This window comes from Theropithecus gelada, chromosome 2 (assembly GCF_003255815.1).
Source record: "Theropithecus gelada isolate Dixy chromosome 2, Tgel_1.0, whole genome shotgun sequence".
NCBI lineage: Eukaryota > Metazoa > Chordata > Mammalia > Primates > Cercopithecidae > Theropithecus > Theropithecus gelada.
The window spans coordinates 154,245,193-154,317,281 of NC_037669.1; the positions used below are offsets into that span (position 1 = coordinate 154,245,193).

Genomic DNA, 72,089 nt, shown 5'->3' on the forward strand with positions numbered 1-72,089 from the left:
GGCTTCAAGTAGTTACTTTTTATATTTTGTACAGAGTTTATGTTTGTTATCTGCAGGAAGGTTAGCCTGGTAGGAGCTTACTAAGCCATACTGGAAGCTGAGTTCCTCCTGCCTAGGTTTTGTGTTAATTTCTGGGAAGTTTTGGTGTGTTACCAAAGAGGCCATGAAGCTCATTTGATGCCAGCCCTCCAGTGAATTCCTTTTTGGGTTCTCTCTACTCCATTAGCTGTACCCTTCTGCAGATGGATGGGGTGTGGCCTGTTTGCACAAAAGGTACTGGTGGGCGGGTTCTGCCAGCTGTCATAAGAAGGCATAGTCACGTTCACTCACTGCTGACTTTTAAAATATCTCTGTCTACATTCTGACTCCCCCACCCCTCAACATTTTTTTTGTTTGTTTTGTTTTTTTTTGCAGCTGGACATTTGTTTTTCTTACTCTCTCTTAATTATGACTTAATTCTTAAGACTTGGGCAAACACTTCCAGTATCATAAGGGGCTTGCTGCCTGGCGGGGCAGCCTGTGCCCCACTGTGATACTTTATTCACCCTTCAGCCAGACTTCATTCTCCTTACCAGAGGCATTGCCATGGCAACCTCCCTCCTCTGGGCAATAAGTATGGGCGGCAAAGTCCTACATGCTTAATATGTTTGATATTTTACTTTTCAAAACATTCTTTGGGGAAATTCAAGTTGTCCTGTCGAACAAAATAAATAAGCTTTTTATTGTCAACAAGGGCTAAGGGCGGCAGCTTTGATAACAGGGAAAGCTTGGACGGGTCAAAAACTCGAAACCAGAGTGAGCAGGTCACATCCAGTTCCACTTGAGATGAGAAAGGAATGGGAAACCTCTCAGTGCTGATGGAAACTGACTCAGATCCCAGATGCTGCTGGGGAAGCTCTAGCCTAAGGTGGCTGCTGGGATGAAGTGAGCCCTGGTCCAAACCCAACCTTGTCATGTTTGTGTAGCTGCCACCACTGGAGGGAACAGGTATTTCTCCTACGGACAGTCCACCTTGGGGGTGCTGGGGCTTTCCTTTCTTTTCTGGGTGGCATCACACCAGAGTCCTCTTTAGCCTGGAAGCCCTTAAGAGTGCACACACATCACAGAGCCCACTGAGAGCTTTGCAGAGGCTGAGGGACCGGGTAGCCCAATGTCCTCCCCTATCTCTGCCATCTATCTATGCACTAGTTACAGAGACAGGCTCTTATTGGGCATTTTAAAATATTTGAGTGTTAAAAAATAAAAATTTACTGTAAATTAAGTATTATGCTTCTTGGCTTCATTGGCAAATATTTTTTCTTTAAAGTAGATTTATATGAGTTTCTCCCTATCTTTCTTTATTTTGCTCATTTGTTTTTTCTTCTTCCTTTGCTCTGTCTCTCTCTCTCCCGTTTTTCTTCCTTCCATTTAAAAAAATGTAGTTATGAATTTATTTTGCCCTTTTAATGAGATTTTCTCTGGCATATTAGAAAGAGTGAGATGTAGAGTCAGACAAACCCTGGTTGGAATCCACACGTTTCTATTTATTAGCTATATAGACTTGGCATAGCTGTCCCGGTTTGTTCAGAGCTGAGAGGCTTTCTGGAACACGGGACTTTCAGTGCTGAACCTGGGACAGTCCTGGGCAAACTGGGATGGTTGGTCACCTTACTTGGACAAGATACTTAGCCTCCCTGAGCCTTGGTTTCTTCACCTGTGAGCTGGGGATAATAATACCTGTCTCACTGGGGCTATTTTGAGGGTTGGAAATAGTGTAAGAAAAGGGCCTGAAACCACGTCTGGGACATTGTAGATTCTCAATAATGATAATGATAATGACAGCAATATTAACATTAATAATCATCTGTATTTTTTAAAGGCTCAGAGTGATTTTTTCTGCCATCAGTGCTTTTCTCTTTTTTTCTAATGTTTTTTCAAGGAGAAAAAGTTTATTTCGTTTTCTTCATTTTTACATAAGCCTGGGTATTACGGTTTGAATGTTTGTCCCCTCCAAAACTCATGTTGAAACTTAATTCCCAAAGTGGAAATAATGAGGAGTGGGGCCTTTAAGAGAACTTCACTCTCATGAATGGATTAATCCATTCATAGATTAATATATTAGTGAGTTAATGGATTAGTGGGTTATCACAGGAGTGGTACTGGTGGCTTTATAAGAAGAGGAAGAGAGACTTGAGCTAGCACACTTAGCTCCCTCACCACATGATGCCCTGAACTCCTTTGGGACTCTGCAGAGATCCCCATCTGCAAGAAGGGCCTCACCAGATGCAGCCCCTTGACCCTGGACTTTCCAGCCTCCAGAATTGTAAAAAATATATTTTGTTTCTTTATAAATTACCCACTTTCAGGTATTCTGTGATAAGTAACAGAAAATGACTAAAACTGGGTTTCTGAAGCTTTGCTATGTCCAACTAAAAAACAATAGCTGCTGAATTTTCCCTGATGCCTAACGTTCCTGAGTAGAATCCAGTGATAACACATGGTTGAAATTATCTCTTAGAAACCTTGAAAAACTCATCAAGGACCCAAAAGTCTTCTTCTTTAAAGATAGGCTGCTCTGTGCATAGCTCATCCAGAGCCCCTTCCTTATCAGATGCAGGTCTGATGAGTTCCAGGTGATAAACATTTGGGGACTCAGGGTCTGTTCTGGATATTTCCCCACACAGGTGGATCTGGTTGACTCAGAACACCTGCCAACATTAGGCCACCCATCCTGAAGCAAGCCCATCCTGCTCTTTCTGGATGGCTCTTCTAGTCAGGAAAAGAAGTTGGAAACTGAGAAGGCCAGCGGATGGGAGGAGATGAGGTCTGTGTGTCCTTGTGGAGCAAGCAAGAGGCTAACCTGGTATGGACTCTAGTCTTTGTTCTGGCTCCCCTGATATGCCTGTGTAAAGGCCTTGAGCATGTCATTTCTCCTTTCTGGTCCTTGTTCACAACAGAGGTATGGGCCTCTGCTTTCCCATCTTCAGAGGTGAGTAGAAGTGAGTAAATGGGGAAATGATTGCCAATTGCCAAAGGGTCTCCGAAGGAGAAGAAAAGCTAAAGCAACATAGTGTGAGGTCAGTTTCTGGGCTCATGACCATTTTAATTTATTGGTTCAGAGTAAACAGAGAACTCTACTCAGCCATGACTTAATAACTTCCTCCTTCCAAGCTGCCTGAGATGGTTATGTCTCCAGGTAATGAGCTATATCTGCTCCTGTGGACTTCATGTCTGGGTGTTGTTTTCTATTTTTTAATTCTTTAGTTTTTAGTTTTATTTTTTTCTCTAGATATAAAATGAAGCTATTCTCATTGAAGAAAATTTGCAAAGTACTATAAAGTACAAATAAAAAACTATCATCATTGTATCTCCAATCAGAAACAACTACTTAAAATATTTTGGAATATATTTCTTTCCAGGGTGTTTTTCAATACACCGTTAAATAGACTTAATGTTAGAAAAATATTACAGTAATTTTAATGACTGTATAATAGCTTATATATAAAGACTATTAGGAATCTTCCCCTCATTAGATTTTTAGGTTGATCCAGTTATATTATTTTAAACAATTGATATATATCTTTGAGCATAAGTATTTATGATTATTTCCTTAGGAGAAATTTAAAGAAGGAGGGTTGCTGGATTAAGGAAGAAATATTTCCAGTTTTCTTCCATATTACATTTAATTCTACCTTTATGTTACCCGAAAATCTAAGTTAAAAGATAGGACAAAGTACAGTATTTTCTATGTATGGAATTTGTATGATCCTTGGTCTGCAAGTAGGACCCCCCCACCCCTTGAAGTTTCTCTGAAGAAGAAGAAGTCTATGCTTTCTTTTAGCTACCCACTGTGGCAGGGGTGACTAAGATTTCATCTTATTGGTTATTAGGGAGTAGCTGCATTTAGTATTGAATATTGTGGTGGTGTGGATACTAAAAGCCATCACTGATAGACACTTTTTGGGGTATCTAAATTAAATACCCTTACTCCAGAATAGAATTTGGACATATTTAAAACATTTTAATGACATTTTGTCTCTACAGTATATTACAGTATCTTACATATTGAATATTAAACCACAAGGAAACTTTTTGCTTATCATCATCTCTTAAGGGCCTTATATGCTCATTTCACATTTATTTGGGCTATTATGAAGAGTCTACCCCTTCCCTTTCTAGCTGTGTGTTGGGAAGTATGAAAAATCAGCCTAACTTTAGCTGAAGGAATGGAATTGTTCAAAAGCAGTTCTGAGGCATATGTAAATACTCAAGAGTAGAAAAATCAAAGAAGTGATGGTCCCTGATGAGGCTCTGAAAATCGAACTGACTGTGTGGTAAATGTGTGTATGTGTGAGTGTGAGTGTGTGTGTGATCCTGGAGTGTTTACGAGTGCTGGGCCACTAGTGGGGTGAGATCAGCATTGTTGGAGGGTTAAAGTATATAAAGCACTAGGCACAGTACTGCTTATCATGAGGACTCAGTACAGAAGTCAGATAATGCAAATATGTTAGTGAATCATTGTAATCGATCCTGAAGGTCACATAATTAGTTGGCAATGCCGTCAGAACCATAAATCCAGGTTTTTGATTCCAAGCCCAGTGCTCTCTCCTGTGGAACACGTCAACTCAGAGATATCAGGCATTTTGGCAAAAATTGTGGCCATTGCAGTAGTCAACCCTGGATGGAGTTGACTGTGGAGGCAAGAAGGGGCTGGATACTACCTAAGTAAAAGGTGAAAGAACTGGGGACTCCCAGGGATTTGTATGAGTAACAGTGCTGAGTGATATTTTGAGCCTGTACTCCATGGCTTGGTTTGTCCATTTCTGTCTTTGTACAAGGAGACTTCAAAATGCCCCTAAGTTTTAGAAAATTTAAATGTCAATAGCTCAAAATTACATCACTAAGGACAACTTTCTACTGATGGTTTTTGTAATCTCACTTGTTTAAAACTGAATGTAAAGTGTTTTCTTTTTGTCTCTCTCTCTTTTTTTTTTTTTTTAAGTTTTTAGGTTTTAATTATCAGCTTGCTTTGAGAACCAGAGTAATCTCTCAGATCCTTCCTTTCTGTACTATATACTGTTTGGTCAGTCAGAGAAGCTCAGAAGTTATATCTCTGAAACTTGCTCTGCAGTTTCAACCAAAAGAAGGAAATAATGAGGCAAAGCAATGAGTTTGCCTGATTTTTTAAGGACCCTGGGTCCTTAGAATACAAGTCTTCATGGCATATGACAAATCTCCGTGTTTTGACTGGGGGACCCAGGCTTCACCAAACTAGATTCCACTGCTCTGGCTATTGGAAGAGGTTTAGGGATGGGTACATTACTCAAATAATCTAATGTATTTTGTTAGAATTTTTCTCCTATGGATAGAAGGAAAGAGATGCTTCCATTTGGCTAGGTTTCCCATAGCTGAAACATGGCTTTATGGCTAGAAATATAAGCAGCCAACACAACAACTCACAATCTTCTCGAGAAGCAAACCAACAGAGAAGAAAGCAGAACTGAGATATGGGCAGAGAAAACTAGAGTCTTAATCATAACCCTTGATTCAGCTGTGTCTGAAGCCAACCCTGGCCTCAGATATCCCAGTTACATAAACATTGCCCTCTTTGTCTTAAAGTTGTGCTGCTTGGTTTTCTGTCACTTAAGTGGGTCCTTTACTTGTATTATTCCATTATCCTTATCATCCCTATTTTACAGATAAGGAAACGGAGACTCAGAAAGCTTAAGGGCTTTGCTCAAGCTAACATAGCTGGGAAGTAGTATGACCTGGATTTGAGGTTGGGCTGTTCTGACTATAAAGCTTATGCTGTTTTTGTAGCTTGATACTGCCTCAGTTTATCGAGCTGGTCAACCCAACCCTTGGCAGCATCAAGAGGGCAGGCACTGGCTCTCTTGTTTTATTGGCCCACAAACAGGCCAATGACGTTAGACACTTCGGGCTGGTGCACTTAGGGTCAGACAGGCTAAACTGGATCCTTGGACCCCATGCTGCATGCCTGGTTGCTCTGGGAACTCCTTTTCATTAAGGCTTCCAAACTTGCAGAAACCATAAACTGGTCTGGACCAACACCTAGCTGTCCTCTAGGCAGCTAGGCTGCTACTGAGCAGAAGCGGATTCTGAAAGCAGAAAATCTCCCATGAAGACGCATCCGGCATTGAGGTGCTGGGACTTCCCACCTCCACTTCCCAAAACTTACGAAAACAGAGCAGAAGCTATTCAACTGTAGGACAACAGTGTTTTTAATATTTAAGTAACAAAACATTCAGGTTAACACTCAATGCATATACAGTAAGATAGAGCAACAACAACAAAATTACAAAGCACGATCTAACTATATGGAGGCTTTCAAACAATTAAGTGTTGGATGGAGAATGGGCTTATTAAAAACCCAGCTGAGCCACATCGCACTGCCTGAGACCTGACCAGGGACTTTCTGGTGATAGGAAGGAGAGCTCATTGTGCCCCGTGGCCTTCAACTCAAATGGATGTTCTTCAGCTCAAATCCAGAGAGCACTTAACAATCCCTATGCTCTAGATTGCCCAACCCTCCTCCTTGCTCTTCTTTTTTCTTTAGTTGACTTGTCTGCTCATCCTTTACCCAAACTGAGGCAGTGAGTTCCACAAATACTTCCTCTGATTTGGTCTAAATGTTGCTGTCTCAGTGAGAAGGGCCTCTGAGCTCACTGCTCTGACTCTTGATGAACACAACTTGTTATTATTTAATGGGGCATAATCCGTTCTTTCTCCAGACATAGTCTATTCAGCCTGAAGACCCTTATGAGTATTCACCAATCCCCTTGGAGGTCACTTTCGTATGTGCTATTGTTGTGAGGACTTCACTCTCAAATAGTAACCTAATGGCCAAGTTCCCCTGCACCAGTGCTGCTCTGGGTAGTTTTTAGAGATTGCTCTTATCTCAGTGTCCTAGGGGGTCTGTCTGGCTTTGGAACTGGGATGGAATTCTAGTGTCCTGGGAGGAATTTAGACTTTCTGCTCGAAAGGGCAGTGATGTAAGCTCAGGTAAGGTGTGTGGTTGCAAAGAACTTCTAGTTTTGCCCGAACATCTGACAGTCCAACCAGTCTAGGTGAATTCAGAGAAAGGAACAGCTTTCAGAGTGACAAAACTGACCAGTTTTGATGGCACACACCTGTAGTCCCAGCTACTTGGGAGGCCAGGGTAGGAGAATTGCTTAAGTGCAGGAGTTTGAGGCCAGCCTGGAAAGTGAGACCTCATGTCTAAACAAAGCAAAACAAAGCAAAACCGACCACAGTGCCAGGAAAGTGCTACTGCCAACTGGCAGTGGCTTGTAACCATGCCAATGTGGATATGTGTCACTTGGAAACATAACATTTAATTCAGGCTCAACATTTTTTTTTTTTTAAAGAATTGGTTTTAACCTACTTCCTAGGACTTGCTGTGTTCCATTATTTATTTTTTATTTTTTAGACAGGATCTCGCTATGTCACCTGGCTGGAGTGCAGTGGTCTGATCATGGTTCACTGCAGCCCCAGCCTCCCCAGGCTCAAGTGATCCTCCCATCTCAGCCTCCCGGGATATGGGACTACAGATGTATGCCACCATGACTGGCTGATTTTTTCTCTGTATTTTGTAGAGACAGGGTTTCTCCACATTGTCCAGGCTGGTCTTGAACTTCTGGGCTCAAGTGATCCTTCCTCCTCAGCCTCCCAAAGTGCTGGGATTACAGGCATGAACCACTGCGCCCAGACATTATTTAGTTTTTACATAGCTTACACTTATTATCATGTATAATCAGAGCCATAGAAACCTCAAAGGGAGAGAATTAGGATCAGTGAACTTTTCATGGAATTTGTACTTAAGCGTGACTTTACAAAGTACCATAGAGACAATGTCAAAGCAATTATTTTTTCATTTCCTTCTATCCACATGTAGGGGTGAGGCTAATTCATAGAGATAGTGTATCATTTTACTAAAACATTATTTATTTTAACTATATTTAGGACTCAGATTAAAAAAAAATTTTTTCTCATTCATCTAGGGACAATTTCTGACCCGTGACAGAAAGAGGACTCCAGTGGAGAGCTCAGGAAACTCCTAGAATGGTCTTGCTGGAATAAGAAGATGCTAACAGCAGTAGAAAGGCTTGGTTGCCTCAAGCTGAAGATCACTTTGGTTTGGTAATGTTTAAGATCACAGCGTAAGAAAACCCAGATCATGGGCTGGAGAGATTGCAAATATCTTGCTCTTATTGCTTCTTCTTCAGTAAGTGTTTATTAGTAGCCAAGCTAGGGGTGGGGAGGCAAAAGTCAAACAGCAGAAAATAATGTCTGTTGATCTACTCTTTTTCCTTTCAGAAGTTTTCTTGGGGATAAGCTGGGAACTAGATCATCAATGGGTTTATTGACTAGGAGGACGAGGGGGGAGTTATCTAAATCATTAAAATGTGAGACAGAGATTAAAACCACATTCTCTCATCAGAGTAGAAAGTTATATTTAAAAAAAGAAATAGAGGATTGAAAATGTGAGCTATAGCCTCTAATTCATAAATGATAACTCAGCTGTTTTATGATGGAATATTTAGAGACAGAGACATGAGGCTAAGACCACTTGGCCTCTCCAAAGATGAAATCAAGGCTTTTCTAACTTCCAGCTGTGAGTCAAAAGCAATAAGAAGTCAAGATGAAATCTCCTTGTTTTTTGGGTGAGCTCTCTGGGAGTTTCCTCTGCCCGTGCTGAGAGGTCTTGGAGCATTACACATAGTCGTGCTTGGAAGGATAAGATTGTAACTCGTCCTCTGTGTGGGCACCCCCATCATATGTCTTCTTGTTTTTGGTGTTGGACCCAAAGCCAGTGCTGGCCTTGAAGCCTCCAGGCTTGTAGGCAACACTGTGGCCCGAGGCATGATAAGAAACGGCTTTGTAGCTGAAAGAAAAATAAAAAATAAACATTCCAAGATTGTAGATGTCTTTGTCAGGAGGCCCAACCTCCTATTTACCCTAAACTGTCTCAGTCTTGGCACTGAAAGTACAGTGTGCCTGGAAACCCATCAGTCCGGGGCAAACCAGGATAGTTAGTAACCCTGGTTTTTGGTACACTGGTTTTTCTGCCTCTGCAGTGGAACAGAAGTTCTTGCACTTTAGAGCTTTGCTGAGCCAAGAACAAAATCTCCTGAGAATAAAATAATTGTGATTCCAAATGGACATTTCTGGATGGTGGAGAGAGGTATCCCCAAATCCTCAGTAACTAATGAGTTCCCTCTGTTAATCAATAAAAATAAAGTTGAACCAGAAACAATGTCCAGGGGAACATTTTACATCAAAGGATCATAGAATTTGTGAGCTGGAAGGTACCTACGTTCAGCTCATTGCCTCAAGCTGCTCATCTCATGGATGAGGTGATAGAGGCACACAGAGAGCAAATAACCTGCTGGAGGTCACAGGGCTGGTCAGCAGCAGAACCACACTGGAATCCAGCTCTCCCCACACCAGTTCAATGTGGGGAGTTACAGCGGAGTTTCTCAGCAGCAGCACTGTTGACGGTTTGGAACAGATGCTTCTTTGCTGTGGGACAGTTCTGTGCACTGTAGGGTGTTTAGTAGCATCCCTGGCCTCTACCTGCCAGAGGCCAGTATCACTTTCCCCCACCCTCCCAAAATTGTAACAGTTAAAAATGTCTTCACGTGTTGCCAAATATCCCCTGGGGGGCAAATTGCTCCTAGTTGAGAACCATGGAGTTACAAAACAATCTCAGAAGGAACCAAGAGGGATGGATTTGTCTTACAAATAGGATCACATTTAAATCAATCTAGGCTGAAATATTCCCATTCTATCCTTTAGGTTTCCCCTAAAAGAGAAAGTTCGATAATCCTTAAGTCAAATAAAGTTCTTCCATATACCTAGATTAATTTTTTTTTGGCTGCAAGTTATACATTAAAATAGACCCTGAACAAATAAAACGTCCGGTTGCAGCGGAACAGGGAGACTCACTTGGTTTCTTCTGGTGCCAGGCCCCGGCAGGCGATGCACATCATCACACCCCCAATTAGTGTGAGGCCTCCAGCGACCCAGCCCACGAACAGAGCCGCACCAAATGTGTACCTGGGTGGGGAGATGGTGGCTGTCAATATGGTTGACTCAACTCTCCAGGCTCTGCCCACTGCACCTGGCTGTGCCTGTTCTTTCTGTCCCCACTTTTGGATTCCACATCCATCCCTGCCCATGCCTCTGAACACACACTCCTGTGGGTCACAGCCAACTGATCGATCAGGTACCCTGGAGAGTAGAATTGGGACTAAACCGAGGGGGCAAAACAGCAGGGGATTCCAGCATCACTCAACCATAATATTATAAATCTTTGTGAAACATCTCAAGGAATCTCCTTCCCCTCTCTACTGGCAAAAGAAAGTGTCTTGAAGGTTTGGCAAGAGAAATTTGAGAGATATAAAATCAATCCCGACTGGACGCGGTGGTTCACGCCTGTAATCCTAGCACTTTGGGAGGCCAAGGTTCAACTGAGGTCGGGAGTTCCAGAGCAATCTGGCCGACATGGTGAAACCCTGTCTCTACCAAAAATACAAAAATTAGCTGGGTGTGGTGGTGCACATCTCTCATCCCAGCTACTCAGGAGGCTAAGGTATGAGAATTGCTTGAACCTGGGAGGTGGAGGTTGCAGTGAGCTGAGATTGTGCCATTGCACTCCAGCCTGGGCAACAGAGCGAGACTCTGACCAAAAAAAAAAAAAAAAAAAAAAATCTCAAATTATTATTTCTGAAGGAATTTTAGTTCCTTGAGTTCTCAGTATGGGCCAATAAGCAGTCATCTTAACTTATCTCAAATAACCCTTACAACCATCCATGCAGGCAGAGCTATTACCTTCAGAAGGAACTAAGTTGAAGTGACTATTCCTTCTTTTATTGATGTCTTTACTTATTTGTTCAACAAGTCTTTATTGAGCTCCTACAATGTGCAGAGCCCTGCCCTGGTCCTGGGACACTGGGCGAACAAGGTAGACAGAGATGCTGTGCTCGTGGTGCTTCTGTTCCAGCTCACAAGAGAATTCTAACTTGGGGTGGTCTGACCCCAAAGCTGGTGCCCTTCGCCTAGGGGGCCTGCCTCCAATGGGACTCAGTTACATCGGATCAGGATTGAGAACAAAATCTCCTGAGAATAAAATAATTGTGATCCCAAATGGACATCTTTGGATGGTGAAGAGCAGTATCCTTCTTCAAGTGACCAAAAACTGTTAGGATGTCAGTGCATATTTTAATGCCAGCTGATAACTTGATTTCCAGCTCCACGAGCTCTGCAGAAAAGGAGAGCTCAGCACGGAAAAGGAGTGCCTCTCCTTGGAAGTTTCCCTTTGCGTTCCCCAAAGAGCACAGGGACTGTTTGTAGAACTCGATGAATTACTAATATGTTTAAAGTCTACGACACAAGCTAAGAATGTTATACCAACAATAGGAAGACAAGTAATATGTGTGCAAACCTCTGCAACCTAAGAAAATACAATACTTTAGATGTGCTTTAAAAGCACACACATTGGCTGGGTGTGGTGGCTCACGCCTGTAATTCCAACACTTTGGGAAGCCGAGGCAGGCAGATCGCCTGAGGTTGGGAGTTCGAGACCTGCCTGGCTAGCATGGTGAAACCCCGTCTCTACTAAAAATACAAAAATTAGCTGGGCGTGGTGGCAGGTGCCTGTAATCCCAGCTACTTGGGAAGTTGAGGCAGGAGAATTGCTTGAACCCGGGAGGCGGAGGTTGCAGTGAGCCGAGATCGCACTATTGCACTCCAGCCTGGGCAACAGTCTCAAAAAAAAAAAAAAAAAAAAAAAAAGCACACACATTTAGCAGGATTAAAGTAAACAATGTAAGCTTCATGACCAAGTGTAGTATTAATATGTAGAGCAAAACTGGTTGACTGAGTTCAGTCCTTGAAAAAGTTCTGGGAGAAAATTTACCTATAGGCTATTTTTATTTCCTTGGACTGGGAAAAAGACAGAAATTTGGTTTAAGGGCTTCTGCCTTGGCACGAAGAGCCCTGCCCCGTCATCCTACCCCGTGTGGCTGGGGGCTGAACAGCAGATCTTTTCCTGGGGCTCTTCCTAGGGTGGTCCCTAGGTGATTTCCTGGTGACAGCCCTGGTCCGTGGGCCCTGACACAGACAGAGCCCCTGTCCTTGATACCCCTATGGATGGTTGAGTGATTGCTTAATGCTAATGATAATAACAACAATTGCTACCATGTATTAAGCTCTTACTGATACAGTGATAAGCGCTTTTTACCACTGTCTTGTTTAATTTTCCCAATAACCACTGTGATAGTATCTGTCACTCGCATTTTACAGATGAAGAGATTGAAGCTCAGCGAGGCTGAGGAACTTCTCCAATGACCCAGGAAGGATACGACATTGTCAGGATTCAAATTCAGGTCGCTTTGCCTTCAAAGCTCTCATTGTTAATGAATCTTCTGGGCATGAGGGACGAAGTCCTTTTCCTCAACTTAGATACTCTGGGTCAAGATTAGCAAACCTAAATACTTACCTGGGACAGGCAAGAAACTTAAATGAATGAAGTGAGCTAGATAGAAGAACATAATTTTGTTTTCTCAACTGTAATATATGGAAAAATCCCTATAAGCATGAGTTGGGCTATTCGGGCAGAGTGGGGACTGTGGTAAACTGGACAGAATGAGTCCTAGCCAGAAGGGCAGCTGCCTCTCAGCTGCAGAGATGGAGGTCATATGAGAATGAGGGCCCAGGGCAATGCTGCCAGATCTTCTGAGTTTTTACACAAAGCTGGAAAACAGAGTATGCGTATGTGTGTGGGCGGTGAAGTCTCCTTGTCCTAGGCCCTAGTGGTGCTCTACCATTTAACTGTTTCTGTGGGTCTCTTCCACTGCTTGTGTATTCCTTTGCCTTTACCTGCTGGCCCCTGTGGCTGCCTCTGGAATTCTAGCTTTGGTTTAGCCACTGAAGCCACTCTGCCCACAGGGACTGACTGGCACCAAGGTATGAAAGCTCAGCTCTTTAGTTTGGGGTTGAGACAACTCTGGCGTCTAATTTGCACTGCACAGCTCTCCTCAGGATCAGGCTGAGTCCCAGGGCTTCACCTGAAATCACGCCCATGCTTGGCTTCCCTTCCTTCCCGGCCCTGCTTCCCTCTCCTACTAACCCATCTCCCTTTTCTTAATGAACTCTGGCACTGGGATCCTCTTCTCAGGATCTGTTTCTGAGGGACCCAGTCCTTAACCCTTCTAATCTTTTTTTTTTTTTTTTTTTTTGAGACGAAGTCTCGCTCTGTTGTCCAGGCCGGAGTGCAGTGGCGCGATCTCGGCTCACTGCAACCTCTGCCTCCCAGGTTCAAGTGATTCTCCTGCCTCAGTCTCCCAAGTAACTGGGACTACAGGTGCCCACCACCACACCCAGCTAATTTTGTATTTTCAGTAGAGACGGGGTTTCACCATATTGACCAGGCTGGTCTCGAACTCCTGACCTTGTGATCTGCCCACCTCAGCCTCCCAAAGTGCCGGGATTACAGGCGTGAGCCACCGCTCCTGGCCTAACCCTTCTAATTTTTAAAAGTTGGTGATTGGTTCAGATTATAAAATGAAATGTTTTATACAAAATACCTTGCAGTCTATGTACAGTGTGAGGGCAGGCAGTTTGCAGCTCTAGTCTGGGGCTTAGGCTCTGCCACTGTTACATACAACGTGGCAATAATAGAGTCGGGGAACAGGAGAAGGAGGGGGGTTCCAGGACCAAGTGGGGCACTGGAACCAAAGCTCCATCAAGGTGACTGCCAAGGTCTTTCTTGGCAGCTGGGCTGTCTTGTAAGACTTCTGGGTGGAGAAAATGAGAAGACAAAAGAAAGGGAAAGACAGCTGCCCATCCACGGAGGGAGAAGTTCAGGAGGCCTTTCAGAATTCTATAGTCTTAATTCCAGGACTGAAGCTCCCTGCCCACAGGACAGGGGCCGGTGCTAGGGAGATGGTGTGAGAGAGTGATGGCAGGTATTAGTGCTAAGTGCAAAGTGGCTGGTAGATGGCTCCTCTGGGCAAGCGCAATGACCCCAGGTACCCAAATGCTCTGGGAAAGGTGGGCTCTTCTAAGTAGCCTGAGCAATCATTCTGGTTTGGCCATGATGGAGGAGTTTCCCAGAATGTGGAACTTGCAGTGCTAAACCTGGGAAAGTCTCAGGCAGACTGGCATGAGTTGGTCAACCTACTTCTAAGTTGCACCTGTAACTAAGAGACCATGAGAGGAACATAGAGTAGGATTGGGGAAGTTTTTGGGGATCACTTCCTTTACATTCTTGAAATAAAGCAGAAAAATGAATGGGGATTGGAGTTCCAGGGAGCCGGAGGGTAATGGATTTATTACACCCTCATTCTCCGTCTGTACCTCATGTTGATGTGGCTGGAAAAAATGCCAAGTGCATGCATCCAGAGATGCAGGTCACTGAGGTCTAATATTTATATTTCTTCCCAAGAACAAGATCTTTCTTTTTCAGGAATTTGCTCCAGCTTCTTGCTATGAGATATATCCGTTTAAAGTGACTACATGAATATGGGCATTGGTATTGTTTTTCCGTCTTTTAAAAGTTCTACTCTCCTTCAGACACCAAATTGTAGTGGGGTTTCAGCTCCCTCTGCCATACTGTACCCGCTGTGAGAGCGGGGACTTTGTATCTCCAGCACTCTGAACATGTCTTGGCTTACAGCAGGTGATCAATACATTTGTAGAATAAATGAATTAATGAATGAGAGAAAGAGGCAGCTATACCAGAAAGGAACATCACTTTTCTCACCCCTACCGCACCTTGCTAATTTCTATTCAAACATTTACCTGTTCCTAGCCAGGTTCCAGTTATGGACTGTAGATGTAAGTTGATGTTCATTTACTTGCCTGGGTTAATAGTGCCTGTTTCATCGCCACCACAATGGGGCTTGTGTAAGAGTGTTAGATAAATACTATGAACTGTCACTGTATTTCAATGCAAATGTCAGATCAGCCTCAAGTCATATCACCAAGGATATTTCACTGAAATGAAGTTTATGAATTTACAGGTGATTGTTGATTTATGATATGGCATGGCTGTCTCTGATAAATTTTTGGTATTTCAGGCACTGACAGTCACATTAGGCGCATGTGTTTAATCAGATTCTTATAACAATATTCATCATGGTGAATGACGAGACCTAGATTAGGAGGTTACCTGGTCTGAACAGTCTGCACCATCCCACCCATGCCGGTGTACATGTTAGCTGTGGACATCCAGAAGTTAGTCACCAGCATGTTGGCAAACACAGACACTCCAGCAATTGCACAAAGACCTATGGGCAAAGAAAAAGAAATCTCCAGAGTTAGTTTCAAGGGATTACAATGTTTCTGAGGCAGGTTATGCCTAGATGAGTTTAGATGAGTAGGCTGCAGAATATTGTATCCTTATAACCAAGCATTGATTACTGAATTCTCGCTATGTGCTAAACATTGTGATAGGTGCTTAGAATGTTTTATCTTGCTAATTGTGGAAGGATATGTGTGTGTACAGAAAGAAATTTTTCATACATCTTGGGACCAAGGCTCAATAGTCCAAATATTTTTGGTCTGTTTCTTTGGTAATGTCAAGATATCTTCCCTTAAAATCACTTTCTAAAGCCTCGCCAAAAAAATGCCTTTTAGGGATCAAGTCACATGACTCTTTTAGGGTTGAGAACCTTTTTTTTCCAGCTGAATTAAAGATTCAAAAGCTTACTAAGTTTTTTTTTTTTTTTTTTAAATAAAAAACCATTTCTTTTAATCAACATGGGGTGTCACAATGCTGCCTAGGCTGGTCTTGAACTCCTGGACTCAAGTGATCCTCCTGTCTTGGCCTCTCAAAGTGCTGACATTATAGACGTGAAGCACTGCATCCAGCTAAGAACCTCTTCTATTGGGGTTGGAGTGGCAGCTAAGACGGACCTTAGCACTCATGATACGCAATTGGGCCTCCACACTCAGATCGTGAATCTCAGTATGAAAAGTTCTGAACCACATTCAGGAGTAGGGAGGAGTCACGTTTTCTCTACCAGAATGATTTGGCTTTGACATTCCAGAAGTGGGAACTCCAGGCTCTGTGTTTACCTGAGACAATGAACATGATCCCGGAGGTCAGTGTCATGTTGGCTTTGGCAGAGTCCTCCATGCTGCCAATGCGGATGCATTTCAGGGCAAAGATGGATACCAGGAGGCCAATGGCACCCAGGACGATGCCTACGATCATCAGGGCTCGCACTGCCTGCAGCATGGCTGTGGGACAAGGGGCAAGACACAGCAGACGAATCAGACCAGCTCAGCACACTTGATTCGGCTCTGGTTTAATAAACCACAACTAACCTGCACCAAACACCTGAGAGCCAGCAAAGTCCATAAACTGTGAACCTTGCCATTGTCAAAGGATGTGGAATTGTGGGAAATACAAAATACATCACTTACAATTCTCTGACTGATGAAGGACATGCACTCAGATGTCTACAGAATCAGAGAATTATGGATGGTTGGAACCGGGGAGGCCCTTGGATTGTACCTATTTCAGCTTCCTCATTTTTACAGCTTGATAATCTGGGATCAGGAAAGGGAAAATAGTTTGTCTAAGGTGAGAGTTCGAATTACTGATAGAGCTTATAGCTGTGACTTCTAACCCAAATATTTTTCTTCTCTTGTGCTTCCGTATGTGATAAAAGTTTTACATAGTTGTGTCCACTTTAGGAAACCGAGAATTCATTTATAGCATATGATGAAGCCAAGGTTGCTAAGTGATATACCAAGGATACTCAATTTTGTCCCTTTCCACAAGGAACTACTAAGATTATGGTGAGCTGTAGGTTTCAGATGTATATAAAAAGATCAATATAACAATATTAGGCCTTTCAACTGGACCACAGTTTATCAGCAGTTCCCTTTCTAGGAATCAGTCATACGTATAGGCCCTACAGGGACTCTTCTGCAGTGCCCTTACCTCCAGATATATCCAAAGTTGTTTCTAGTGCATCCTTAAATTGCTGTGACTCGTTGCAACCATTGTTTACTGAGCCCTCCTGACTGGCCATGGGATGACAGTAGCTAACAACAGATCAGACATGGTCTCTGTTGTCATGGAGCTTATGCCAAAGTGGGGAATGACAGTCACTAAGCGTGTCTATTACAAGTATAAATAATTTAACAAGGAAAACAAATTAGTCCTTCATGTGTTCCAGTAGGCAAGGCCCCTAGTGTGGGTTGGTATGGTGGAGCTGAACTGCAAAACTGTGTGGAGATACTTATGTGCTAGACACCAATTATTTTATTCCTCCAGTATATCCCCTTTTTTCCTAAGTCCATGATTTTTGAAGGAGTTGCCATGTCTTCAATCAGTGTTTTTCAAACTACTTAAAAATTTAAATTTCCAATCTGTCACAAATTGACATCCTGGTAAAATACAAAATCACCTGCTTGAGTGTCACAGACATGTCAAATTGTTATAAATGTTTAGAAATATTTATTCTTGATTTCGGTACCAGAACTGTTCAGGTGGGTAACACATAGTTTGTGCGCCAGCTTGGTACACAGGCCCTACTTTGAGTAGTGATACTGACCTTGATCTTTCAGGCCCTGACTTTATACCCAGTGCCTTGACCATGGCAAATTAATCCAGCATGGGCATCTGAGTCAAACCGGGCAGATGAGACACTTATACAGAATGTCTGTGCTGGACACAGAGAGCATCTGGCCAGTCTCTCTCCAGGGACTGAAAGTATAAGATGCTGTCCTGGGCGTCCAACGTTTCCTTCAGGCAGTGAGCTGCTGTATAATTGCAAGCAGACCAAACCCAACAGGGAGGTAGAGAGCCCTGACAGTCAGTGTTTGAGCTCCTGACTCCAGCTTTTCCTATGGTCCACATACATTCTTTCCTTAGGTTTCAGGTGCTATCCCAGCACCATTATTATTATTATTATTATTATTATTATTATTATTATTATTATTTTTAAATCCCTACCTGTTTGAACTAATTCAGGTTGGGGTTCTGTTACTTGAAATCAAGTGGTTCTAACTTATGAAAGATGGTTTCATCAGTGTCTAGACATGCTAACCTTTAAAGTCTTATTGTTTTTGGAGAGTTTCCACCCCTCCAAGTTCAAAGTCATGACCAGAGTGCTGCTGAAGCCCCTTGCAGATGTGAGGGGACCTCTCACACCAAGTCTTACAGCTGCAAAGACATCGCATTCCGCAGTGTGGTATCAGAGAAGAAGTAAAGGGCATCATTTTTCTTTTTTGGGAAATTGCTGATTTTTTCCCTAGTTATATAAACAATAACTGCTCAATATAAAAATTTCAAGATGTATAGAAAACTATAAATAGGAAATAAAAAACAATAACCTGCTATTCCAACTCTTGGAGATCGCCACCTTTAGCATCCTGGTGGGTAGTTTTCCAGGAAGGAATTTCTTAAAAAGGAGAAGCAAAACCCTCATGAGGCTCCCTCTGTCACCTGGACCCAAGGGAGCAAGTCAGGAGCCAGCTAGAAATGCAGATGGAGACCTTGCCAAGTTTTAACTAGAAGGGGATTGTGGGGTACACTCAAAGGAGGTGTCATTCCTACCCTCAGTGAGACCAGTTAATAATACCCAGGCAAAATTGAAATTTGGAAATGGAAAAGAAACAGGAGAAATGCTTATCACTTTTTTTCTCTTTGAAGGAGATACTGAGGGAATCTGCCTATAGGGCTATAGGCAAAAGGCTCAGAGGAAACTGTGAACAAAACAGAAAGTTCTGTCCTGCCTTAGTTTTCACAGGCAGTTGCTACTTTTGAGTGAAAGCTAGTAAGGAATTTTCAGACATTAAAAAATATAATCCATGGGAAAAAAAAAACCCTACGATGCAGATAATATAATTATCACCCATTTTATGGTTGAAGAAATGGACACTCAGGTGAGGTAACTTGTCCAAGGACACACATCAAGGGAAAGGAGGCGGAACTGGGAGTCAAATCCAAAACTGCCTCAAAATCATTACTTTTCCATCACAGCACATTGTTTTGAGGCACCTTATTCTGGAAAAACAGGTAGAGTCCTGCCTTCCATCAAGGTACAAGGATCTGTAAACTCTTACAGAATGTATCCTCCAAATTTGGAGACGCAACCATAAACAATCATGTTCCGAAATGGATGCTAAGAATGTGGAAGAAAGCACTCTCCAAATCGTCTTAGGGAATAACCTGGCCTGGTAGATTATAAATGTGACTCTCAAGATGACAGCATTCCCATCTCCTCCAGCAGTCCTGGGAGAGAACTCTCTCCAGTCACCTTGGGACGATTTCCCTCTCCTACAACAGCCAACATCATGGGCATCTGAGTCAAACATCAGTGGAGCTGCCAGCATATTCACTCTAAGGTGTGTTTGTATCATAAAGCAATTTGTCATGCCAGAAAAATCGGCAATCAATGAGAAATTTTGAAAAAGGAGAGTTAGATAATGTAGAACTTGTTCAAGTGCCTCCTGCAATGTCTGAGGAACAGAGGCCCTAGCAGCCTTCTCACCAGATATCTGTCTGAAGTATGAATGACAGTGTCCACCTATTCTAGTTCTATCCCATTGATCTCTATATACTTGATTCTGATTCTCTTCTCCCTAAAGAAACTTCTGATTTTAACTTTGCTTCTCTGCTGGGAAGAGAATTCTACAAACAACGATCGTCAGTCTTGGTCCCACTGGCACCTGTCATGGGGGCAGGTACCAGTAAGTGGGAGGAAATTGGCTCCCCTGCTTATGGCTAGAAACCTCCTATGTCTAGTAATGACATGGAGATTCATGGTGGTAAACTCACCTTCCCCTCCACCTGCACGGTCCTACCCTCTGGGATCCTAATCTTCTCTATAGATAAGTAAACAGAGAAAACTGCCACAAAGCAGGTAGCAGGTAGGTTTCTCTCTTAGCCATTTTTTCTCTTACTTGATATTCTGATCAAGAGGCTTATCAGCTGATAACAGGTGAGTCAACAGGCTCTAAAGCCTGATTCCCTGCACCAAAAGTGTGACTACAGCATTCTTCCCAATGAACAATGAAGTGTTATCAGACCTGAAGGGTGGGCAGGATTCAGGGCTGAAAGAAGCAAACAGAAAAATGGGAACTCAGTGTTCCCTCCCTGTTGCAAAACACCTTAATTCCCCAAGTAGCTCTGAGCTGACAGGTGAGGTGCTCTCGGGTGTGGTTTTTTTCAACACAGGCTGCACCTGAGCATCTTCTGGGGGTGCTTTTAAAGAAATATTAATGTTTGTTCTCACCCCCAGAGATTTTCATTTAATTATTCAATAACAAAATTTCAAGGAATAATGCGAGACAACAGCTTTCAAGAAGGGCTCAGCAGAGGTACTCAGAGTGGAGAGTTGGGCTGAAAGAGTGTTCTCAGGGGCTGGCATCACTAAGTGGAAGTGGGAGTGAGGGTGATCGGACAGCAGTTCACTAGCAGCCAAAGGCCTGGACCGGGGCCCTGGTGGAGTAGGGGGATGGGAGGAGCCATACCTTCAGGCATAGCTTGGTCCTAGACTGGAGACAAGAGGGCTAATGGAGGAGCCCAAAGAGGGGAGCTCAGAAGATGGTAGTCTGAGGCCAGACCCTAGAAGAAAGGTTCTTGAGAATAAGATGGGAGAGGCTAGATTCTCTAGAGATTCCAGGGAATCAACACAGAAGTCCTTAGTACCTTGTAAAATTCTACAGAACAATGTGACACCAGGTGAGTGTTATTAGGTAAGTCATTTAAGCTCAATGAAAACGAGTCCTCAGTTCTGGAGGGAGTCAAAGATATCTCTTGCATAGATATGTGAGGATCAGATGCTACTTGGCATAAACCTAAGCCAGGCTCAATAAATATCAGTTTCCTCTCCTTCCCTAAAAACAACGTATCCCTTGGCAAATCCACATAGCTTTGACTTGTACTAACTGTATACAAACGTGAATCCTCTCACATGATGATAAAATATGGTTGAGGATTTGAAACAGCCATGTGTGTGAATTGCTATGGGCAAGAGGGGAAGACAATTTGAAAAGAGGAAGAAAAGAAAGGCCTGGACCTAGCAGCCTTTAGTAGTGGGGAAGATCAGGAAAAATGAACACAAAACCCTCAATGAGCAGGGGAGCTAGCTGACAGGAGAGGCGGCATAGGTGGTTTCTATCTTCACTGACCTTCCTCTTCACCTCTGCTATGATTTGAATGTATCTTTCCCTCCAAAATTTATATGTTGAAACGTAATCCCCAGTGCAATACTACTGCGAGGTGAGGTCTGTAGGAGGTACCCTCAGGAATGACATTAGTGCCCTTATAAAAGGCCTTGAGGGAGCCTGTTTGTCTCTTTTGCCCTTCTGTCCCTTCTGCCACATGAGGACACAGCAAAAGGCACTATCTTTGAAGAGCATGAACCCTTACCAGATGGAATCTGCTGACACCTTGATCTTGGACTTCCCAGCCTCCAGAACTGTGAGAATAAATTTCTGTGGTTTATACATTACCCAGTCTAAGATAATCTTGTTATAGCAGCAGGAACTGTCTAAGACATCCTTTAAGGTGAGATCCACCTACAACTCTGATGATGTGTCTCCCCACCAAGAAATGATGCTGCACCACTGACTAGGCCATCCTAGGGCATGATGCTTTGTGGTAGCTGCCCCTGCCATCTAAATGGGGACCACCACAGCTGCAAGCTGAGCAGGCATTCTGGTTCCTAGCTTTTCTCATTGAGAAATCAGGGTAAGCAGCCTCATTTACCTAGGTTGAAGGTTCTCTTGAGCTGTGTAGACCTGTTCTCAGCTCCCTGTGGTGTCTTCATCATACACAATAACGTGTAACTTTTCGATGTTTGTCCACATATTTGAAGAGGCATGCTGATGCTGAAATATCTTTCTCTTTTGAAGAGAGAGAAAGCAGCTTTACTGAACACCAATAGACTCCCCAACTTTATAACTAACTTATAATCACTTCACCTTCTAGGGCTGGTTTCTTCTACCGGAAAATGGGGAAAGACAAACTGGTTTCATAACCAGTGAAACCGTTCAGCCAATAGCAAGAAATAAACAGACAAGCTCCTTTCAAAAGGATACTTATGAGAAGTCTCACTTTTTTCCCTTATGGATTTTTGATTTAGATTTTGTGAAGGTTTTGTGAAACTGTTCTCTGGATTAAATGTGGTCTGGTTTAAAACTTCACTCCTGTGTGTGTAAATATGATTTATAGGTTGATAGGAAACTCTGTAACTCTCCCGTGGCTGTTGTTTTTACACACTGAAGCAGAAGGGGGAAAATGTAGATAGTCATATAAAAAAAAAATCAAAACCCTCAGTGCCTGCAAAGGGGCTGAGATATAGTGAAGTACGCAGAACACGGGTAGGATGGGGATGGGAAGGGAGAACACAGGGCCTTAAGTGATCTTTCCTTTGGATATTTGAATTCATAAAATGTTTTTGAGTTTGGAGGCAAAAAAGGCTAGAAGATCAAATGTCCTAAGTGTTTGAGAGCCCTGAGTGATGTAGACACAGCAGTGATGATTTAGTGATGCCAAGAGCTAGATCTTGTAAATGGGTCACAGGGCACTTTGTTTGTTTGTTTGTTTGTTTTTTGAGACAGAGTCTTGCTGTCAGCCAGGCTGGAGTGCAGTGGGTTGATCTCAGCCCACTGCAACCTCTGCCTCCTGGGTTCAAGCAATTCTCCTGTCTCAGCTTCTCGAGTAGCTGGGACTACAGGCGCACACCACCATGCCCGGCTAATTTGTTCGTATTTTTAGTAGAGACAGGGTTTCACCATATTGGTCAGGCTGGTCTTGAACTCCTGACCTTAGGTGATCCACCCACCTTGGCCTCCCAAAGTGCTGGGATTACAGGAGTGAGCCACCGTGCCTGGCCCAGCACTTTCATATAAATGTCTTACTGTGAGGCGTTTCACAAATGGGGAAAGTGAGGTCCAGAGATGTAGGTGGCCAAGCTGTGCCCTTGATTCTAGCTCACTTCCCTCTAACTGTAAGGCTTACCACTTTACCAAATTTAGTCAAAATGTTTGCAAGCACTTTAGAAAAAGCATTACTTGACTGTGATGTCAAGCCAGGGACATTATGGAGCCAGGGACATGAGTTTGCCATATCTTTGCCCCCTCTCCATTCTGCTCATTGTTGGCCCTTTACTCGTCCTTTCCACTGTTTCCAGGGAAGGCAAGTGTGAATGGGATGCAAGTCATCCATGCTTTAAACTTAATTCATACTCCTAATTTCACATCATTGATGATATTGTTACAAATGGGTCAACGCCCATATACCCTCTGCGCTTATTGTGCTCAAGCCGAGACCAAGCTCTTCAATTCTAAAGGCAGCCCATTCCTGCATTTAGAAACAGGGTCTGGGCAGGGGAAAAGGATGCAGACTTGGAAGTCTTTGCCTTATGTTCACATCCTGTTTCTGCCATCTTCTATCCATGAGGCCTTGGGCATGTCCTTCCCTCACCCCCAGCCTCAGTTTTCAACTTTTTAAACCTAAAGCTAATACACATTTTCCTGATTTTTGTAAAGATTAAGCTGAAGAGCCAATATGCAGCTCAATAAATAGTAGTTATTTTACTTCTGGCACTGTCCTCAGAGCACTGCATGCTGTATCAACTGTGTGGAATACAATGAGATTGAATCTTGAGCTATCAGTTATACAGAGCTGGTAACATACAAGTATGCAGTCCTGCTACCACCACCATTTACTTCATTAATCTATCTTTAGTTTACACACATAGCCTGTTGCATTGAATTACATTCTTCTACAACTGTAAGTTCCAAAGAGACATGATACATTTTTGTCAGATGAATGAAAAGTTAAGTGAGATATTGCAAGAACAGGGATTGTGCTTAGGAAGAATTTAATAACTGGTAATGATTATTATAATTATTTATTTATATTTATTTTTTGAGGTGGGATCGTGCTCTGTTGCCCATGCTGGAGTGCAGTGGCATGATCACTGTGGCCTTGAATTCCTGGGTTCAAGTGATGATCCTTCTGTCTCAGCCTCCTGCGTTGCTAGGATTACAGGTGCAAGCCACTGTGCCCAGTGATAATTATGATTATTAACTAAAGTATTATAGGTATCTGCCTTTTGCCTTTCTGTAAACACTTTAAGGCTTACTTCTGTGCTAAAAAGTGATACTTTTCTGGGTTCTAGGTCAAAATTAAACTCTCTGGGAGAATCATTGCAAACTTACATTTCTCCCTCCAGGCATTTCATCCAGCTCCTCTGCTTCAGGTCTGTCTTCCCCAGTTCCTCGTCAAGCGCAAGAAAATACTTTACACAGCTGTTTCTGATGGAAAGTTAGGCATTAGGTCCTGGCTGGTTGTTATTCCTTCCAGCTCCTTTAGGAGCCCCACAAGTGTCCTCTTGGGCTGTTTTATCTCCTTGCATTGTTGCCTTTAGCTTTTGAGTTTCTTTCGAGCCTTTTCCTCCTGGTAATCTTCCTGCCCATTCTTACGCTCTTCAAATATTTTATTTTTATAGATGGATGAAGTTTCACTTTGTTGCCCAAGATGGAGTACAGTGGCATGATCACAATTAACTGCAACTTCTAACTCCAGCTCCAGTGATCTTCCTGCCACAGTCTCCTGAATAGCTGGGATTACAGGCATATACCACTGTTCCCAGCTAGTTTTAAAAAAATTTAAACTTACTGTAGAGATGGGATCTCATTTTGTTGCCCAGGCTGGTCTTGAACTGCTGGCCTCAAGCAATCCTCCCACCTTGGCCTCCCAAAGTGCTGGGATTATAGGTGTAAGCCACCACTCCCAGCTCCTGCCCATTCCTTATCTAAGTCATCAAATAGATATTTGTATTTTGGGGTGCCAATTTGTAGCGCAGCCATTCCTGCTGCATGGGGACTGTCTGCTTTTAAGTCCACACTCTTCTTGAAGGCCACAGATTTTCAGTGATTTAAAGTACCTCCTTTTCTGCAAACTCAATCCCAAGAAGTGTTTTTTTCTGGCTTTTGGTGAAATCCTCTTCCCTCAACTCAGATAGGCAGAACTGGGGTACACTTCTCTGGTGGCTGCTGGGAACTGTCCCCCAGTTCCCATGGTGGTTCAGCCCAGCTTGACTTTTCACAGCACAACTAGGAGACAGGACACAAAGCAGCACCCACTTCCTACTTCCCCAACCCCCTATGCTTGTTGTGGGCCATGCTGGGTTTTGTGGGCGATGAAAGACAGGCATATCAGAGTCCTCTGGCCACAATCTTACCACCGACAGAGCTTACCAACAGATGGTCTTGTGACCAACAGTTTCCAAGAGCCCTCAATGCATTGCTACTGGCCCTGACATTCACATTTGCTGTCCTCCAGATGGGATTTGAGGAAGTCATTTCTTCCAGCTTCCCTAAAATCCTTCTCAGAGAGCCAAGGACCTCTCCTTTTGTGGGTCTGAAACATCTCAGATTTCCATGAGTGGCAACTGGGTTCCCTTTCTAAGAGGTCTGGCCTGACATGGAATAAAAGTACCTAGCATCACAAATTCTCCCACCTCTCTTCCTCTCTCCCTCTCTACTTTCTTCTTTCTCGCCTTCCCTTCCTCTCTCCCTCATCCACTGTTCCTTTCTTCCTCCTTGCTTTTTGAAAAAAATGTGCTTTTACCCGTCCCCCGCCCATGGCCATATTTACATTCCTCTGTTATTAAATGCTAGGGAATTTTTACATTGTAGAAATTTACCTCAAACCCCTCCTCTTTCCTGATTCCAGGCCATCCCCACCAAAATGTCTAGCTCTGAATTACACACTATATATTATCTTGTATCAGATGATAGTTTACACATATAATTCAATCATATTTGTTTGAATATAAATTAATGGTATATCTTCTTCTGCAATCTCATTGGTTTTGACTATTTGATGTTCAGGGAATTATCTGTCTGGCAGAACTGAAATAAGTGTGGTTGATGTGTTGCAGCCCAGGCAGTTACGATTCAAATGCTCCCTGTGGTAGAGACAGTAGGTGCTCACCAAATAGCTATGTGCTCCTACATCTCCCAGCTCCTGGGGCCATATGGCTAGTTCTGGCCAACGCACTGTGAGTGACATGTGTTACTTTCAGATTGAAGCAGTTAAGAACTGTTGTGCCTCCTTCAAGCCTTTACTCTCTTGCCCCAGCAACTTTGAATAATGTAGCTACAAGGAGGCTGCTCTTCCTACAGTGGACTTTATGTGGGCAGGAAGTAAACTTTTGTTGTGTTAAGCCATTGAGATGTTTAGGTTTGTTTGTTGCAGCAGCAGACATTAACTACTCTGACTAATAGAGTCTCTGAACTCTAGCCTCTGCAACACAGTAGGCATGCAAGAGATATTTGTTAAATACATGATTGGATGAACAAACGGATCTGTTCCAGGCAGGAGGAGGACCAGGTCCTTTTCTATATATGGAGCCATAATAACAAAAAGTTTGCAGTACAGAAATGATTTACTGTCCTTTTTGGGGGAAGACCTTAACCTGTTTTTAGTTCAATGGCTTGCATAAACACTTAAAATGAACTATTCGTACTATTTAATTCAACTTAATTTATCAATCCTTTGCTGAATACTCACTCTACCAGGCCCTTTTCTGGGAACTGGGGAAATAATTCTTATCTAGTGAAGGGAACCACCACATAGAAGCTGAATGAGACAAATGTAAAAATAACCAAGTTAATAAGCTAAAGTTCTGACTCAAACAGAACTCCCTCACTGAAACTGTCCTGATTTTCCCCCCTCCTGACTCTTCCTACTGAATAACCACTTCCTTTCTGGTGCTCCAAACATCTGCGTCAAAGCCCCATTCCATGTGTTGCCTTTGCTTTGATATTCACGCACACGCCTGTCCCCTCCGCTGGAATTTACGGTGCCGACAAGACCAGTTTTGTGTTGTGTACTCTTTGTAGGTATGCAATAAATGCTTCTTAGATTTGAGAGCAGTGTCACGAGGAGCGAATATGCTCAATGCTATGAGAATGCTCTGGGTTTGGTACAGAGACTTGTGGAATCTTTATTCAATTTGGGGGCTTGAGGAGGTGTGGGGGAAGATTTGTGAGAGGACAGTTGGGGTGGTGGAGGGGGGAATTCAGGGGAGCAGGAGCAATGGGTGTCCAGGACCAAGTCCAGGGTACTGAAAGGACAGAAGAAACAGGATGGGGGGTAAGAGACCGCCACGGAAGTTAGGTGAGGGGTTAGGAAGGTTTGGTGTCAGGCTGTTATGTGTGTACCTAATTAAGCTGGGAATGGGGAACCACAGAAGTTGGTTGGGTTTTGAAATGTCTAAGGAGATGAGAACTGAGAACTAGGAGTTAGTGACTAAAAGACTCTTTATCCTCTGCTATGGTCAAAAAAGCAAATATTCTAAAGAGATGAAGGATAGAAACCAGACTGAGAAAGGCTAAGGGTGAGAGGTAGTGGAAAAATTTAGTCTTTTAATTTGGTTTGTCAGTGACCCAGGAGAGAGACAGAACTTGACAATGATCAGGATCAACAGATTTCCCCGGAAAGGAGGCCGTATGCATAAGTGAGGAGAAGAGATGAAAGAGGCAAGGAAGAGAGGGGATGACCAACAGGGCATGATCCCAGACAGGTGGCATGAGGCCTTCAGAGCCCTGCTGGGGAGGCTGACCTTAGCAGGAGAGTTTGACCTTAGCAGGAAAGCAGGGAGGAGAATCTTGTTCTGTCAAGGGGGAGAGGTGGAGCTATTCTAACAGGGTGTCATGGAGATAGGATCTGTTGATAGAATAGGAGTGACAAGTCACAGTGGAGGCAATGGAGTTTGCCCATTTAGGAGAGTGGGAATATTCAGGAGCCCCGTGTATGGAGACTGTGATACAGAGTGAGTAAGAGATTGATAATATGTAGTAGGGCCCTGGGGAGAGGTTATTGAACATGAAGTCATAAGATATCATGCCTTAATTTTGAATATGAGGACAATCTTTTCCTTTATATGATAGTTAAAATTAGACATAATTAGCAACTCAACACTCCGTGTCGCATTTCCTGAGTCTCACCTCTCCCCTCCCACTACAGCATAATCCCTCCTCAGTTTGGTTCTCTTTTTTCTGGCCAGGTTCTACCTCCCTTGCTTCCCTAAGCAGGTCTTTCCACAGAGTCAGTGATCCTATTGGTCCTGCAATGAGTGGCTTCCAAAAAACAGAATAAATAATCCAGTTCTTCTACTCTGACACCCATCTTCTATTTCTTTCTGAAAATGAACTTGGATTAGTTGAATTGCTCTTCACAATTCAATTCAGTTTCAAGGGCTCTGCAGCCTCTTCACAATTTCTTGCAAATTTATTTCCATCCGCTTGTTTATAAAAGGTATTTGTTTCAGAGAGGCAAAACCTAACATTGTTCTCCTTTCTCCATCACACTCACATCTTGGCCACCCCTTAGAGCCACTAATTAGCTTGATCTATTATTTTCTTGTTTGCATTTAAAAAATATAAATAGAGCTCCCATATTATTCAGAATGCAAAGTTGCGATGATGCATATTTGAAGTAATTATCTGTATTAAAAGCAGGGGTTTATTTCATCTTTAGGGGTGAAAAGATGTCACATTTGTAATTATATTTATATTTTGACACAATATAATTATAATTCTGTAATTATATTTTGATATACATTGATTTTTAGGACAGTATACCAGATATTCTTAATACAAATGCAGAGAAAGAATATTTATAATTTAATGGCAACATTCTTTTTGGTACCCACAGAGACTCCAACTTTGAAAAATTTAATTGAAATGGAAAGAAAATGAAATTAGCTCTCAATAAACTTTTCCAGATATAACAAAATACTCAGCATCCTGCTTCCCTGCTGCCATGTATGTGCAGGCAGGAGCAAGCCACGTGCATGTAATGCACACAATTTATTTTCTCCTTGAGAAACACGAGTTTATTCCAGGTATCATGAACATACCCTTACAGTAGACCCATTCCTCTTGAGGCCTGCCTCCTTACTAGCGATTCCGTCACCTTCAGTATTAACCCTCCGATTTTCTCCTGCATGACTGTTGCCCTATTTGACACAAGCCAGCTTCTCCTTTTATTCACACCTTTTATTCTGAGCCAGAGCTGCCAGGGTCCTCACCCAGAGGCGGAAGTGGGGCTCAGCGCAAACGCCCCCTTCCCTGCGCTCACCTGGCTCACCTGGCCCTGCCCCGGGGTGTGCGGTGCCTACCTGGAAGGCCCAGGATGGTGAAATAGGGCCTGCACTCGGTGAACCCCGAGCTCTGCCTCACGCAGCTCCTCCAGAGCCCTTCGTACTGGAACACGGAGGTGACGGGGTTGTCGTACAGGTCCTGGGTGCTCCACATGTCCATCCCGGTGGCCGCGATGCAGCCCGCCAGCCCCAGGATGGACAGGAGGAACGCCACCACTTGGCATGTGGTGGTGGACATGATCCCGGCCGCCCGCCCTGCCGCTGCGAGAAGCTGCCGCCCTCCTGCTGCCGAAGGTGTGCAGCTAACGCGCTCCTGAGGGGAGCTCTTCTAATCAGATGGTTTCCCTAGGCTCTCAGTATTTGCTCACAGTGTTTTCCTTAGATAGCTCGGTTTCACTCCTGGTTCAAGGGCATTATTTTTACATTTGTTAGAGAAGCGGGCCCAAGAGGCACTTGTCTGCGCTCCACATGCCGGGTGGGTTCAGCGCAGAGCCGTGCCAGGGCGCAGAATTCCCTGCTCCAGGCCGGACCGGCCTCCCTCCAGCTCTGGCTCCTCGGAGAGCGCCGTCTTCTGGAGAAAAGGCTGACGTATCCCCACCACTGGGAACGTGACTGCAGACCACTTTGGCTGACCTTGCTTAACATGGCCCTGGGAAGCACCCACCGTGCTCTGTCTTAAACCAGACTTTTCACATTTTCTCCTCACAACTCATAAACGACTTTTCACTTACATCTTTCCATTTTGATCTTACAGAAATGGGTAGGGTAGGTACTATTATCCCCATTTTTGGGTTGTGAGTCAAGAAAAGTACAGATAAGTTAAGGGACTTGTCCCAGTGCCTGGAACCACAGATACTCTAAAAACGGGCAGGGGTGGGGCTCCCACCTCAGCTTCCAGTCCAGCGCTCTTTCTCTATTTCCATATGGAGCAGCAGGGGCAGGCAAAGTTATCCCCACTTTTGAGAACACGAAGCCAAATCCTAGAGCTATGCTCTTGGTCCACAAGCATTGGAACTGGGATGAGAGGAAGCCAGGGATCCCGTTGGTTTCCATCTCATGCTTTCACTCGTGCCACAACAACCACATGAGGACTCTGTGGCTGACACAGAAGGTCCCACAAAGGCCAGAGGAGGGACCAGGGCTAGCTGGACTGAAGTCCTCCGCCTGGTCACCGAGAGGCTTAGGATCTGCTCCTGACGCTGCCCCTAACTTGCCATGTGCTGGGCATGTTGGGGGCAAACTCCTAAGCCCTTGTAGGTCACAGGTTCTTCATCCATAACATGTGAGATCTAAACTAGAACACTCCAGAGCCTTTTCAGATCTCATACACTATCTTCTACATTTTGCAGAAAAGTTTTCACTAGAATTGGTCAAAATTTTAGGAATTGTATAATCACAGTAGAGAGACTTGGCTGAAGACATCAGGTGTTGTGTTTTGTCTATACAACTAAATTTTGCTACAGAATTGGTTGATGGATGTGGGGGTCAGGTATGTCTGGCCTCTGAATCCAGGGCCTTTTTTTTTTTTTTTTTTTTTTTTTTTGAGATGGAGTCTTGCTCTGTTGCCCAGACTGGAGTGCAGTGGTGTCATCAGGGTCACTGCAACTTCTGCCTCCCGGGTTCAAGCAATTCTCATGCCTCAGCCTCCAGAGTATCTGGAACTACACGTGCATACCACCACACCCAGCTAATTATTGTATTTTTAGTAGAGACAGGGTTTCACCGTGTTGCCCATGCTGGGCTCAAATTCCTGAGCTCAAGTGATCTGCTTATCTTGGCTTCCCAAAGTGCTGGGATTACAGGCGTGACCCACTGTGCCCAGCCTCCAGAGATATTTTTAAATTTTATTTATTTATTTATTTTTTTGAGAGGGAGTCTCACTCTGCCACCCACGCTGGAGTGCAGTGGCGTGATCTTGGCTCACTGCAACCTCCACCTCCCGGATTCAAGCGATTCTCCTGTCTCAGCTTCTTGACTAGCTGAGATTACAGGCACCTGCCACCACACCCAGCTAATTTTTGTATTTTAGTAGAGACAGGGTTTCACCATGTAGGTCAGGCTGGTCTCGAACTCCTGACTTCAAATGATCTGCCTGTCTCGGCCTCCCGAAGTGCTGGGATTGCAGGTGTGAGCCACTGCGCCTGGCCCTCCAGGGACATTTTAATGAGACTCTCCAAAATCTGGACCTCAAGGCCCTGAAATACACACACACACACACACACACACACACCCCCACACCCACCCACCCACCCACATACATACTCCAATCTTTAACCTATATAGATCTTTACAGGTTCTCCAGGAAACGAGCCTCTCCGTCTGGACATTTTGTTATCTTGGGTGCACCCAGCCACCGCTCCCACAGCATTATTCCCAGCAAACACAGAAAGCAAACAGGGAAGAACTACCCATAATTTGAATGGAGGCAACACTTCCCTTCACTGCACACCTTACTTTAGGTTCCGTGATCAGTGTTTCTAGAGAGTGAAGCATGAGCCAGAAAGCCTAAAAGAAGACGGTAAGCAACAGTTACATGATTTACAGTGAAGGAGTGTTGATGGCTGTGTATCCCTTGAGTTGAGTTACAAGGCCAGTTCTAAAAGGAGGGAAGGGGACAGCCAGAAGTGACACTGGTTTCTGCTGGTGGGCATAGATTGACCAATTAGGTTGAAAACTGTTGTTGGAATAATTCAGGAATGATTCTACCACTGTTTCCATGGATAGAGTCTATCTTACTTTTATTTCAACCAACAGGCAGGCTTTTTATCCTCATTTAAAAAATTTATTTCATTTTAGGCCGGGCGCGGTGGCTCAAGCCTGTAATCCCAGCACTTTGGGAGGCCGAGACGGGCGGATCACGAGGTCAGGAGATCGAGACCATCCTGGCTGACACGGTGAAACCCCGTCTCTACTAAAAAATACGAAAAACTTAGCCGGGCGAGGTGGCGGGCGCCTGTAGTCCCAGCTACTCGGGAGGCTGAGGCAGGAGAATGGCGTAAACCCGGGAGGTGGAGCTTGCAGTGAGCTGAGATCCGGCCACTGCACTCCAGCCTGGGTGACAGAGCGAGACTCCGTCTCAAAAAAAAAAAAAAAAAAATTTATTTCATTTTAAAAAAAATTTATTTTACTTTAAGTTCCAGGACACATGTGCAGGTTTGTTACATAGGTATACATGTGCCATGGTGGTTTGCTGCACCTATTGACCCATCATCTAGGTTCCCTCCCCTCATCCCCTCAACCCCTAACAGGCCCCAGTGTGTGTTTTTCCCCTTCCTGTGTCCATGTGTTCTCATTGTTCAGCTCCCACTTATGAGTGAGAACATGTGGTGTTTGGTTTTTGGTTCCTGTGTTAGTTTGCCGAGGATGATGGCTTCCAGCTTCATCCATGTTCCTGCAAAGGATATGATCTCATTCCTTTTTATGGCTGCATAGTATTCCATGGTGTATATGTGCCACATTTTCTTTATCCAGTCTATCATTGATGGGTATTTGGGTTGGTTCCACATCTTTGCTATTATAAATAGTGTTGCAATAAACATACATGTGCATGTGTTTTTATAGTAGAATGGTTTATTCCTTTGAGTATATACCCAGTAATGGGATTGCTAGGTCAAATGGTATCTTTTTAATTCTTTTTTTTTTTTTTTCTGTCACCCAGGCTGGAGGGCAGTGGCGCGATCTCAGCTCACTGCAAGCTCCGCCTCCCGGGTTCACGCCATTCTCCTGCCTCAGCCTCCTGCCTCAGCTGGGACTACAGGCGCCCACTACTGCGCCCGGCCAATTTTTTGTATTTTTAGTAGAGATGGGGTTTCACTGTGGTCTCGATCTCCTGACTTCGTGATCTGCCCGCCTCGGCCTCCCAAAGTGCTGGGATTACAGGCATGAGCCACTGTGCCCGGCCTCTTTTTATTCTTAAAAAGCTCTATCGGTTTGATTTTCAGATGTTCAATTTATGACATTTGTCTAACCCGACCCCAACAATACATATACACGTGTTAGAATACGACCAAAAACATAGATTGAAGATGGAAAAATAAAAAACAATAGTTGATTAAAGTTATCTATTTTTCATCTGTGGCAGTTCCTCCCCCAGTTTCCCTATGCAAATGTTTTCCTGCAGAGTTTCAAAATAGGGAAAAATGTTACTCAGATAACAATGAATTAAATTTTCTTTCTTGACTGAAATGGAGACAGTGTCACTTTTTTGAAAATAGAAAAAGTTAATTTTAAAGGATAAACTAAGACTATCTCTTCCTAGGCAGAAGACTGAACGAGAGGAGGGAAATTGTAAATCTACAGACTTCTTCTTCTGTGTAAAATAAATATTGATGTGTTTTAAAACACCGGGAAGATAGGATTTTTTACTTCCTGGTAAGTTTTCTGGGCTCTGAGCAGACTACTATTTTAGCCAAATCAGCCAAAAAATGAATGGGGGTCTGCAGAGGAAAATATGACTTTCTCATTTATGGCAATAGGCTTTATTGAAACATATCGATGTATCTCTACCAGATAAGTCCAGGTCTGATTCTGTTTAACAATAATGGGGTTGGTACAACTTTGTTTAATCACCTTTAAAATGGAGCTAAATTTTTTGCTGACTTCCTAGGGGAAATCATCCCTACATTCAGGTTTAAATACAGCCCTGGCAGTGTCATTTCAGGTTGTAAGCTTCCAGGAGCTTATATTATTTTACTGACATTGGAGAAAACATTTCCACCACTTTTTATAACACTGTCTATGGTAATTAGGCAAAAATGGTGGCATAGATAACAATAGAAAAGATTATAGCTAGGAATTAGGAAGAAGTAAAATGAATATACTAATGAGAAAAACAATTGACACATCTATTAATTTTTTCTTCAAAAATATTACTACATTATATATCCATAAGTTTTAATTTCACCTTTTGGTGTGCATAATAGAAAATTTGGAGAGAATTTGAACAAATTGCTCACAATTTTAAACCCTAGACAAAATATTTGGCATACTTCCTTCTTATCAATTATCTGTATGTATTTTTTACATAAAGGATAATATAGTTTGATGTTTTGCTCTTTTCACTTAATTGTATTAGTTTCACCAAAGCTCTTGTAAACATCATTTAATATGAGTGTGTTAGTATTTCATTATATAGAAGTGCTATTATTCACCTATTTTTGTATAGTTAGATTGTACTTTCCCCCATTTTTTTGAATAAAAGGCAGTGTTATGATGAACATCTTACAGATAACTCTTTGTCAGCATTTCTGATGACTCTTTTAGGATAGATTCCTACGAGTGAAATTAAGTTGTCAAAAACTGTGAAGTTTTAAAAAATCTTTTTTTGTACATAACCATATTGCTTTCTATGAATTTTATCCTAACAGCAGTGTTTGAAAGTTCTTATCTCTTTACATCCTAGTCTACATTGTGAATTTGGCAAGTTATATATGTATACGATTACTTGTTTTAACTTGCATCTCTTTAATTACTGAGTTTGAGTCTTTAAAAAAAAAAAACGAATATAAGTTCATGTCCTTTGCAGGGACATGGATGAAGCTAGAAACAACCATTCTCAGCAAACAAACACAGGAATAGAAAACCAAACTCTGCATGTTCTCACTCATAAGTGGGAGTTGAAAAATGAGAACACATGGACACAGCAAGGGGAACATCACACACCGGGGCCTGTCGGGGCGTGGGGGGCAAGGGGGCGGATAGCATTAGGAGAAATACCTAATGTAGATGGTGGGTTAATGGGTGCAGCAAACCACCGTGGCACATGTATACCTATGTAACAAACCTGCACATCTGCACATGTATCCCAGAACTGAAAGTATAAAAATAAAAAAAAAAAGTTTATCATCAAAAATAGAAAAGAAGAAAAACAAAAACCCAACAAGTTTGTATGAAGCATTTGATCTTTGTTCTTTTCTTGAATTGTCAGTTTGTATTCCTTCCTCACTGATTTACTAGAATTTTAGCACTTTTTCTGTCAGTTTATCTGAGCTACGTATTTGTTAAGGATTTTAATACATTGCTGTAATTACTAAAAACATCTTTTCCCATTGATTATTTGCTTTTAAATTCCGTTCATGATTTAGGAAAAAACATATAATGTATTTTATTCTATGTGCTTCCTGGTGCCTGGTACATAAAGTATGCTCAATAAATATTTGATGTAGTCAAATCAGTTTACTTTTTCTTTGTGTTTTCCTTCACTATTTCTATGCTGAGAGAATAGTTTCCATTTAGGAGATAGTTATTCTGGAATTATTTTGTAATTTTAAAATGTTTAAAATTATCTTATATTTTAAAATATTTAATTAATCTAGGATTTATTTTGGTATATTTGTTAGTCATACTGTAATTACTTTTTCCTTCCAAAAAAGCTAGTCAATAACTTCTACAGCATTAACTAAATAACTTCCTTTTTCTTCATTGCTTTGTAAAATCTTCTCTATCTTATATTCAACTCACATATATGTCTTTCTGATTTTAGATTTTGGTCCATTAATCTCTTTGTCCATCCTTGTGCCAAAGCATACTTTTAACTTTCAAAGCTTTAATATTTGGTTGAATATCTGGCAGCGTTAGCCCATCACTTTATTATTCGTTAAAAAAAAAAAAACTTTTGTTTTTTTGTCTGCTTCTTCTTATACCTAGACACTTCGTCAAGTTCCCATGGGGAAACTCTTACCGGTATTTTGACAAGAATTCTTGTAAAGGAGAAGAGCTCAGGCTCTGAAGAACGCCTGTATGGTCTGAATCTTCTTCCTGCCATTTACTACCACAGTGCCATTAAGCAAATATTTTAACCTCTTTGTGCTTGTTTCCTCACCTACAAAATGGAGATAATACTACTACTTACTTCATAGGGTAGTTGCAAAGATTAAAGTATGTATAGGTAGTTTATCTAAATTTTTTTTTTTTTTTTTTTTTTTTGAGACAGAGTCTCACTCTGTTGCCCAGGCTTGAGTGCAGTGGTGCAGTCTCGGCCCACTGCAACCTCCACCTCCTGGGTTCAAGTGATTCTCTTGCCTCAGCCTCCTGAATAGCTGGGACTTCAGGCGTGCACCACCACACCTGGCTAATTTTTTTGTATTTTTAGTAGAGACAAGGTTTCACCATGTTGGTGAGGCTGGTCTCGAACTCCTGACCTCAAATGATCCCCCCCGCCTTGGCCTCCCAAAGTGCTGGGATTATAGGTGTGAGCCACCATGCCTGGCCTAAATTTTTATAATTATTTAACTTATGTATATTAATACAGGCATATATTAATTTCTTTAAATAAATTTTTATTATTCTGACTCTCCAGCTAAATCACAACAGGCATATGTTAATTTCGTAAAACAATGCTTGGCACATAGCAAGGTCTTAATAAATTCTATTATTATTATTACATGTTAATTAGAGACAAATTTACATTTTAATAACATTCCCATCTAGAAACTTGTATATTTCTACTAAGTCTTTAAAAAATTTCTTAGTAAAACTTTTTTCATTTTGATTTTGCCAACTATTTAAACACATTAGTCTTAAGTGTTTAACAGATATCATTGTACTGTGCACTCCACCTTCCCCAGCCCATATCACACATAAGCAGAACTAAGTTCTTTTAATTTTCTTAACATAGTACACTCTCTCATGCCACTGTGATTTTCCAAGATGATGGTCTCTCTTTCTGGAAACCCCTTTGTCTCTTTATCTTCTTGGGTAGTTCATATCTGTTGTTATTGACTCAGTGCAGCTGTCATTCCTTTTGGAAGCCTTCCCTTTCTTCATGGTCTGCACGCTGTACCAGACATGGCACTTACTACAATTTATTGCTGTGGTTCTTAACCAGGGATGATTTGCCCATAAGAGGACATTTAGCAATGTAAGGAGCCATTTTTGGTTGCCATAACTGGTGTGGATGGGTATTGATGCTACTCATATCTGGTGGGTGGAGGCCAGAGATGCCTTTAAATGTTCTACAGTGTGCAGGAGAGGCTCCTACAGAAAAGAATTATATGGCCCACAATGTCAATAGTGCTGAGGTTGAGAAACTCTATGTTGCAATGATCTGTTTACTGTATGTCTGTCTTCCTAGATTCATGAGTCCTTTGACACCTATATTCCCCATGTGCAGACTGCCTGGGACAGTGTAGGTATTCAATAAATGTTTGTTGAATGAATAAATATTTCTTCTAATGCCACAATTTCTATATTGTTGTTTATTTCCTTATTATTTCCATGTGTGTGAAAGGACCAAAGGCCTTTGCTTTTTGTTCCTTGATCCCTCCAAGAAGGGACCTTGTCTAAACCCAGTCAGTCCAGAAAAGGTTGACTACTGGTTACGGGCATAGTGAAATGACTTTGCCCAGTAAGGTGACCACCAGTTCTATGCCTAGGGTTTCTCTGGAGGATTTAGTAGTATCTGTCTTCTTCCCTCTGAGCCTGAGGGTCTGTGTTTCCATCCTCAGGGTATGTTAGCTTCTCAATGAAAATTTTAAAATTCCATACTTTCATTTCAATGTAAATGAGAAACAAATTAAAACAAGAATGTTCCAGATCCTTTGGCTGACTACTTACGGATTATGTTTGTGTTGGTGTTTATGATCATATTTGCGCCAGAGGACAGCCAAATGACATCCTCAATTGCTAATGAACGGAGTCATGTAGCTTAAACAGAAAATAGAATTGGGGGAACTCCAAACTCAAATGCCTGCACGCTGGCGGTCAGTACGTTAGCATCACCTGCAAGCATTTCACAGGCCTGTCTTTGGTCAGACCTGATTGCTACAATTACTGGTAGTAAATACAGAGCAAACAACTTTTTTTTGTCTAATTCTAGAAATAAGTGGGTTAAGATAGCCATTAGAGCTGGATTTCAGGAGCACCACAATACAACCTTTCCTTAAACAAGCAACACTATTGCAGAGAACTATCAAGTCATAGACACCTCATTACCCCAGACAAGAGAGAATGCTTTGCTGAGAGGGTGGTGGCTAAGTGTGAGGCATGATTACCTTAAAGTTAGTATTATTTTGTAAAACACTTCTATGTGAATAGAGAATCTATGTTGTTAATATCAAGGTTGAACACTAAAACAGGTGAAATTAAAAAAAAAATCCACTTGTTTGAGGCTGTATCTTTGTCCTGTTTCACCCCAAATGAAAATGAGCACTATCTCTCACACTCAGTTGCATTTTACATATGGGCTTATTAGTTTTTTAGTATTATGTATCTTACATTTGCAAATGTGGTTTTTGTACTTGTATAAGACATACGCATAAGAAATTTAAGTCTATTGTTATACTTGTATATATTAAAATAACATTAAAATAAGTATACTTTAGATCAACCTTGATGGTATGTAAGAATTTTTTCTTTTAAAAGGGACTCTATAATCTATAATATTCTCTTTGAAAAATACTTCTATAAACTATCTATTAAATAGTCAAATAGTTTTATTTTACACACACACACACACACACACGTTTTAAGAGAAGGCATAACAGGTAGATTCAGTCTGGTTCGGTTTTAGATCTTTGAGCCTGGGCAAGTCACCTTGCTCCTCTGAGCCTCCATCTCTCTATCTCTCCAGCATAGGAATGGGGGGATGTGGCCGGGCGTGGTGACTCACGCCTGTAATCCCAGCACTTTGGGAGGCCGAGGTGGGTGGATCATGAGGTCAGGAGATGGAGACCATCATGGCTAACATGGTGAAACCCCGTCTCTACTAAAAAAAAAAAAAAATATATATATATATATACACACACACACACACATACTCTATATATATATAGAATATATTAATATATAAAATATATTAATATATTCTATATATATATATAGAATGGGGGGATGTTGACAGCTGTTGTTAGTCCAGGACCCCATTCAAGGAGAATTCTGTATGGGCCTGCAGCATCAGACTTAGGCAAGCGATGAGAACAGGAAGGTGCTTCTGCACTGGGAATTTCTACCTTGGGTCAGGAGAGATTTCTGTTTTGTGTCTTAGGGCTCGCTATTAGGGCTGCAAGCCAGGGCTTAGGTGCAGACAGGACAGGGTTTTAGCTCTGGCTACATCTGTAAGTGTCCTTGGGCAAGTTACTCAGAATCAGTTTTCTTGTCTTAAAAAGTTATAATTGTAGTACCAAACTAACAAGGTGGCTGTAGAGATAATACAAAATATTGTAAGGCAGTTGCCTACTCAAGTGCTAGTGCATGATTTGTCATTGTTATTTCTCCTTTGTGAAGCAGAATGAAGCCCTCAGATGTCACTGTGGGTGCTGTGTGTGGCATGAGGTCAGCCATAGGCTGATTCTCCCCACTATGGCCTGTAACTGCATGGACCCAAGTCCTAGCCACTGGGCAGGTTTTGGGCACTTTGTATCTGCAGTGAGGGAGAATCTCAGTGGCAAGTGGTTAGACCAAGAGCTAAGGAGGGGTCAGCAGGACATAGGAATGTGGAAGTGGTTCACCTTCCTTCTGGTCCCTAGTGGAGGAAGACCCCACTGACCAGCTGCCAGTTACCCACCCATCTGGCTCACGTTCTGCTGCTTATACCCAGTCCCTCCTTCCCACTTTGGTTCTACTGCCTTTGCCTTCGACTGTCCTACTGATTCAATCTCTTTTGCATCTTCTTGCCAGATTAATATCCTTGAAATACCACAATCCCAAACCAAACAACCAACCAACCAACCAACCAACCTCTCAATTCCAAACGCCTTAGCCTGGCATCCATTGCTCTCCATAATCGTCCCCACAAAAACTTTCTTCCCCAGCCAAGGTCATTCTTTCATTGCCCTGGAGTAAGACTTGGGTGGTGGCACCCTCATGACTTTGCCTATGCTGTTTTTCCTTTCTGTATTGCTGCTATCTCCAAATCTTAACTCCTTTTCACAAGACACTTGTGGTTTTTCCACCTTGACGAAGTCTTGCAGTTTCACCCTCCTCTCCTGCTGCACTGGCCCTCTGTTCCCCTCACTTGGCATATTGTCATACCCAGCCTGGTGCACTCTTTTATATTTTGGGAATGGCAGGCCCACAGATTCCTGAGGCTATAGGAAGCTCTCCATAAATAAGTGTTGAATGTATAAAAGAATAAATCACCGTATGATTCAAGTCTTCTCTTGTTACCTTTTTTGTGTGTCTAAGTCTTGACCCTGGAGTCAAATGGCAAATTCCTGGAGGAGAAAGCCCCATCTTTTCCATTTCTGATCCTGTTTACATTGCCAACCTTAGGTGAATGCCCCTCTCAAGACTTCAATATGTATTTGTGAAAGAAACAAATAAGCTAAATTGAAAACAAGTTTATTCATTGTCTTACTCTCTGAGTGAAAGACATTTTTAACATTCTCTACTCTTGTGACTTGAATTTTTCTCTTAGTTAAAATGACCAATCTACTAAGCGAGTAAACACAATCCTTGTGTAGTGAATATGCCAGTCCCTGGAAGGCGGCACTACAGCCTGCAACACCTTTCCCTGCATGGCAGAACCCATTTGCCACAGCAGAAGCCCCTGTGCAAAGAGCGCCCTGAGTCTGGTTCCTTGTCGCCAGTATTTTCTGGAGGTCAGGAACCTGGAGCCCCAGAGCAGGGGCCCATCTGACGTCCCAGGGAAACACAGCCACCTAGTTCTTTTTCTCTGCCTTCTTCCTCTGCCCCATTTGTATCGCTGCTGCTTACTTAGGTGTCCCTGGAAGCTGAGGTCAGGCACAAGGAGGCCTGAAGTTGGAACTCGGTTCAGGAGATAGGCAGTACCCAACTCAGTGAGGGGGAATTCTGGGGCTGAAGGAACAAAGCGCCCGAAGTCTGGGCCTCCTGAGTCCTGTTCCTATGGGTATTGAGACTATGCCATTGCTCACATAGGAGTCATTGAAAAAATAAGTTCCTTTGGGAGAATTGGGCACCATCCAACTAGGGGAACAGGAGCTCAGACAGCTCCAGAAACTTCCTCTCCCTAAGGTTCCTGTCCTCCAATTCCACCCTGGTGCTGGTGGCTTTTGCCCCTGTCAAACGTGAGTCACAGTTCCTCCCCCACCAGCAGTCTCTGTCATGGTGCCCAGGCAGAGACTGCAGTTTCCTCTCCACCTCCAATCTCTCCCTCCAGCCAGCCAGGCACCTGGCCCTTACCTGGCAGCCCCAGCAGGGTGAAGTAGCCCCTGCACTCGGTGAAGCCAGAGCTCTCTCGGACACAGGAGCGCCACAGCCCCTGGTAGTTGAATACAGCTGTCACGGGGTTGTTGTACAAGTCTTGGGTGCTCCACTGGTCCATGCAGGTGGCAGCAATGATGCCCGCAATCCCAATCAGTGAAACCACGAACCCCAAGCCCTGACAGGCAGTCACGGCCATGGCGGCGCACAGTGTCGACACAGAGCCACACGACAAGTGGACAGCGCAGTTCTGAGACTACCGAGTGTACGGATGGGGTTTTCTCCGAGAGGCTGGTGCACACGTAAGGAATGGACAATGTAATGGAGGCGGTTACTCACCAGTGCCACCTGGGCTTGCCCTACTCCTTTATCTATGGAAGCGAGATAATTCCCACAACATGGTACCAAGAGTCATTTGTTTTCCGCCATATGTACACTCTACTCACTGTTTACCTTTTGAGGGAGTTTCTTTCCTGATTAACCAGGTTCCCCTCTGTAGAGGGTAAAGCAAGTGCAGAGGTGATTGCCTGGAAGGCACGGTAGATTGATCAGGCAGGGCTTCCAGTAGTTAAGCCACAAGATACTTGGAGACACAAGGGCTTCATCCATGTGGCCCTGGGGACTGAGATACATGCTGCCACCTTAGTTACAAATCTTAGGTAAGGCCGGTTATGAGGCATAATAAAGTATAGTTGATTCTCATTAATCATGGTAATTACATTCTATAAAGTCACAAAGAACACCGAATTAGTGAATACTGAATCATTGCCCATAGGGGAAGTACAGGGTCAGGCTCCCTCAAGCCTGTGCTCACAACATTTTCATCATCAATAGATAACCTTACTTTATGTGTATTTCTGTTTAAAAACAGCTTATTTAATATAAATTGTTGGTTCATTAGCATTGAACTCACAGCCAACAGCAGTGAAATTCATGCCTGAATGAAGCTTATCTAACACACATATTTTCTCCATGAGGCACAGCACAGCCTGCTTGTGCTTCTAAACAGTAATCAGTGCTTCTGAACTATGCTTGGGGGCCATTTTAAACAGTGAAATCAACAAAAAGCACAAACATGTGAAAAATGTGGCGGTAAACACACTTCAAAAAGGACACTTGTTTACAGTATGAGAGCTGAAAAAAGAAGGCAGAGTTTCACCTTATTGGGCCTCAGCTGGGAACATGCAATTTGGGCAATGCAAATTTTTCACCCTCCACACATGTTGTTATGACTGCAGCAGTGCCACGAGTATTGATTTTGGAGTTAAAATAAGTTTTAGCAAGTAGGCAAATTTGAAAATATGGTACACATGGTTAATGAGAATCGGCTGCAGTAGTTATTTGACGGAATTCACTAGTTAATGTGGTTAACTGTTTGCAGCTTCTGTGGCACTGACTGCCTTAATCAGTGGAGAAACCGTGCAGGAAGGAAGACAGCAGAGGTAAGAAGCAAGAAGGCCTTTGGGCTCTGAAACTACACAGCTCGGGTTCAAGCCCCACTCTTCCTCTCCCTAAGGTTCCTGTCCTCCAATTCCACCCTGGTGCTGGTGGCTGTTTCCCCTGTCAAACATGAATCACAGTTCCTCCCCTGCCAGCAGTCTCTGTCATGGTGTCCAGGCAGAGGCTGCAGTTTCCTCTCTTAGTAGCTGTGGAGGGGGAACAGCTAAATACTTATCCTCTTTGAGCCACATTATCTTCCTATGTAAAATGAGGTAATAATAGTGCTTATCTCACTGGATTGTTTTGTACACTAAATGTGAAAATACGTGTGAAATGTTGAGCATTACATGTGGAGCACTGTACTCAGAAAATACTGGCAAATATTACTAGGGCAGACAGATAATATAATTGAAAGCTGTAGCTATTGATGATCACTCTCATATTGTGTTTCTTCACATTTATCAGATATTAAACTGCAGCTTACTCACACAAAGTGTCTCTAGTTAAAAAAAAAGGCTTAAAGGTTTTTTTTTTGGTCCAAATATTATTCCTACTTATTTTGAACGTGGACTCAAGTCTCAAATTTTTTCACCAACTCACAGAGCTATATTACACGTTGTTGGCTAACATCTCTGTGTTCTAGTCTCTCCATTTCTAAAGTTAAGATTTTGGAATATCTTAGAAAGTTCATAATTGTTAAAAAGAGGTATCCCTTTCTTTGACTATGATATTGTCAGGAAGACAAATATATCGTTTAGATTAAAAGTGTGTGTGTGTGCCTTCGTGTGTGTGTGCATGTATATGCTTGTGTGGCAGTGGGAGGGCAGGAGGAAGGGCATGCTACTCTGATTTATAGGATGAAGAAACTTTTCTCTTGCTCCATGAAGTAGCCTCTAAGATCATTTATTAGAATCCCACAGGGATCCAGGGAACATAATTTGAAAACCATTGACTTAGATTCCCTCAATAATCTATTTCAAAAATTCATACAGTGAAGAAACAAACTAGAAAAATCAGCTCACTGGCCCAGAGAGAAAACAAGGAAGCTTGTTAGGCTTTGCCTGAGCTGGTCCATGTGTGAAAAAAATGGAAAAAAATCTTCTGAGACTATATTACCAAAAGCCTCTTTCTGTAATGTGACTGGGGTTTGAATTTGTACCCTGAACATCATGGCCCTGGAGTTCCTGCACTAAGAAAGTAGCTTTAAAAGGTGATTCCAGGCTGATAACACATCTAGAATGATTTGCAGAGGCAACTGCAAAACCCTCAATACAGGTTGCATAAGATTTCGACATTTAAAGTCCTGTCAAACTTGAGCTCGAAACCCAAAATTCAAAATCTGCTATAAACAGTGGTATACTAGTAAACCAACTCTAAAAAGAAAAAAAGAATTACTCTGATTTGTAGCCTTTGCCAATTCTCATAGTATAAATACTCCTACCATGACTGATTTCAAGCTACTAATGTGAATGTAAAGTCACTAAATGCAAAGTTGGGAAGAGATGCATGGTATCAATTCTTGCAAGCTGACTCCGGCACATTACTTATGAATACTATCATGAGACTTAACCAATGCTGACAAGAAACCCCTTCTTGAATCAGATAATACAGTTAAAGACATAAAAGAAGGAACTAAAACCATAAGTAAATAAAAGTCACCATAAAAAAAGAACAGGAAGATCTGACAACTTCCCCACTAGAATTTCTAGAAATTAAGGATATAGATAAGGAAAAAAACTTCAATGGATAGTGTGGTAGGCACAATTTTACCCTCTTCCCCAATGATCTCTGGCCTTCGTGTTACTCCCATGGCTATAAAATATTACATAGCAAAAAGAATTTTACAGATGTAATTAAAGTTACTAATCAGCTGACCTTAATATAAAGAGGTTATTTTAGATTATCCAGGAAAGCCCAATGTAATCATATAAACCCTAAAAAGCAACAGAAAAAGGTAGAACATGGAGTGAGAGAGATGTAGCAGAAAGTTAAGTTAGAGAGATCTCAAGAATGAGAAGGATTTGATGCACAATTGTTAGCTTGAAGATGAAAGGAGATCACATGACAGGGAAGCAGTAACTTCAGCCCTGCAACTGCAAAGAACTGAATTCTTCCAATCAACAGTGAGTTTGGAAGAAGCCTCCAAGTCCTGTATGAGAACCACAGGCATGGCAAATACCTTAATTGAAGCTCAGCAATTCCTTAAACAGAATATCCCAAAACTAATTGGGCCTGTATCTTACACCATACACAAAAATCAATATCATGCTAGACATCTGATATATAATAAATGGGTGTTGTTTGAAGCTGCTAAGTTTCTGGAAATTTGTCATGACAGCAGTAGAAAACTAAAAACAGATAACAGATTAAACACAGCTGAAGGTAGCACTCATAAAGTAAAAAATAGAACTGAAAAAATTATGCAAAATGTAGACAGAGAAATAAAGAGGTGGAAAACATGAAACAGTAGTAAGAATGGAAAAATGAGAAATTCCAACACACGTCTAATAGGAGTATATGAAGAAGACAATAAATTGAATGAAAAACAATATTTGATGAGTTATTGGCTAAGGATTTTCAAGAATGAGTGAAAAGCATAAATTCCATGTTAATGTTGTTAAATGAGTTCCAAGAATGGTAAATAAAAACAAATTCACACCTGGATGTGTTGTAGTATTGAAAAACACCAAAGTCAAAGAGAAAAACCTTTACAACCTTTAAGGTCAACTGATTAGTAACTTTAATTACATCTGTAAAACTCTGAAAGAAAGGCATTGCAGCTATTACATCAACTGCAACAACTGAAGTTAGAAGGATAGAATTATATATTTAAAGACTGACAATAAAAATTATTACTAACTCAAAACATTGAGAAGACAAGCCACAGACTGAGAGAAAATATTTGCAAAAGACATCTGGTACAAGACTCTTATCTAAAATATACTAAGAACTCTTAAAACTCAACAATAAAAAAAAAAAAACAAGCTGATTTTAAAATGGAAGAATTGGCATGAGCAATCAGACAAGGAAAAGAAGCAAAATACATCCAATTTGGAAAGAAACAGGTAAAATGATCTGTTCTCATATGATATGATCCCATATATAAAAACTCCTTCAGACTCCACAAAAAACCTGTTAAAACTGACAAATGAATTCAGTAATGTTGCAGGATACAAAAGAAACACAAAAATTAGTTGTGTGTTTTTACACCAATCATGATCTACCCAAAAAGGAAATCAAGAAAAAAATACCATTTATAATAGCATCAAAAAAAATAAAATAAAATTTTTAGGAGTAAATTTAACCAAGGAGGTGAGAGATCTGTAGCCTGAAAACTGTAAAACATCAATGAAAGAAATTGAAGACACAAATAAATGGAAGGATGTCTCTTGTTCATGGATTGGAAGAATTAACATTGTTAAAATGTCCATACTACTCAAAGTGATATACAGATTCAGCATAACCCCTATCAAACTCCAGTGCCATTTTTCACAGAAATGAAAAAATATTCTAAAATTTGTATGAAACCACAAAAGACCCTGAAGAACCAAAGCAATCTTGAGGAAAAAGAATACAGTTGGAGACATTACACTTCCTGATTTCAAATTATATTACAAAACTATAGCAATCAAAACAGTATGGCACAGACATAAAAACAGACACATAGACCAGTGGAACGAAATATGGAGGACAGAAATAATTCCAAGCAATATACAGTCAACTAATTTTTGACAAGGGCATAAAAAATTTACAAAAAGAAAGGATAGTAAATGGTGTTGGGATAACTGGATATTCACATACAAAAGAATAGAGTCGGGCCGTTACCATACATAAAAATAAATTCAAATTGTTTTAAAGTCTTAAACATAAGGGCTGAAGCCATAAAACTACTTAAAGAAAACATCAGGAAAAAGCTTGTTGACTTTCGTCTTGATAATTTTTTTTTAATAGGACACCAAAAGCTCAGGCAACAGTAGGAAAAATAGCCAAGTGGGACTACATCAAGCTAAAAAATTCTGCACAGCAATACAAACAATTAACAAAATGAAAATACAACCTAGAGATTGGGGAAAATATTTGCAGACAGTATAGCTGATAAGGGGTTAATATAAAAGATATATAGGGAACTCACACAACTTAATAGCAAATAAACAAACAACTGGATGAAAAAAATGGGCAAAGGACCTGAATAGACATTTTCCCAAAGAAGACATACAAATTGACAACAAATATATGAAGAAATGCTCAACATCATTATCATCAGGGACATTCAAATCAAAGCAATAATAAAATATCACCTCACATTTATTAGGAAGACTATTGTCAAAAACATAAAAGATAGCAAGTGTTGGCGAGGATGTGGAGAAAAGGAAATTACTGTACACTGTTGGTGGGAATGTAAATTGTTACAGCCATTCTGGGAAACCATTCTGGAGTTGCCTCAAAAAAATTAAAAATAGAGCTACCATAAGATTCAGAAGTCCCTCTTCTGGGTATATATGCAAAGGAAATGATATTAGAACCTCAAAGAGATATCTGTGCACTCATGTTCATTGCAGCACTGTTTATAATAGCCAACATGCAGAAACAATCTAAGCATCTGCTGATGGAAGAATGGAAAAAGAAATTATGGAAATTTGATAAGAGAGTAGATTTCAGGTGCTCTCAACATACAAAAGTGTAACTATGTGAAGAGATGGATATGTTAATTTGCTTGACTGTAGTAATCGTTTTACCAAGTATATGTGTATGAAAACATCATGTTGCATACCTTAAAAATAATCATAGAAAATAGGTAAAATATCTCAACCGACACATTACCAAAGAAAATATACAGATCGCAAATGAGCATATGAAAGGATGCCCAACATCTTACATCATTAGGGCAGACTTTAGTAGGGGCAGGGAGTTGAAATCAGAGGTGTCCATAAAAATATAAAATTCCTGGGTATTCTGAGAAATCTTGGGGAGGGCAGTAGGCTTTCTCAGGATGTGGGCTCAATCCAATCTTATTTAGATTTTTTCAGGCATGGGGAAAGCCCTAGAGGAAATCTGTTACATGACAAACCAAAGGAATAGGGGTCCTATCTTGGTGAAGCTCTCAGTCATGGAAAGGACTGAAGTCAGTGCATACATTCAAACTCCCAGTAATGGGCCACTTGTGAGGCCTAAATGGGAAGAGAGAATTCAGATTCACAATACCTTCCAGTGACTGGGAGGTTGGCTCCTTGTAGCTCTGCCTCTTTGGCTGTCAAGGTCCCAGATGATCCTCCAGATGTACACCTTAGCCTGGGGGCCAAGAGAACACCTTTTATATTTAACCTTTGTCTTGTTTGTCAGTGGTCGAGGATGCTTTAGACACTTGCAGAAATTTTTTTGCCAGATCTGGGAATCAGGAGCAAAGCAATCTCAGTAAGTATAATCACATGTGGAGAAGTTCATGTGCTAACTCTAATGGTGTTGAGGGATTTTATTTGTACTATTTTACCAGTCTGATTCCCAGGCACATAGGGAATATTTATCACCTACAGTATAGGAACAGTTTGAAAAATAACAGTCTAAATACCACTATGTTCAGAAGTCTCCAGCACTAAGTGTGGGCTCTGAAAAAAAAAATATTCAATTTTCCAGAAGAGAGAGCCCACCTGCTCTTTCCAGGAAAAATGCCCATCCCAGATTCTGGAGGGGAAACTCAGAATGTTCTTATCATAAGCTCATGCTGCTGGGTCAGACATAACTCAGAAAAATGACCACTGAACCCCAAGTTTCAGCCTAATGTGGGCATTCCAAGGACAGCATTCAGCTAAGTAGTGACTCATTTCCACTTGGTTTGGCTTGTGGGAGTAACAAGGCATCGCTCCCTTGACTGTAGACAGGAGGTATAAATGGCTCAAGCACCCTCCCCGATTTGCAGACTCAAGGTTCCATTCTAAAGCCAGAAAGCAAGGCAAACTGAAATATGCCCAGTATTATTCATTGGCTTCCTAGTTCTCGCTATATTTTTGAGACCCAGTTTGAGTGACTAATAGCATATAGATTTTCAATAAAAAATACACCTAAAATCAGTTCATAAATTCAAGCATATTTGGAAAGAATTTGAACAATGTGTATTCTCTCAGGCTAGACATGAAATAGATCTGTTTGTTTGCCAAGCAGGGTTTTGGTTGGTAAACTCAAACCTTGCTTCCATTGACATAAAGCAAGATGCAGCAGAACTATGAACATTATCCATGATACCATGTTTTCCCGGTTGCCAGCACATGTCCATGTTAAGATGTACCCTGAGACATAGGAGGTCTTTCTAGGACAAGAATTCTAAGACAGAATCATCCGTTGGCAAGGGCGTGATGACCCACACATGATCTTCAGGCTCCCCGACCCTCACCTGTCTGTCTTTTTCTGAGACCTTTCCTCCTCATGGATGCTCATTGCCCCAGGTCCTCATGTGCTCTCACATCTCTAAAATATGCCAATAGGAAAGAGATGTGCTAAGGCATGATCAGGAAGGCTTTGTCTGCAACCTCCTCTGAATTATTTATATTTTACTCTGGGAATCAACTTCTCTTTCCACCTTAAAAACAAATCAAACAAAACATTTTCTGTTTGCTGGCGGTTTGGCAATCCCTAGACTTTTGGATTTTATAAATGAGTAAATTTTATATAAAAGATTCCAGGACTCAAAGAGGACTGGCAAACCATTATTTTGTTAAGTAAGGACAATAACTAATGGCCATATCACATCATTTATAAGACAAATAATATTTTAATGTGAAATGATAGAAAACCACAATTTCAGAATAAAAGACAGTCTTCAACAGGTAAGAGATATATATATACATCATATATATATGTTGAACACAGGTACAAATGATATATATGATATATATCATATATAAATGACATATCATTTATATGTATCATTATATCATTTATATATATATATATCATTTGTACCTATGTTTAACATTGTCCTCATTTTTTATCTAATTTCTTTTCATATGAGGAAACCATCATCATGGACCATTATAGTCCATGAACCAGCATGGGTGCAGATGCTTGGAGTTGCAGGGTTAGTAGCTGACCTTCAGCTGGTGAGATGCTCGCTAATATGTTTGTTGAGGAGGAGCCTCAACAGGATAGGGGGGCCAGAAATGTGACTCTTGAGATCAGGTGATCTTGAGGAAAGATGCTGAATTTGGGAGAATATGTAGACAGGAAAAGAGAGAAGATTTTGAGGACTCCAGATGATCTGACTGAGGGCACATGGATTGAGGTGGGTAGAAGTGGGGACAGGGTGTCTGGTGAAAAGTAATTCACATCAGGGACCGAAGAGAAGAGAAGCAATGAAAAGTCCCTAAGAACCATGACTATGAACTCACAAGGGCTCATTTAGAATGTTCTGTGGACAAGGACTAAGGAACATTGATTGATTGATTGATTGATTGATTGCATGAGATTCATTTGATTAATTCATGAAAGTATTTGTCTAAAAAGCAATTGTTGAGTCAGGTAATGCACTAAGGACTGGGGCTATGGAAGTTAATAAGGTACAGTATTTGTCCTCAGATATGCATAATTATTTACAAATGGTATACAGTCATACATTGAATAACAATGTTTTGGTTAATGATGAACGGCACTTATGATGGTAGGTCCTAGAGATTATAATAGAGCTGAAAAACTTTTATTGCTTAGTGACATCATAGCCATCAAAACATAATAGCATAATGCATTGCTCGCATGTTTATGGTGATACTGGTGTAAACAAACCTACTGCACTGCCAGTTGTATAAGAGTATATAGCATATAACAATTATGAAAAAACAATACATACTATTTGATAGTAATAATAAATGACTATATTACTGCTCTTATGTATTTACTATACTATACTTTTTATTGTTGGGGCACACTCCTTCTACTTACTAAAAGTAGTTAACTGTAAAACAGCCCCAGGCAGGTGCTTCAGGAGGAATTCCAGAAGGCTATATTGTTATCACAGGAGATGACAGCTCCCTGAGCGTTATTGCTCCTGAAGACCTTCCAGTGGGACAAGACGTGGAGGTGAAAGACAATGATATTGATTATTCTGACCCTATGTAGGTCTATGCAAATGCGTGTGTGTCTTAGTTCTTTTTTTAAAAATGTTTAAAAAGTAAAAAAAAGGAAAAATTAAGATATAAAAAAGTATTTATGAAGCTGGACAAAATGTGTTTGTGTCTTAACCTAAGTAGTATTACAAAAGAGTCCAAAAGTTACAAATAATTAAAAAGCTTATAAAGTAAAAATGTTACAGTAAGCTCAGATTAATTTATTATTGAAGAAAAAAATTTAAAAAATAAATCTAGTGTAGCCTAAGTGTACAGTGTTTGTAAAGTCTATTGTGGTGTATGGTAATGACCTAGGCCTTCACATTCACTTCCCACTCACCCAGAGCAACTTACAGTCCTGTAAGCTCTATCCATGGTAAATGCCCTATCCAGGTGTAGCATTAAAAAAAATCTTTTATACCATATTTTTACTGTACCTTTTTATGTTTAGATATGTTTAGAGACATAAATACTTACCATTATATTACATTGATTACAGTATTCATTACAGAAACATACTGTAGAGGTTTGTAGCCTGGGAGCCATAGGCTATACCATATACCCTACGTGTGTAGTAAGTTATACCATACAGGTTTGTTCACTCTATGATGTTCGCACAACAACAAAGTCACCTAATGATGCATTTCTTAGAATGTATCCCTATCGTTAAGTGATACATGACTGTATATGTGCTAATATATTTTATGTATTAGATACGTTATAAAACATACCCTGACATGAAAATTAAATGAGGATAATACAAAAATGATTATAAATAGAAGTTCTGAGATTATCTTCCTGTGGACTATTTTCCTGGGCTGTGTACACTCCCTGTTTGGAGACTGTTGGCCAAATGAGGTGCGAGCAACTTGAGAGAGGGAGACTGGCAAGCAGGAGGGCTGATGACTTTGGGGAAAGGAATAGCGCCATGAGGCTAAGGCATAGACATGGGGCTCAAAGAGAGAGTGGCACGAGTTTCTTAGGACCAGAGAGAAAAGAGGGAAAAGCAATGCAGTGAGTGGAAATGAAGCAAAACAAAGAGAAGAAAGGATGTGTAGCTTGGGGCTGGGGGAATAAATAGGTGATTAAAAAAACTGGTGAGTGCTCACTGAGGTGGAGCTTATGGAGAGAAAGGGAGCTAGAAACTCTGGTTGCAGTGGATCTGGCTTATGTGGACTCGGCTAAGTGAGCAGCATGAGGCTAGCTTGTGACTTACCTACTGTTGATACGAGGTACACCCCATAGTCATACAGTGATGACTGATGGCTTGTGCTCAGTTGCAGAGTACAGGGTGGGAAGGGCTTATGCGAGACTGGAAAGAGAGAAACCCATAAATCTCGATGGAGAAATCTGGCGCTGATTCTGATAGGCTTGTAGGTCACAGGGTACTGTGACTCAGTGTTAGCTTTTTGAGTCATTTGATAAAAGCACTGGGGTGACCAGTCATCCTGGTTTGCTCAGGACTGTCCTGGTTATGTGACTGAAAGTCCCAGGTCCCAGAAAACCCCTGAGTTTCAGGCAGTGGTGCTTCAAAACACTCGTAGTAAAGGTCCTGTAGAGGGACTGCGTTTTCCAAACCAAAGTGTTTAAGTGCATGAATGGAGGAGGAGCTTCCCCTCTGACTTCTTAGATTACATAGAATTTTTTTTTAAGGCTGGGCGTGGTAGCTCACACCTGTAATCCCAGCACTTTGGGAGGCCAAAGTGAGCTAATTGCTTGAGCTCAGGAGTTTGAGACCAGCCTGGACAACACGACGAAATCCAGCCTCTACAAAAGAATACAAAAATAGCTGGGCATGGTGGCATGCACCTGTAATTCTAGCTACTTGGGAGGCTGAGGTGGGAGGATCACTTGAGCCCAGGAGGTCGAGGCTGCAATGAATCATGATATGGCACTACTGCCCTCCAGCCAGGGCAACAGAGCAAGACCCTGTCTCAAAAAAATTTTTAAATATAAAATTAAATAACCTTTAGTTAACGTATATAATAAGTTAACTTTGTAATGACACTAAGATGGGAGGAAATCCCCCGTGTGGGAAGTGTTAGGGCTGATGGCCATAAACATTTTAATTTAACCACCACATATGCTTTATCTAAGCTGACTTTCAGTATCAGGAGTGGACTCTGTTTCCTGCTCTCAGGAATCATGAGGAGAGTGAAGCAAGAGAGCAAACAAGGTAGGGAGGACTGGTTTCTGTTTGACTAGCTGTAGGCCTGCTTGCCTTCCTGCCACCTCCCAGTGTTCAACACATCAACTGCAGGTTCACCTTTAGGTTCTTTTATTCAGGGAGCTAAAAACTTACTCAAATGGTTTCTGAGTCATGGGGAAAATTAAGACTCCAACCTGCATTTTCTTTCACAAAAGTTTTAAGTTACAATGTTTAGTTTTTTATTTTCACAAAAGTAATATAAACGGTAATATAAAAGTGAAAGAATAAAAAATTTCCAACACATTCAAACGCAGGATGAATAGGTGGAGCACAGGGGTTTCTTAGGGCAGTGAAACCACTGTATGATGCTACGATGGTGGATCCATTACCCATTTGTCATTATACACATGTCCAAACCCATAGAGTGCGCAACACCGAGAGTAAACCCTAAAGTCAACTATGGACTGTGGATGATAATGATGTGTCAATGAAGGTTCGTCAATAGCAAGAAAGGTACCACTCTGTGGGGGATGTTGATAATGTGGGAGGCTCTTAATGTGTGGGATATAGGGGCACAGTGTATATGGAAAATATGTCTATCTTCCTCTCAGTTTTGCTGTGAACATAAAACTGTTCTAAAAAAGCAAGTTCTAATAATGAATAAATAAAAGGAAAACATTCCTCAAGCCAACAAAGCATAGAGAATAAACTCTGTAAGAGATACTATTGTTAACATTTTGTCTTTATTTACTTCTTGTCTTCTTTCCCTGAATACATACGTTTTACATATTTGGGATCAGACTGCACGTACACATTTTATTATGTTTTTTCATTTAACTTTATATTTGTCAAAAATATTTTCTTCATTAAAAACCCATTGCAAGCATAAATTTTAATATGTTATCATGTGGATGTATCATGTTTATTTAACCTTTCTCCCACTGTTTATTCAGGTTGTTACCAGTGTTTACTTTTTGAAAAATTAGAATCTTTGATTTTTGAAATCTTGATGGGAAGAAGTAATTACACAATGTAAAGTACATACCCACTTGTGATTTCGGGGGAAAATGTGTTGTTACATCCAATCATAATGTAGATGTTTGTTTACTTATAATTCAAGTGTACTGACGTGTAAGGAGCTTTCTCTCTCTCTCTCTCTCTTTTTTTTTTTTTTGGTATATGCTTGAGTCGAAGTTGTATCTCTGCAGAATATGTTTATTTATTTGGTAAGAAGAAGTAAATGGAGTAAAACAAAAATTTTTTTTCTCAGTTTGAAATGCAACTGCTCTGTTCCTAAAGAAAGACTTGTTCTCCTGAATGGGGCTATGCATGTCTATGTACATACGTGGTTACCCAGAGCACTCGGCCTCTTAAGATCTAGATAAGATAGTTCTATCACTCATTCTATAGCTCATGGATCTCCAAAGTCCCACCCAAGATTTCTGCAGTTTCCTGAGCAGCTTGGTTCTCATCACCTCTGCCTCTGAGATCCTGCTTCCTTGCACCTGTTCCTGTTACATACCATGTGTACCCAGATCTCACATCCAGCTTCTTCCTCAATTTCCACAATACAAATTCACACAGAGCATCTGAATGTGAAGAAATAATAATAATGACTGCTGACGTTTATTGAGTACTTACACTGAACCAGGAGAACTTCAGAGGCATAGCTCGATTGGATCTTCATAACAACCCTATGAGATGGGCATTCTAAATACTCCAACTTTACAGGTAAAGAAAGTGAGGTACTGAGAGATTAGGTACAATTTATATGCAAGTATGTTTACTAAAACATTCACTTATTCAAAAGATTAGTAAGCATCGTAATAATTTTGCAAAGTGGTGGGGATTCAATGGAGAAAATTACAGACATCGTATTGGCCCTCAGGAAGCCCACAGTTTAGAGGCAGGAAACAGACAACTAAATCATCAGAGGGGGCAGAGCAAGATGGTGGAATAGAAGCCTCCACCAATCATCTCCCCACCCCACAAGGACACCAATTTAACAAATATTGACACAAAAAAATCACCTTCATAAGGACCAAAACGAAGGTAAACACCCCAGTACGTGGTTTTAACTTTTATCACTGAAAGAGGCATTGAAGAGGTGGGAAAGACAGTCTTGAATCGCCAGTGCCACCCCTCCTCTATCCTCCAGCAGTGGCGGTGTGGTGTGGAGAGTGTCTTTGGGCTCCAGGGGAGGGAGACTATAGCATTTGTGAGGCATTGAACTCAGGGCTGCCCTATGATAACAGAAAACAAAACTGGACCAAACTCAGCTGACACCCACCCATGGAGGGAGCATTTAAACCAGCCTTTGCCAGAGGAGAATTGTTGATCCCTGTGGTCCAAACTTGAGTTCCCCCAAGCCTCGCCTCCATGGGCTAAAGTACTCCAGGTCTCTGAATGAACTTGAAAGGCGGTTTAGGCCCCATAGACTGGAACTCCTGGGTGAGTCCGAGTGCTGAACTGCACCCTGAGCCAGTGGACTGGGGTTGTGGGGGTGTGACCTCCTGAGACACCAGCTGGGGCAGCTAAAGGAATGCTGACATCTTTTTTTCCCGCATCCAGGCTAAGCAGCTCACAGCTTCAAAAGAGACTTTCCCCTCTGCTTGAGGAGAGAAAAGGGAAGCTTGGGGAGGACTGTCTTGCATCTTGGATACCAGCTCAGCCACAGCAGGTTAGGGCATTGGTCAGAGTTGTAAGACCCACTTTTTAGGCCTGGGTCCTCAGACATTTCTAGACACATGCTGGACCAGAAAGAAACCTGCTGTCTTAAAGGGAAGGACGCAGTCCTGGCAGGATTCATCGCCTGCTAACTGAAGAGCCCTTGGGCACTGTATAACCAGCAGCAATGCCCAGGTACTACATTGAGGACCTTGGATGAATCTTATGAAACTTGCTGGCTTCAGGTGAGGCTCAGCACATTCCCAGATGTGGTGGCTATGGGGTGAGACTCCTTCCACTTGAGAAAAGTGGAGGAAAATGCAAGGGGATCTTGTCTTGCACCTTAAGTGCCAGTTTGGCCACAGGCGGGTAGAGCACAAAGCAGGCTCTTGGGGCCCTCTGTTCCAGGACTTGGCTCTTAGATGACATTTCCGGACCTGTCATGGGCCAGAAGGGAGCCCATTGCCCTGAAGGGCGAGTCCCAGGCCAGGAAGCATTCATCACAAACTGACTGAAGAGCCCTTGGGCCTTAAGAGAACATTGATGGTAGTCTGGCAGTACTCCCTGTAGGCCTGTGGTGGCAGTGGCCATGGGGTGAGGTTCCTCTGCCTTCGGAAAGGGAAGGAAAGAATGGGAAGGACTGCATCTTGTGGTCTGAGTGCCATCTCAGCTGCAGTAAAATATAACATCAGGTAGACTTCTAAGGTTTTTGACTCTAGTCACTGGCTCCCAGACAGCACATCTGGACATGCCTGGGGCCTGGAGGAACTTACCACCCTGAAGGGAAGGATACAAGTCTGGCTGACTTTGCCACCTGCTGATTGTAGAGCTCCAGGGTCTTGAGTCAACATAGGTCATAGGCAGGGAGTGGTTACAGCAGGCCTTGGGTGAGACCCAATGATGTGCTGGCTTCATGTCTGACCCAGTAAAGTCCTAGTGGTGGTGGTCACAGAAAAAGAAATAAAAAAAAATCCAATTTACGATAGCCACAAATAAAATTACATACCTAGGAATTAACTTACTTAAAGAAGTGAAAGCTCTCTATAATGAAAACTATAAAACACTGATGAAAGAAACTGAAGAGGATGCCAAAAAATGAAAAGATATTCCATGTTCATGGATTGGAAGAATCAATAATGTTAAAATGTTCATACTACGCAAAGCAATCTACAGATTCAATGCAATCCTGATCAAAATATCAATGACAGGCCAGGCATGGTGGTTCATGCTTGTAATCCCAGCACTTTGGGAGGCTGAGACAGGTGGATCACTTGAGGTTAGGAGTTCGAGACCAGCCTGACCAAGATAGTGAAACCCTATCTCTACTAAAAATACAAAAATTAGCCAGGCGTGATGGCGTGCACCTGTAATCCCAGCTACTTGGGAGGCTGAGGCAGAAGAATCGCTTGAACCCGGGAGGTGGAGGTTGCAGTGAGGCAAGAACATGCCACAGCACTCCAGCCGGGACAACAGAGTGAGACTCCATTTCAAAAAACAAACAAACAAACAACAAATGACATTTTTCACAGAAATAGAAAAAAAAATCCTAAAATTTATATGGAATCACAGAAGACTCAGAGTAGCAAAAACGATCCCAAGCAAAAAGAACAAAACCGGTGGAATCACATTACCTTACTTCAAATTACACTACAGAGCTATAGTAACCAAACAGCATAGTACTGGCACAAAAACAGACACATAGGCCAATGGAACAGAATAAAGAACCCAGAAACAAATCCACACACCGACAGTGAACTCATTTTCAACAAAGGTGCCAAGAGCATTCACTTGGGAAAAGACAGTGTCTTCAATAAATGGTGCTGGGGAAATTGGATATCCATATGCAGAAGAAGGGAACTAGACTCCTGCCATATACAAAAATCAAATCAAAATGAATTAAGGACTTAAATCTAAGACCCCAAACAATGAAACAACTACAAGAAAACATTAGGAAAATCTCCAGGACATTGGTCTGGGCAAAAATTTCTTGAGTAGTACCCCACAAACACAGGCAACCAATGCAAAAATGGACAAATGAAATCACATCAAGTTAAAAAGCATCTGCACAGCAAAGCAAATAATCAAAAAAATGAAGAGACAACTCACAGAATGGGAGAAAATATTTGCAAACTACCCATATGACAAGGGATTAACAACCAGAATATATAAGGAACTCAAACAACTCTATAGGAAAAAAATCTAAGAATCTGATTAAAAACTAGGCAAAAGATTTCAGCAGACATTTCTCAAAAGAAGACATACACATGGCAACAGGCATATGAAAAGGTGCTCAACATCACTGATCATCACAGAAATGCAAATCAAAACTACAATGAGATAGCATCTCACCCCAGTTAAGATGGCTTATATTCAAAATATAGGTAATAACAAATGCTAGTGAGGAGGTAGAGAAAAGGAAACCCTCATATACTGTTGGTGGGAATGTATGTTAGTATAACCACTATGGAGAACAGTTTGGAGGTTCCCCAAAAAACTGAAAATAGAGGTATCATATGATCCAGCAATTCTACTGCTGGGTATATACCCAGAAGACAGGAAATCGGTATATCGAAGAGTTATATGCACCTCCATGTTTGTTGCAGCACTGTTCACAATAGCCAAAATTTGGAAGCAATCTCAGTGTCCATCCACAGATGAATGGATAAGGAAAATGTGGTACATATACACAATGGAGTAGTATTCAGTCATAAAAAAGAATGAGATCCTATCATTTACAACAACGTGGATGGAACTGGAGGTCATTAGGCTAAGTGAAATAAACCAGGCACAAAAAGACAAGCATCACATGTTCTCATTTATTTCTGGGATCTAAAAATCGAAACAATTGACTCATGAAGATAGAGAGCAGAAAGATGGTTACCAGAGCCTGGGAAGGGTAGTGGGAGGGTGGGAGTAGGGAGGTGGGGATAGTTAATAGCTACAAAAAAAATACTCAGAAAGAATGAATAATACCTACTATTTAATAGCACAACAGAGTGACTACAGTCAATAATAACTTAATTGTACATTATAAAGTCACTGAAGGAGCACAATTGGATTGTTGATAGTGCAAAGGATAAATACTTGAGGGGATGGATATCTCATTTTACATGATGTAATTTTTACATATTACATGCCTGTATCAAAACATCTTATTTACCCCATAAATATATGTATCTGCTGTATATAGATCCATATATCCACAAAAATTAAAATACAAAATTAAAAAAAGAAATTATCAAAAACATGAATTAGGTGAGGTACAGACTGGTACTCCAGATAATTTTATTTAATCTTTGTAGTTGTGGAAACTTCTTGAATGAAGTGATATCTAATGGAAACCTGAGAGATGACTGGAAGTGAGCCAGAAAATGGGAGAAGAACCAGAGAGCAGTGGGTGCAAAGGCTGAGAATGAAGGGCGAGTATGATGAGGCCATGTGGTTGGAGGTTGGAGTGCCTGCAGCAGAATGAGGTGGGGGTGAATGGTGAGAAGGGTGAGGGAATTGGGCAAAAGCAAGGACATAGAGGCCTTGTAGGCCAGGGAGGCTCTTATAGGCCTGTTAAAGATTTTAGACTCCATCCCAAGGGTAATGGCAAGCCAATGAAGGGTTTAGCCAGAAAAGGGACATGATCGTATTTACATCTTAGAAGGTTACTTTGGTTGCATATGGAGGATGAAATGGACTAGTGGGAAACTAACAGCAGGAAACCCAGAAGGCTTTGCATGGGCCAAGCAAGAACTTATGGTGTCCTTGACTCCAGAAATCTCAATGCCAATGGAGAGAAGTAGATGGATTTGAAATATACTCAGAAGGTTGTATTGGTCAGGGTTCTTAGTTGCAAAAAATAGAATCTATTCCAGGAGATTTAATTGGGAAGAGATTTATTATAGGATATTAGGTAGCTGACAGAACATTCAGGAAGGCTCACCCAATAGACTCTAGTCTGAGCTTTTGGAAAAATACTCTAACGGGGATGGTAGAGAAATCCTTTTGTCATGGTCAAAAAGCTGCCCTGTGACTACAAAACCCAGAACCACAGGGCCTCTGCTACTATCCATACCAGCAACAGGAATGCCCCATGCTCTGCCTAATGCAGTTATGATAAAAGCCTCATGCACCTTCATTTAATTAGAAGAACCTTAATCATATACATACCCCCAATGACAAAGAAGCAAGAGAAATATACAACCTTTGTACAGGAAGGAATGCTAGAAAGTAACCAGAATGGTTTTGAATGAACCAGCCTGCAGTACATGTCCCAGAGCTGGCAGGGTCAATAGATTTTGGTGGTTGAGAAGAGTAAGAGAAAAGAGGGTGTTAAGAAAGCTGTCTAACTTCTGGTGTGGTATCTGAGGGGATTGTGGTAGATTATATTGAAATAAGAAAAAAACATGGGAGAAGGAAAACCACTTTGGAGGTTGGAGAAAGGGGAGGGATGAGCTCAGTTGGCTGTGGTATGACTATGAGGTATCTTGGTCTGTGTATATAGAAGTGTCGCATAAATAGTTAGATGTAGGGATTTGGAGGTGTAGGTTTCTGAGTCATCAACATATGAATGTCATATGTTGAGAGAGACAAGATGGTCATTAGAGAAACAAAACCATGTAGGAAGAGACCGCAGAATCTGTAGCACGGAGAGTCATGGACAGAACCTTTAGGAATACTACCAACACTTAGAGGACAGACAGAGCAAGAGGCATCAGCAAAGAGACTGGGAAGTGTTGACTTCCCAGTCTCCCAGGTGGGAGGAGATTGAGGAAGTGGGATCATGGAAGGCAAGATAAAAGAATGCCTGAAGGAGAAGTGAGTGTGACACTGCTGAATGCCAGTAGAGGTCAAGCAGGTAGAGGACTGAGGGATGTCCAGTGGATTGAATGACAAGGGGGTCATTGGTGACTCTTCAGGGCATAATTTTAATAGCGTGATAAGGAAGAAAGCCAGAATATAGGGAGTGGAGGAGTGAATAGGATGTCAGAAAGGGAAGAGAAAAATAGAAGATGTATCTTCCCATATGTTTGTCCATGAAAGGAGAAACAACAGTGGAAAGGAGCATGGGGTTGAAGGAAAATTGGGGGTGAAGGGGGGAAGGCATGGCTACAGTGTATAAATGGTGATGAGAAACTAGGAGAGAAGAGACAGATTCAGAAAAGAGAGCGATAATTGAGAGATTGAGGTCCCTGAGAAAATAGATGGGGTTAAGCCAGAGTTTAGGCCAGCAAAAAATTTCATACAGACAATTCATTTTTATTCATTCATTCAATTTATTTTCTTTCTGAGCCATCTGCCTCCTGAAGCTGTTGAGGAGTTCAGAATCCACCATACATTTCCTCATTTAATCATCCTTCTGTTTCCTCTCTATTTGCTTGTCCCTCCATCCCTCCCTCCCTCTCTCCCTTCCTTCCTCTTTTATTTCCTTTCTTCCATCATTTATTTATTGATAACTTTCTTTGAGCCAGACTCTGTGCTAGGTGCAGAGGATACAATGGTGAATAAAACACCTGTAGCCTGTTTTCATTGAGCTGATAGAATAATAGGGAGAGAGACATTAATCACACCACAATTATAAACCTGAAATTATAACAGTGATAAGAGGCACAAGGGAGAGGCTCATGGTGCTGTTATAGCATATAATAGGGTGGTTTGCGCTAGTCTGGAGAGTTCAGGAAAAGCTTCTCTGAGAAAGTGGAAATTGAGCTGAGATGTGAAAGATGAGCAGATATTCACTAGGCAAAGAGGGGTAGGTGGCTGGAAGCAAACAGTATTGTCTGTAATAGGAATGGACTTTAGATACACCAAAATGTCCAACAATGGGGTTTTTTTTCTATAAATTATGGTGCATCCACATGATAAAATAATGTGCAGCCTGGCCAGGCGCAGTGGTTCACGCCTATAATCCCAGCACTTTGGGAGGCCAAGGTGGGCAGAATACTTGAGGTCAGGAGTTCAAGACCAGCCTGGCCAACATGGAGAAATCCCGTCTCTACTAAAAATACAAAGATTAGCTGGGCATGGTAACATGCACCTGTAATCCCAGGTACTCGGGAGGCTGAGGCTGGAGAATCGCTTGAACCTGAGAGGCGGAGGGTTCAGCCTGGGCAACAAAGTGAGACTCTGTCTCAAAAAAATAAATAAATAAAAAATAAAAAGAGAAAAGAATGTGCAGCCATTTTTAAGAGATAGATGTGTATACTTTGGATGATATGAAAGATGTACTGTTTAGTAAATAAGGAGGTCATTAATAATGTTTGGCATGATATCATTTATATAAAAATATTTATGTATAGATAGATAAATGTATAAAATGTCTAGAAGGACAGTAGTGGGGCTTTCTTTCTACGTGAACAGGTACTACATTTGTAATGCAAATAAAAATCAAGAAAGAAATGATCATTTATTCACTAAAATCGGACCCATTTTATATAATTAAGGAAAATCTAAAACATTTCCTGCAACTTCTGATGGGTTTGAGAGAGAGCAATTTGGTAGTAGGCCACTCCAGGAGACAGAGTGGACCAGGGCTGGGTGAGCAAGGGGATATGCACTCAGGTCTCACCAGTTCCAAGTAAGCTGGCATGGGTAGGGAAGGAAAGTCCTTCCCATCTGCCTTACCTGGGCTGCAGATGGTGGTGGGCCAGGAGAAGTGCAATTCTTTTCATGGGCTTGTCCTGAGCCAGGGAAGGGACAGCTTTTTGGCTCGCTTTTCCATCTGAGCCATCTGCTTCCTTCTGCTGGCCCTTGAGTAGGCCAGAGTTCCCAGAGTTCACTGGGAATTTCTCCATTTAGGCTATTTGCTCTTGAATAATCACCATCTCAAATATTCATTAATTTGGCACTCACTCATTTGAATGAATTGATCCATTCATTCACTCACCCATTTACAAATTATTTGTTTACTCAACCAACCTTTTTGCGCTGGGCATTGTGGGGATGAGGAGAGAGGTGGATATGTTCAGGGTTTGGAGTTCAGGGCTGTCTGCCTGCCTTGGCCAAGGGTGCTGGAGAGCTCCATCTTTCTTCTCCTGTATGCCTCCACTTAGCTAGTGGCTCTCAAACTCAGGGCTTCTCAAACTTGGTGTCCACATGAATCACCTAAGAATTTTGTTAAACTGCAGGTTCTGGTTTGGTGGCTATGGGTGAGGCCTGTGATTCTGCATTTCTGACAAGCTCCCAGTTAAGACCTATGCTGCTAGTCCTCAGACCACACTCTGAGTAGCGAGAGTGTAATTGGTGCTGTCTGGTGGCCAGAAAAAACACAGGAAGCCCAGTTAAATTTGAAATTTAGATAAACCATGAATTTCGTTTTTAGTATAAGCATATCCCAAGTATTGCATGAGACACATTTATACTGAAAATTTACTACATATACCAAAAAGTACTTGAGTTTATCTGGAATTCAAATATAACTGAACATCCGGTATTTTTAATTGCTACATCTGGCAATCTTACATATATAATCCTAGCCATAAATGTGAGGCACATATGTAATTCTGTTTTCTAGTATCTGTATTTTAAAAAGTAAAAACAGATAAATTAAATAATATATTTAATCCCATTTATTAAAAATATTATTTCAACATGTAATTAATATCAAATTATTAATGAGATATTCTATATTCTTTTCTTATACTAAGTCTTTGAAATTTAGTGTGTATTTTACACTTCCATCATCTCAATTTGAAGTAGCCACATTTTATGTACTAAAGAGCTGCATGTGGCTAGTGCGTAGTGCATTGGACAGCACAGGTCTAGATCATCCCAGGTGTTTGTCTTTCATGGGCCTGGGCAATGGCAAAGTTTAAAAGCTCCTAGGCGATTCCAGTGTGCAGCCAGATTGCCACCACTGCTTGGCGGGGCTACCTGGTCACAGCGTTTGGTGATGAGCGGCAGCTGCCACAAGAGGGAGCCAGCCCCTTGGAATACAGGCCCCTTCTCGAAGTCAGCTAAAGTCTCACTAGACAGGGATCAGGAAATGCTGGGCGAGCCCACATGCCCCTGGACCCATTCCTCAGCTTCCCTCACACTCACTTTCCCAGTTAACATTTTCCACAGTCTGGGCCACTCCTGTGGATCTTTCTGTTAAATTGTTACACAATTATTCCTATTACCTGCAGTATCTTGATCCCTTCCTCCTCCTCCCACTATCATAAGGTCTTCCCCCTTTAGTGGTGTGGGAAGGTACTAAGACTAGGAACCAGGAGTCCAGTAGATTGGCGTCTGGATTCCAGCTCTGATCCTTACTACCTAAAGTCTTTCAGGGCGTCACACAACTGTCCTCAGCTTCCTCACTACTAGTGTGAAGATGATGCCAATCTCACAACCATGTCGAGGAAACGCAATGCATGATAATATACTTAGAACTGTGCCCAGGAAGTATTTGTAATAAAGTAAAGCAAAGTAGGTGCTCGGAAAATAGCAGTTCATTTCCGCCCTCCCCTACAAATATGTTGAAGTCGATGTGATACTCCTAATATATTAGTCCTCAAACCTGGCTGCAACACAGGACCACCTAAGGAGCTTATGAATAAATCCTGTTTCCTGATCCTCTCTCCCAGAGATTCTGATCCAGTAGGACTAGGATGAGGCCAGGGATTATGAACTATGAATTTTAAAGAAGTTCTCCAGGTGATTCTGAGCAGCCAGACTGATACTGATTTTGCAGGGTATTGTTTGGAAACCATTGAAAGTGGAAGGAACAGGGGATTTGGAATTCAGGGTCCTGGGTTTAACTTCTTGTTTTGTTGTTCACTCAGTTTCTCTGAGCTTCAGTTATGATATTTATTAAAGGAGACTAATCCCTCTGCTCAGGAAGTGGTAATATATACAAGGCATCTGGCAGAGGAAGGACTGGGTAGCTCTGGTCTTCCCTTTCGCTATCTTCTCCCTCTTTCCTAATTCCCTGTGTGGCTGACTGTTCCTTGCACAGGTCATTCTTTCTCACCTACCCACAACTGTTCATCACTTTCCTCCACTTGGCATGTTCTCCCTTCTTCTCTCCCTCAGTTACCAGAGCTAGGTTGCTAAACCAACAGCCTCATGGGCTTCCATCTGACTTCAGGTTAGATTTTGTCTTTGGTGTCCTATTGTTTCACTCCTGGTTTCTGATATAAGTTCTTTGAGCCACAAGGAGTTTCCCATTGGACCAGTTCATATAACGCCTTTCCTATCTCCTCACCAGTCAAAGTCCTGCAGGGTGTTGTGGGAAGGGATGGGTTACCTAGGGATGGGGTAAGTCCAAATTCTATGTGGAGAAGAATAAAGAAAAAAACTCCACCAGCTGGGCGTGGTGGCTCATGCCTGTAATCCCAGCACTTTCAGAGGCCAAGATGGGTGGATCACGAGGTCAAGAGAAAAAAAAATTAGCGGGGCATAGTGGCACACACCTGTAGTCCCAGCTACTCTGGAGGCTGAGGCAGGAGAATCATTTGAAACCAGGAGGCGGAGGTTGCAGTGAGTTGAGATCGTGCCACTGTACTGCAGCCTGGTGACAGAGCAAGACTCCGTCTAAAACAACAACAACAACAAAAACAACAACAACAACTCTACCTTCCTTTTCCATTATAGGCTTCTGGCCTGAAACAGGTTTGCTATATAGCAAAACATCAAAAACAAACCCAAAAGACAAATGACAAACTGGGGCAAATAGGCAAAGGGTTAATATCTTAATTGGTCTCATATATAAATAACATTAAATCAGATTTGGAGCTTTTATTAATATCATGGACAGCCATTCTGATTTTTGCATTGAGACCGTAATCATAGCTTAAAATGACTGTAGGATTGTCTACTAACTAAGAGTGAGCAGAAAAATCATGGACCTGCTGGAGTTTTCATCTAGTTGCAGAAGAAATTTACACACCCACTGAACAAATTTTAAAATGACAATAAAAGACCCAAAGTAAAACTGTATTTTATTATGTCAACAGTGGTGTCTATTAAATGTATCGATCACACCCAGTATTCTGTAACCTTTTTATCTTTTACTTAATATACCACAGGATTTTAAAAATTCAAGTACATCGAGATTTACCTCAAACTTTTGATTCCTTAAATAACTAAAAGTAGATCTACTGTTTGATCCAGCAATCCCACTACTGGGTATCTACCCAGAGGAAAAGAAGTCATTATATGAAAAAGATATTTGCACACACATGTTTATAGCAGCACAATTTGCTATTGCAAAAATATGGAACCAGCCCAAATGCCCATGATTCAACTAGTGGATGAGGAAAATGTGGTGTATATATACACCATGGAATACTACTCAGCCACAAAAAGGAAGGAAATAATGGCATTTGCAGAAACCTGGATGAAATTAGAGACTGTTATTCTAGGTGAAGTAACTCAGGAATGGAAAACCAAATATTGTATGTTCTCACTCATATGTGGGAGCTAAGCTTTGAGGATGCAAAGGCATAAGAATGATACTTTGGACTTTGGGGACATGGGGGAAAGGGTGAGGGGTGGCGAAGGATAAAAGACTACACATTGGATACAGTGTACACTGCTCAGGTGATGGATGCACCAAAATCTGCTCAGGTGATGGATGCACCAAAATCTCAGAAATCACCACTAAAGAACTTATTCATGTAACCAAATACCACTTGTTTCTCAACAACCTATTGAAATAAAAAAATAAAAAATAAAAAAGATTTTCCATCATGTAACTCTATTCTTTATTCAGTCAATTCCATATTAATGTATGGTTAGTCCTTTCCAATGTTTTTTCTTATAAAGAATAATGATATTGGTATCTTAAACCCTTAATATTCCCCCACTTCTTTCATTATTTTCTTAGGATATATTTCTCAAAATGAAATATTTTGTATGAACATTTAAAAAGCATGTTTAAAATTTTGATATATTATTCTATCAAAAAGTTAGATCAGCTTACACTCTTGCTAACAAACTATGCTTTGACAAATTTCCATAGCCTTGAAAACTGAAGATCATCAGTATTTTTATTATTTTCAAGACAGAATGGGTAGAAGTAATGTCTTAGTTTAACCTATAAGTTCTTGGATTATTGTCTGCTGATAAGCACCTTTTTCTGCATTTGTAGGCATTTTAAATTTCTTCTCTTTTCATTTTCTTGTTCATGTTGGTGAAGAAAGTTTTAATCTGATTAATAATTCCATTACAAGGTTGTGTTTTAATATCTTCTTCTGGTGAAATTAATGTCAAATTGGTGGGCAGAGGTCTCTACCCCCCAATTATATATAAAATTAATGCTTCCAATTACTGTTTTAGATTAGAGTACTTTTCTGATTCTTATCTTCTGTGTAACTCAAGGCTTTATAGTATTTCCATTTTTTAAAGAGTGTGAGTGTAGCATGAAGCTCACTCAGACAGAAATAAGCTTGTTAACATGGACTTCGGTGGGGGATGGAGGGTGGTGCTGCTAACCTAGTTGGGCACTCTGTGGGTACCCACTCATTGATTTTCAAAGTCAGGCAATCCAAGTCGATCTGATATAATTTTGCGGGATGTTTATAAAAACTACAAAGAAGTTTGTTAGTGAGACAGCTTACTCTTTCACCGTATCATTAACAATAAATATATACATCTGGTCAATTTTAATTTTCCTCACTGAGGAGTTTCTGAAAGACTTCACTTGCAATGATGTCTGGAATGCCCATTCCTGGTCTGTTTGCAGTGACCAGGTTTCTGGGGACCTTCTCTGTATGTCTCAGCAGCATGTCCTTACACTAAGCCCACCGTTTGCCATTGACACCAATTTTGTGCTGTTTTCCTCAGGTTTCAGTTCAGCATAATCAGAATAAAGTTCAGGTTTTTTCCTTCCCTCTGGTATGTTTTGCACAATGCAGTGAGGGAACTGAATCCATAAGGTGCAAGCCCAAGACAGCTCTCCTTGCCCACGGTCCACCCTAACCCAGCCTTGGGGTATTTTTTTCCTTGCTTGCGGATGACTACACTCTAAGTAGGCCCAGTATCTTTCCAAATCATTCTTAGATGGCAAAAGGTCCTTTAAGTCGGAGTAACCAAAACACAGTCACACGTCAACATGTCCCATCTAACTATGGTGTATCTGGCTATATTTGACAATCCGACAGGATTGTTCATATTTCCTCCCTCTATACGACCACATTATCTTCAGTAATAATCATAAAATGAAGCAAATCATAATAATGGCCAAAGAAGAAATATAGACAGTTAAATTTTTCTTTTATTAAACTTCTCTGTATAGTAATGAAGGTAAACAAAAAATAAAAATAAAAATATCATACAGAAAGGAGAAAAGTAATGAACTATTGCTTTGTACATATACTAGGATTTTTTAAAGGAAAAATTACACTGCAATCTGCATTCTTTTACAATTTAAACACAAGAAAAACTCCAGGTTGTCTCATAGAATGACAGAATTGAAGTGACACTCTGTTCTTTGTCTTTACAGTAACCATGCTATCATTGCTTATTTCAAATCTTTTGATTAAATGCAGAAATATGTAGTACCACAGGAGCTGGAGATAGTAAACTGTGCCTGAAGCAAACATGAATGATTCTCAACCCTGAGGAACTTGTTCTTGAAACAAATGTATGTAGCTAAGACCCAGTGTGTTGGGACCAACTGGACAGCTGGGAACTTTCTGAATTAGCTTCTCTGTAGAAAATATTTATTCAAAGGGGAATAGTAGCAATGTACTAATTTGAAACTTACCACAGCAATTGTTTAGACATTAAACTAACAAAATATATTTTGGAGAGGAATATTTATCATGGGCGGTGTATAGAAATGCTGCAAAATGATCATGAAAAGCAGACTAACTTTGAGTGAATTTAATCACGGCTTTTAAAGTATCCACAGATGATTCATCCTTGATGCCTTGGTACCATGTAAGCTCCTGAACTTGGATTCAACCTCAGAAAAACATGAGCAGAAGGCCCAGTTTCTGTCATTGAGTGAAAAGGGCTCAAGGTAAAAATAATCCTCAATTATTAAATGAAGAGTTATTTTCTTAAACATCTGAGTTTGTAGTTGATGATTAGTACTCAGTTACTTGTTCAATAGAAACTGCTTCTTGGTGCTGTTGAGGCAGGTAGGATGCAGGACTCGGACGCTGGGCCAAATAGAGGACTAGTTAAAACAGGGACAGGGTGGAAATAGCTTTCCATAAGACATGCCCACCAGTGTGGCAAGTCAGTTTACCATTGCCATGGCAACACTCAGAAGTTACTGTCCCTTTCCCTGGCAATGACCTGACAACCCAGAAGTTACCACCCTTTGCTTAGAAATGTCTGCATATCTGCCCTGTTATTTGCATGAAATTAAAGGTGGGTGTAAATATGACTGCAGAACTGCCTTTGAGCTGTTCGCTACTCTGGGCACACTGCCTACAGGGTAGCCCTGCTCTGCAAGGAGCAGTACCTCTGCTGCTGCTGTACACTGCTGCTTCAATAAAAGTTGCTGTCTGATACCACTGGCTCACCCTTGAATTCTTTCCTGGGCAAAGCCAAGAACCCTCCCGGAATAAGCCCTGATTTGGGGGCTTATCTGCCGTGCATCAGTGTGATTTTCCTTCTTGCTGTCATCTGAACACTGGGTCTTCTTTCTGTATGGTGCAGTTTTTCTTGCATGAAAAGAAGAGATTTTAAACTCTTATTTTAGAGAGAAGAATCACTCTGTGAATGGGATCCAAACCGAACATGGATGCCGCCTGGGCAGAGGCATGAATTTGTAGCTCCAGCACACAGTCTGCACATAATTCAGGGGACGCCCACGTTCATTGTCAAGTGGGTCACAGAGTCTTTTTCACTCCCTCCACAATGCTTTTGTTTGGGGCCTTCCATACTACCCTCATCTTCGACAATTCCTGGCCTGAGGCTGCTCCAGAAACCTCAAATGGCAAATAGGCCACTGATTCTAAATATCTTAATTCTGCAAAAGCACTGATCTGAATATCTGTGACAGAGAGAGAGGGGCCTGCTATTGTAGAGGAGGTGCTCTCTCGGAGCAATGGAAATTTTTCTGAATGGTGAAATCCAATGTGGCTTTGCAAATGACCGCTGTGAGTGTGAGTCTTCAATCAGGATGCCTCTTTGGTGGTGTGTCAGCATGCAATTATCTTGAAAGTCCTCAGTGGGAGGCACAATCGGTATGGTCCCCCATTGGGCCTGATAACTCTCCAAGGCCTCCCTGGGGTGTGGTGCCCATGCCAAGAAGGCACTGCAGCAATTAAAGAAGGTTTTCTCCCTGAGCTCTGGGGTATATTTATCTTCAAGCTAATGTTACAGTTGGTGCTTCCTTTTGCCAAGCTTCAAAACAACTGGGCCTCCTATTCCTTCACAGCCTCATAACAGTGAGAGGAGAGTAAAAAAAAATCTTCCTTCTGGTAAGAAGGGAAGAGCGCTAGTTGAATATCCATTAGATTCGATAAGTCAGCCTCATTTCAAAGGCATCTTCACCTATCACAGGTCCTGCTGAAGCTGTGACCTAGAAGAGACGCTGGGCCTTTTGTCCCCAAGGACTGGTGGGAGGAAGCCTGAGCGGCCGGGATGATGCCCTGCTGGACAATGGGGAGCATTGACGAAGTGCTCCCATTTATTGGCTGAGCGACTGCATCAGTCATTCATTCACAGGCACAAGGTCTAAATTGCAGAACCAATTAACAGCACTAATAGCCCTTGCCTGAATTAATCTTTGAGACAAAAGGGAGGAGAAGTGGAAGTGCTATTAGCAAATCAAGCTGTACCATCCCTGCTTTATTGCGGAAATCTCAGTGTCTGTATGTGGCTATTGTGCGCTGACTGCAATTACAGCCCTCATTTAAAAATGATTAAGTGGTTATAATTATTTTTCAATTAAAACTTATATCTTCCATTTATGCAACATTTCAGACTTCAATTAAACTTCTTTTTAAAAGTGCCACTGAACTAAAAGATTCCTGTTGCCTCTTTTGCCAGGAAACCCTAAACTCAATCCAGATAGGATTTTGATTTCCAGCCTTTGGAATTAGTTATATTAAATTTAGACATTGTGATGAAAGTTAACAAGCAATAAAATTTGCAGTGCCTGTTGGAAGTGATCACCACCATCACCATCACCTCATGGGTGCGGAGGAGACAGACAGTTCCAGGCTCTCCTTGGGGTGGCCCGAGAAATTTGTGACTACTGAGAAGAGAAAGGTGTCCTTGTCATCGTAAGGTAGTGTCACTAGAAAAGCTGCTGCCTGAGGTCCAATATTTAGAGCAGCAACCTCAGCTGTGGTCTTGTGACAGTAATGAGTTACTGTAAGAAAAGTGTGACATTTTGAGCAATTTGCTTTGTTTAAAAACTAGAGCAGTTTCAGGGTTTTCCTTGTGAATCCGTCTTATTTGCCTTCAGTGTTCTTTCTTGAGGAGTAGAGAAAGGAATTGTTAGGAATGATGCTTATACCATGGCTTATTTTATCTTGGTGCCAGCCATAATCAGAGCAGCTTCTTGGGACTATGACCCTCATGGAGACATCACAGTTGTGTGTGTGGTGGTGGAGAAAAGAGCTGGGAATCTTTAGGGTCTAGAGGTTCCAATCAGGACTATTTTATGGAGCTCTGCTCACCAACTTTAGTGAGCACCAGGTTTGTGGAAGCGATTCTTGGGTTCAGAGAAGCAGTGGAAGGTGTTAATTGTTATCCTGATACTGGCCAACCTTGGACTCTTATTTTAACTGGTTCTTCTGAGTTAATGACGTCAGTGTTGTTCCGTGCTGTTGAAGGAATGCATGTTGCATGTAATGAGTTTTAGAATCGCACAATTAAAAAAAAAATTTATAATTCTTGTTCCTTAGTAATAATGTCCTGGTTTCTCTGACCCAGTTATAGCACAAGGAAGGAAAATTATGTCTAAGGAAATGGAAGGCGATCGCTGTAATGAAATCTTGAGCCTGTACTATGGACCAGACCCTGTCCAAGTAACTCAGACAAAACTTATGGCCCCTCCTTGCAAGGAAGAGATGTACTATAGCAATATATTTTTCCCTTTTTAAAAAGAAAATAAAATGTCACCTGCTATTGTTTATTTCTCCAAAGTACCCTTAACATTTATGCTTATACAATATGTTAATTGTAGAAGAATAGAAAATTTGGGAAATAAACCTAAGGAAAAAAGCAAATCAAATCAAATTACCTATGACCAGTGTTGAAGATTTCATGTAATACCTCCTACTATTATATTTCTCATTAAAGTTAGATCGCTTGAACATTTGATTGGCCCATAGCCACAGGACAGATGAGCTGCGTGTTATCCTTCTTGTGTGAATTGTAGCCAGGGTCAGGGGAAAGGACCCAGGTTTCTACTGAGTTTTATGTGTTTGGGTAGGTAGGGAGTGCTCAAGACAAAGAAACCTATGAGAACCTCTGGATTCAGAGGAGAGTGAGGAATTGAACTTGGTGCAGACCAGCATGAGAAACAAGAATGGTAGTCAACACCTAGCAGCAAGCAGGGAGCTGGGTTAAGAGACTCTGGATTTTTTTTTT

General features: G+C 41.5%; 1 protein-coding gene across 3 annotated transcripts; it reads right to left on the reverse strand.

Annotated features, from left to right (window-relative positions):
- Positions 1–6,203: 6,203 nt before the first annotated feature.
- Positions 6,204–41,603, reverse strand: CLDN18 (claudin 18). Of its 3 annotated transcripts, none has more exons than XM_025375965.1 (5): positions 41,250–41,603; positions 16,084–16,248; positions 15,176–15,293; positions 9,949–10,059; positions 6,204–8,884 (listed from the first exon to the last, which is right to left on the reverse strand). In XM_025375965.1, exons 1-5 carry the CDS (start codon positions 41,467–41,469, stop codon positions 8,713–8,715), a joined length of 786 nt encoding a protein of 261 aa, XP_025231750.1. In that variant the 5' UTR covers positions 41,470–41,603; the 3' UTR covers positions 6,204–8,712. The 3 variants fall into 3 exon arrangements, with proteins under 3 accessions (XP_025231750.1, XP_025231751.1, XP_025231752.1); XM_025375966.1 differs by lacking the exon at positions 41,250–41,603 and adding an exon at positions 29,169–29,611; XM_025375967.1 differs by lacking the exons at positions 15,176–15,293; positions 41,250–41,603 and adding an exon at positions 29,169–29,391.
- Between the last annotated feature and the right edge of the window lie 30,486 nt (positions 41,604–72,089).

Bases quoted from the DNA above. Each gene is read 5' to 3' on its own strand.
- CLDN18 (XM_025375965.1), bottom strand. From the start codon at position 41,469: ATGGCCGTGACTGCCTGTCAGGGCTTGGGGTTCGTGGTTTCACTGATT. The intron at 15,294-16,083 runs GTAAACACAGAG...CTTTGCCCATAG, and splicing joins GATCATGTTCATTGTCTCAG to GTCTTTGTGCAATTGCTGGA. The intron at 8,885-9,948 runs GTGAGTCTCCCT...TTTTTCTTTCAG, and splicing joins CTGGCACCAGAAGAAACCAA to CTACAAAGCCGTTTCTTATC.